Raw genomic sequence first — 72,089 nt, 5'->3', positions numbered from 1 at the left:
CAAGGTAACATGATAAAGAACAGGAACAGAGGGTATATAAAAAAGTAATAATCGAAGCATCAACTTCTATTGCTATATGACTTCTACTGAATTCATGGTGTGCTCTGCACGAGTTTCTGATGCATCTTCAAGTTCCTTTAGACATTTACACTATCTATTCTGAAACTAGTAGATTGGAAGCTCTGTAACCCTTCTGGTCAGTATTGCTTCCTTTGATTATTTTCCCACATAAATGTTCGTTGAATACAACGTAGCCGTACGATTTAGGGAACATCACTCCGATGTAGAATACCTGATTGATTTGATATGCATAAATTAGTAATTATGTCAAATTAGGGCCAGATTTTCAAACCCTAGATCCAGTTTATATGTGGTTATCTAGCAAAGCAAATTAGGTCTGTATATGTCTAAGCATCTAATTTGCAAGTGTAATCAAATATGTAAATATTCATGGCCTCAAATGCATTTCCTTTCTCATTCTGATGATATGTGGGAGACTGAATTCTTCCTCGGTGAAAATTTCACCCTTCATTTTGGTCATTTAAACACGTTTAGGGCAGTTGTATCACACTGCACCTTGATATTAACGTGTTGTATTTTAACGTTACCCAGCACTTCCAAATATGTGATCTCTGTTCAGTTCCCTGCAAATTCAACCATTGGGAATGATGTTTCTCATGGTAACTATCCATCACGGAGCACAGTTTCTAAACACGTTAGTACAGCTCAGCATGTTCCCCTCAGCCGGGGCCCAAAGTTGGAAAGCAAAGGAGTCTGGAAAGCACTGGAGCTGCCAGCTTTCCAGGCTGGAAAGCAAAGGAGTCTGCTGCAGTTGTCTGTGGCCCAAATCAGATGTGTGGGGCACAAGGTCAGCCAAGGGATGAGATGGGATGTTTTTGTGATAAAGACAATGAAACACCTCTCTGGAGAACCAGATCCTCTCATCACATTTGCCACATTCCTCCTTTTGCTGCGATTAGAGTCATTTAAAACAAATGTTTCAGATGTGTAGACAGGTCAATATTTCAAAGGGTAATTTGAACATAGGGAGTCTCTTCCAGCAGCCTCTATGGTCAATAGAGAAGGACAGACTCCCCCAGAGGTGATCTGAAATCTCAAGTTAGACACTGCTACGACCAGTGTTTCTCAGTGTGGAATGTGCAATGCTTAACACTTAATAAATTAAATTAATTTTTAATTCACATCTATCCTCAAACGCATGAGCACACAAACAACAGGAGGGGGCGTTCAGAGTTTGGCCCCAGTTTTATTAGCTGGAGGTGACAGCCTGTGTCAGTACTACATAACACGGATATTCCTGAAAAGATAATGGGGGGGCTGAAATTTTTTAAAAAAAGTGTGAAACATTATCTATAGGAGCTCATCCATTAAGATAAAATTAACTATTATGGCTCTTTGTAATGGTATAGTCTTTACCGATTGAGTGTCTGATTTAGGACTTCAGCATCTCATCTACAGAGTTTTAAAAATTCACAATTAAAATAAGGGGAGCAGCACTTCAAATGAAATCCAGAAATCATAAAAATAACTACAAATAGTATATATTACACATAGAAAACAATATTTGATGTCAAGAACTCCGAGAAAGTGTTTTTTTCAGATTGTGGCCTCCAAATTAGCAGACACTTAATTATCTCTTCACCATCTGCCCCCAGGTAATACTTATCTCTTAGGGTTTGTGACAGTGCAAATAAATTATTCCCTGTGGCTTCTCCAGCAACAAAGTGCAGCATACAACACTTGAATGTGACTTTTGCTGATTCCGTCTAGCAGAAGGACTGGGTGAAGCATCGTGTTCTCTGCTTATTTAGAGCTGCAGATCAGCCCATTAGAAATGGCACAGACCCAGTTAGAACTTAAAACAGTATTTCCAAAAAGAAATGCAAAGACAATTGGAATGAGAAGAAACAAACAAGAAGCAAGGTGGGAGCAGGAGCAAAGTCTTAATGAAGATGAACTTCAAGCCCAAGGGGATGAGGAGAGTCCCGCAGGCATCCACCTCCCCCAGCCCAGCCTCAACAGCAGGGAAAGAGGGGGCAAACAAAGGGTTAGCGTCCATATCCCCCTCTTGCTGAGCACAGGGGATACGCGCTGGTTACTGGCATCACCATGGGAATATCAGCTCCCACAGACGCACAGGGTGGTGTTGAGGAGCTTCTCCCTGCTCTGGAGCTGCCCGCAATCAGCATGGCACAAGGGGTGGTGCTCCCTGCCACAGCTCTCCTGGCCTCTGCGGCACCTGCACGGCCAAATGTGCAACAGCCTTTGCCTTTTCTGAGGCAGACAGGGTTGCATTTCTAGGTCTGAAAAACCACTGATGTGACAGGGCTCGCTATGAATCTCTATCAAAGGAACTGCCTTGTACAATAAATTGGGGTAGTTGGAAAAAATGGGCATGACTTAAACATTTCAGAGCTACACACGTATAAATAATATAAATATAATAATGGTAGTATAAACACGTTTAAATTTGGGCTATTCTTTGTTCCTGTATTCACAAGTTAATATCTTCTTATCATTCTTAGTAATATTTGCTGCCCACTTTGGAAAAAAAAAAGCTTTACTAACCTACCTTACCCATTTAGCTGTCATAGTCTTCTAGTTCCCTGTAATTGCAAATGTTCCTAGTCCTGAAATTGCTCCATCACTGCTTTTAATTTGGCCTTGTCTCTTGTTGTGTTCTGCTCAAATGACAGATGAATAATTGGTCTCAGTACCAAGCATGAAAAACAGAATCTTAGGGAAAGCAAATTAATGCATCCATCCACCACTGCAGATACAGTCCACTAATGAAATTATAGACTAGAAGCTCCCGTTATCGTAACTAACCTTAACCAGCGACATAGAGATTCATTAAAGAACAGGGCAGAAATTCAGATTTTTATTTAGCTGAGTCTGTAGCTTTGAACAAATTACTTCCAAAACTAATTCCTTTGACTGCAAAAGTGAAAGGTAACTTAAAAAGTATTCAGAAAACAATATATATTTTAATTGCCAAATTAGGAAGCTAATATTTAGTATTTTAAGCTTAGTGGGGCAGATATTGCTCTTATGGAGATCTATAAAACTATTAAATCAATTTGGTGAAGTTGAATCAGCTCAGAAACTAGAAGTTGCCATACAAGTTTAGATATTTTAAAACAAAACCAAAGTTTACAATACTAATGATAATATAATTTCTCAGCTACTTTAACGATGAGTATACTTTGCTTGGATGAAGACCATCTCTGTCACATGCACCTGACAGTACAACATGCAAAGGAAATGCTGACCTGACTGCGGGGTTCGCTTGCATTTAAGGGGGAAGCTGAGTAGGTCTCTTCTGTGGGTGACCATAAAGCACTCTGAAAAACTCAGGTTCCCTTCTTTTCTCCTTTTAAGTCCTCACAAGATAAACATAACTGTTTTAGGCAATAACACATGCCCTAGGTCCCAGTAGGTAAGTACCAGTTATGATGGGAATGGCTGTCGTGCCCCCAGAAAGGGAAGGATCAATTTAGGGGCATGGAAGGCCCCACAGTAGTGGTTCAGGCTCCAGTGGGTACAGAGAAGTCAAAAGCTTCTTGGAGGGAAAAGCAGGTATTTCTCAATCACTGGATCAAAAGCACTCTGGTGACTGTCACTGAAGCTAATTTCCCGTACTGCTTACAGTAATGTGGTTTTTAGTGGAACTTCAGATGTGAGTGCCAGCGCCTATCCATGTGAGAAGCAGACTTTTGAAAACACTGGTTGTAAATGATCTTGGTAAGATTTTAAAGCAAGTTTCACTGAATATATTGTCTAAAATCTTAACGGCCTGGCCCTGACTGATGCAATCGAAGAGAACAACCTTTGTCAGGTAAAATTAATGCTGTACAGGGCATCAACACAAGGTCCAGGGGTCAGAGCAAAACTTGGTGCCCGAGAAAGTGGTTAGTCGCCATGCAAGTCTGAGATGACGTCACATACACAAATGGACCAGGATCGTGGCTTTTTCGTGGCAATAGAGCAAGTTGGTGCGTTAGGTTACCATTCTCTGCAGACACCAACAACCATCCTGCCAGCCATACCTCAGCAACACAAGATATCAGGGTCCAGTTTCTTGAGAGCATGTTAGAAATCACGCTTTCTAAATTTGCTTTCTGTTTTTTTAAGTTTCTGGAGTAAACTCAGTTTTTATCATCAAAGAATTTAAGTTGAAAAAAGAAACAATTGGTTTAATGTGTTTGATTGTATAATTGAGACTATGGATAAAATGGGATCAAATCACCTAAACAAATGCACTTCTATGTTCAATAATATTTTCTAAGCATAAAGATGGCATCATCTTAGGAGCAATATTAGTTTTAGAGGTATGTATTTCATAAGGCTTGAAAGTTTGCATTCTGTTTATAATTGCATATTTCGGTATGGTAATCCTCTCTCTCAAAGTATGATTTTACACAGGTAAAGTAAACCAGGCACATCAAAAATCAGAATAGAGATAACATAGCATAGCTAAATCTGAAATTTGGCAACTCTTGTGAGTTCAAAGCTTGTTTTATTCTTTAGATCATTTAGTTTGTGGTCTGTTGATGTCATCAGTAGAGCATAGATCTTTACTATAGGTATAGCTGTTGCTTTAGCGTAGGAAATTGCCACACAGAGTTGGAAACATTGGTGTGTTTTAGTATTTTGTTGGTGATATGGTCAAAATGAAGAATTTTAGAAGAAAAACTTCCCAAGTTTTGGGAACTTAAAGTTTTGCCTGTGCTCTAGAGATAAGCAGTGTCATTTGCATCTTGGAAAGTAAAGCATATGCTAAGAATCAGGAAGGGCATTAAAGTGTGCCCATCAAGAAATCATATATTCCACTCTTTATTTCCATAAACAGCCTCCTTATTTGTATGAGCTGGCAGGAGGGGACTAATACACCAGCAAATGCTTCTGCATGTTTGTGTGGGTAAGCACTAGCATAGCTTTGATGGCCACAATGACCACTGCCCCTCAGTGTCACGGCTGGCAAAGGAAAGAGTGCACAGTCCTCTCTGCAGAAGGCTTGTGTCACTGTATGTGGGCTGGGGAGGGGGGTAGGAGGAGAAGTTTGCCCCAGGATGCAGAGATAGATGTGGGTAAACACTGAACAAATCCTGAGAACGAAAATTAACATCCCCAATTGCAGTTTCCTTGGCGCCGATGGTCTTCCAGCTGGAGCACAGCCTTTGCCAAGCTGCTGAGATAAGCACTTTGTCAGACTGCTCGTCTCAGTGCTTTGGAGCAATGCCTGACTGTGGCTGGTGATGGCAACCAGACGCCATCAGCCAAACCCAATTTCAGGCATTTTTATATCTAGTACATCAAACTGTTTGTCCTTGTTTCTCTCCTGGTGTATGGTTCATAGATCTGTCCTCCCAAGCTGCTTACCAGTCATTGAGTCTTTTTTCCCTGCCATTCCTCCAGATTTGTTTACTGGTCCAGGTTACCTATTGTGCTTCTGCTTTACCTTGTTGTTTCTCTTGACATAGACAAAATTGGCATAGTGAAGGTGTCTCATTTAGAGACTTCTGAAGGTCCTAAAGCATTGCAATAGGGTACAGAGACTTGCCTTGAGGACATTTGTCTGCTTGCAACACAGGCCAGAGCTTAACAAAGGACATCTTTTAGCTGTTTGGTAGCGTAAAAGTGCACAGTTGGTCTCCAACAAGGTCCTGACAGACATGGATCATCATTATCATTAAACCAATCACCACAACTGCAATTAATTTGGACCTCTGTAAGCAGACACATCAGGTTTGGTATGCGATACAATCTCTGAAAAAAAATAACAAAAATTTGTTTCAGTGCTCTGCATTGAAGATTAAGTTTTTAACAGAGCCAACAAAGGATGTAACAGCTCCCTTTCAATGGGAGTCCGCATTTTCATTTCCTACCTCAGATTTAGTGGTACTAAAGTGATTCTGCACCTTTGCATCAAGCAGATATAGGGGGAAAAAAATTGTTTTACAGAAGTATAGGCATGAAGAAGATGGGTTAGATGATACATTGAATCCAGCTATGTAATTACCTCTTTGCTGATGGCCTCAAAAAACCCTTCCCACAGGTAAGTCAAGTGATGACAAACATGATTTCTCAGGGACATAACACCTCCTTTCATTCCTTGTAAATCAGAGTGACAAGACAATTATACGGAATTCTCCATAGAGAAGAAGTTATGGTCTCAGCAGAGATCCATAGAAAGAGGCAAGCAACAAGACTAAGCAGTAAGGAAAATAACATGCACATAACCTTTACCTAGCATTGAAGTACCAGAAAACAAAACAATCTAATTGGGATTAGGACCCACTTTGCATATGACGCTCTATGCTGAATTTGTAATGAGAATGGGAGAAATCTTGCTAACACTTGGGCACCTTACTCTGCTACTGGTGATGATGATCCCAGTGTAGAACATCCTGAAAGAATGTGAATGTCTGTGTCAATGTTGTGCACAGAGTTATGTCTCATCAGCAAAAACAATTTGGTTGGAGGTGCTGAATGTCTTCAGATCCTGCCTTTTCTAACAAGACTCCTACATTTAGCCTGGAAGTTTCAGGGAGACATCCCATAATACGCCTTTCCATACTATATCCAGCTCTGCCAGATCAGCTGAACAAACAACCTTCAATGATGAGATTATTGATATAAAAATGCCATTAAAATTGCACTCACTAGTGTATGGAAACCTGGCAAGGCTTCATGCCTTATTAGATACAGACTATTTCAATATAAAATGTGACACAATATATCTTGTGTCTCTTTCTCACTTGCTACTGAGGTTTGTGGATACTGGTAAAATTTACCTTTCAGTTATGCTTGGGCTAGTAGACATTGTAATGAAAATATTTGACTTAAATTAGATGCAGAAGATAACCCAGCTGGTAACTTTCCATCTTGTCAGGAACATTAAGCCCGGTCCCTGAAATAAATTGCTTGTTCAGTTTCATATGTCTTCTGTGGCTGAATACCCTGCTACAGTAAGATGGAAAGAGACAGATTCGTCAGCAACCACAGAGACCAGGCCCAGAAATAATTCAGCAGAGATTAGGCCTTGAGTTGGCACAGTGCCTGGGAGTGAATTACATCCATGCCACAAGACTTAGTGGTCTTTCTTGTATATTACTATATATTCCTACAGTGACTTAGTATCTAGCTCCATTTATTTACTTTTTTCCTCAAATATCTTCAAAACATCAATACCATAACTATTAGAAGATTTCTAGTGATGACATGTTTGGCACCCAGAAGCCTCACCTCTCGAATTTATTTTGGCTTTTATACATCTCTTTGCTAGTCACTTTGGATTCATTTTGCTGTTCTTTGTCCTTCCCACTCCATTTCCTGGTACCAATTTCTATCGATGCAGTGTGAATGTGGCTGTTTGGCCAGCTCTCAGGCTTGAGAAGACTTCAGTAAAAGTACGGGAAAGGGAATTCTACTCAGAAAAGTACAAAGATTATGAGAAAAAACATTCAGAACTCTGACCTTCTGCCAAAAGATTGACTTTACGCTGGTTGGCAACGGAGCTCCACTATTTGATAGCAGCTGTCACTCCATGGAATATCCAAGGGATATTGGGACACTTCAACAGAGGAGCTATTGCATGGCATAGTGACACTGAACTCTGTAACCGAGTATTTGTTTGGAAAGCACTTACTAGTAATAGCCAGCACTAAACTAGGCTGTTTTCAGCACTGGTGAAGTATCTCACGTACCTTTTTTTTTATTTTCAGCTCGAGGGCTTTTATTCAGGATATGGCAAATGGGATCGTTGTGACCTCAGCTTAGCTCCATCTGCTGATAGAGACGTTATTTTTGGCTGTAATGTCACTATTGCTTTAAATTATTTAGACTGAAAACTTTCAGGATGAATTTCACAAAGAGATGCCTGCAATAGAAATCATAATGTTTCCTGTAGCATCCTGCTCTGGGACAATGTCTAGAAGGAAGATGAAAACCTGAGCTCAGCTCTCCCTCCCTCCTGCATGTAAGGAAAAGCTGTGCGCAGCTTTCTTAAGAAACTCGGCTCCTGTCTGCAATGCAGTACAGGTTTCTGACCGAACTTCAGATTAGCTGGCTAGGACCCCACTAGAAATCAAGCGTTGGTGCCTGGGTCTCAGGAGGTGGGTTTGTCCTGTCCCACTGGCCATTCTGCTGCTGTGATGTGAAGCACAAAGCGGCTTCAAGCTTCTGAGGGCATATGCTCAGGGGAGAGAAAAGCAGAGAAAGGAAGCAGGACAGCACAGAGACACAAAGTTTATGGGAACCAGACCAGGGATCTTTAAATTTGCTTCCTGCTTTAGTTAACTTGCAATTAACATTTTGCATCTGAAGAACAGATCTTACCATATACTTCTATTGGTTCAGTCCTCCGGCTGAAGTCAAGCAATCAAAAAAATCATGACAGGTTGAAAACAAATAAAAATCCCACAGATTGTGCCCTTTGGTTCTGAGCCAGTAAAGTGTACACTTGGCAGTCTTTCAAAGACTGAGGCACGCTTCTTAGCAAGAAAATCCCTGCAAGTGAAAATTCCCACATAACTGTCAGACTCCGAGAACCATGGGTTGGAGAAAAAAATACGGTGTTGCAAATCCTGCTGTGAACTGTTCATCCTGGATTGTTTTGCTTATTTATGTTACAGACAATGACCACTACAGCCAATGTCTAGCCCATCTCCATCCATTCAAAATACAACATGACTGCTGGTATTGGTCAGTAATGGTGGGTTTCTGTGTCAGTTTATAGCTAGGTCTCTTGAAAGACAGCTGGTTTTGGCTTTTGGGCAACACTCACTGAAAGCACTATAGAAAGAGTTTTGTAGAAATGTCTTAGGAGGTTGCCCATCCTGTTCTTGGTGCACACTGCCCTTATCGCCGAATGCATGACCACATTGGCAGCACAACTAAGTTTCAACAGAAGAAGACTGAAAGGCTATGGACACCAAATTCACATCCCACCCATGGAAATTATTTCCGCCTAGCAAAGCTGGAAATAAGAGTTGTGAAGTGCATTGGTGAAGAGGGCTGCACAGCTGCTACCCGTATTAAACATTTCAGTGGAGGAAACCTCACCCTATAAAAGTCAGTCATGCCCTAAGCAGCTTTTTCAATGAGGAACTCTCACCAAAATTGGTGGAGAGGAAAAAGGATAAGGCAAGGGATATACGTTTATCATAAGTAACCCACTGAAATTACTTGCAAATTTTCATAGATTTCAATAGAATGGGATCCACTTTCAATAGGATTTCATAGAATGGGATCCACTTTTGATGGAGAGCAGATGAACTCCATAGGATGGCAAATCCTTTAACTTTTCATATAGTTTAGTGCAGGAATTTGAAGAAGGGCATCCTTCCTGATGTGCACGTACTGACATGTAATCACTGTTGTACTATTCCCAGCCTCTTTATAACCTACAAATTAGGTAGAAATCTCATCTGCTATCTGATCTCACATGTTATCTTTGATGCCCATCTTTACATGACTGAAGAATTCAAACTCATTAACAACTATGAACGGATTAACACAGATACAATTCAAAATAAAACAATTGGGGTATACATCATTCTACAAACATCTTAATGTTCAGTTTAAAATATCCCAACTGACTGTCCAAAGTAACATGTCTGGAAAGCTCAGTTTTTGCTTTCACCAGTGACAGCTTACAGAGCTGAATCCCAATCCTGGACCTGGTCACCCTTCCGAAGCAGATTTCCTCACCTACCCCATGCCTTTCTGAAGTCAGCAGCCTCAGTATGTGTATCAGCAACTGTCATTTTAGCCCCAACTGCAAAACTGGGCCTAAAGAAAGAAAGAAGGAAAGCAAGAAGGAAAGAAAACACTTCATTTCTGATAAATCAAATAGTCTAATCAAATATAGTCAGGACAGGCCCTGCAGAAATGTATTTATAACACACAGGATGTTAAAACAAACAAGTCAGTGATAGAGGGAGAATGACTCGAGCAAGTTAAGTGTCCAAATAATGCATCAGGCTTTGAGTTGGCAAGAACGCTACAGAACCAGATGTAGGCTGTGAATCAGCAGCTCTGGAATGCCAGCACAGAAAGAATGGTAGTAATGATCCAAGGGGACACAGAGGCATGCAGAAACTCTTCCAAGACCATTTTAGAAAAGCACATGTTTCTAACATATATATATTCCTGCGATGGTAAAGTAATGTCTCAAACACTTATTAGCTTAGTTCATCAAAGCATTAATTGAGGTCAAAAAGAGTTCCTGAGGTCTTGAACAGATGAAATCTTCTGCTAACCAGACACTATGGCAAAATTTAAAATAAAAAAATAACATGCTCTAGAAAGACCTATTTGCTGGAGTGTGGAGGCAAAATACTGAATTACTGCTGCTTAGTTTCCAAAATACAAATTCCATAGGCTGACTTCTGCTCTGGCTGGCACTGCAATGGGCTGAGGAACAAGCAGAGGGGAGTGATCCTGTGCTCCCAGCAGTCTGGTGCCAAGCGCAGGATTCCTTTCAGCGGGTGGGGATAAGAGACATGCTGCGGGCAAGAGCAGCACTTGTCCCCAGCTAACTTTGGCTGTTTGCTAAATAGTCTTAGGATAGATGCAGGTCCAGCGGGAGGGCTTGGCATGTATCCGTATCCTCACCCTGCTGATTGCACTCTCTCCTTGGCAATGGGGGATGCAGGATTATTGCAGTACCCAGACTTCATTACTAAAGATCTTTTGTACTCTGTGAAGAGGTAGTTGTACAGGTCAGTGAGAGTCCTTATACCCTTCGCTTTTGGGCTGTGTCACTCATTTCTTCACTCCTATGAGAGACGAGGGATACCAAAACACCGTTTTGTCTCCTTGGTCCATTTGAATTCATATACCCTGTGCACTCCTAGAGAAAAAATAGATTGTGTTCACTAGAAAAAGCAAATGAAGTTTCTGTTTCTGGAAAGAGGAAAAGCACATGATACTGTTGGAAGAATTATATTTCTTTCCATGAGTTAAGCCATACTTCAGGAAATTTTGTGGGGGTTAGAATATAGCTACTTAACTTCAAATGTTACTTACCATTTTTATGATTAATTTTCCTTTTCTTTACTTTTTTATGTTGAACAGAAAAAAAATAATTTATAAAATTCTAACAATAACCTTTCCTCCAACTTTCAACCCAGAAAAAATCTTTAAAAGAATTTCTTTTGGTTCCCCTTATCAGCTGACTTAGTGGGAGTATACCCTGCTCTGCTCAGCATACAAAGAGACCATTGTCAGATTCAGAAAACACCTCAACACTTCATACAGAAATCACATGAAAGGACCTTCATGGTGACCAGATGGGTCGGTTGGCAAGAGAAGGACTGATAGCAATGGGAAGCTTACTCTGTGCGTGTGTGTTTATAATTACCACACAGGCTGCTCAGGATATTTTTACTTCTTTTTTCTTGTGGCTCTGCTGTCTGCAAACATCTTTATGGTTTCTATAATCTACCTGAAGATGCTTTTGCCTTGAAATCCATTTCAGCACTATAAGAAAGGAACAATCCTATCACCAAGGATGCAGTAATTGTTTTCTTCTTTCGAGTAAAAATTAGTTCTAGCTTTGACTAGTTCCCTACATTTCTTTGGCCAAGTTCAGCATAGCAATGCTGAGTTCTTTACAGAGAGCAGGACAGTAACTCTCTTGCTTATGCCTGTGGTAGTGAAATCCCTGGATGTAATTTGGATGAAAACAGGAAAGGGGGAAAAAAACCCCAAACAACAACAAAATATGATGATAATTTCTAGTGTTTCATTCTGCTTCTCAGTTGAAAAATCCAATCCATGGATTGTGGTCAGGAGAACATTGTTTTTAGAGGACAATTGGAAAAGCACCGCTCTTTAGACTGGTGCTGTACTGTGCTCTGAGGCACATAGTTAAATGACATTCTTTTCAGTCCCACTATGCCCAAACGAAGACTTACGGGTAATTTAATAATAGTCTGTGTGGGCCTTCTGCACTTGTTGCAATTATAGCCACAATTGTGTTACTGAAGGGAGCAGCAGCACAAGTTTTGTCCCATTCCTGAGGAATCTCAGTCCTAACTCGATGAGACCACTGGCAGGATGAGGGAGTTATGTCAGTCTGCTATTCATCCGTCACTCGCTGCTGCCCAGGTTGCTCACAGCTGTGACAAAAATGGTAGATTGGGTGCTGAGGACACCTCTGTGCTGGGGACCTGCCTATTGCTCCATCCAGAACACCAAGCAAATACCTGGCAATAATATGCTGCTGATGATGGGAGAGTTGACCCAAACTGTTTGTAAGAAGCATAAGGATATGCCTCACACTGCAAGGCCCCTGGGCATTTTGGAAATTCGGAAGGGGTTTTTTTGTACTGTTTGAGCATGAAAGGAAACTGCTCAAACCTTTGCCTATTTTTTGTTTTGATTACCGAACGAGGAGCTTAATCTGCCTTACAATGTAAAAACAAAAGCTGGTTCCTGTTCAACACCTCTCTTCTGATAAAAAACTTGAATGTAAATCAAAATAAATAGATCAGAATAAAGAACTGACGTGTATTTCACAGGCAGCTGACCTGCTGTGCCTTCTAAATACATACAGAGAGTGTGTGATCTTGCATCACTTCTTTAGGTGATACAGATATTTTGCTTTCCAAAGTAAAAGGCAGAAAAGACGAATGAAAACAAAATGTGAAAAACCCTCAACCAACTCTATGCTTAATGGCTTGTATTTGCAGATCAAATAAAGCAGAACTGTTTGTAACTGTTTCTGAAAAGCTTATGGGTTTTGATATTATCTCACTGAGCAGAAAATCAAGAAATGGAAAAATGAAGAAACACTTCATTTGTAAAAGTATGAGACATCAACAAATGGATTAAAATAAGATGATCTGTGTCTTGAACTAGAGATCAGGGATATGGCTCTGTGTTTGATTCTTTGCCAGTTGTACCCTTGGGACTTTGTCTTTGTGCTTGTAACCCAGGCAGAGAAATGGCATGCAAGGGAGAAAAGTGCTGGAAAGGCTCATTAATGCCTATGTAAATAGCAGTTCCTGCCTTCTATGGGCACTGGGAATGCTTTTTTCACAAAGATTCGGTGAATACCCAAGCAGCGTCAACACTGAAGGACCCTATATTGCTTTACAAACCTTACACAGACATACAAGGTAAGATTAAAATGCATCTACAAAATAGCTGACTGATCTGCAGCTAGAATTGCCCTATTAATTAACATTTTGATATTGAAAGGTTTCTTTACATGCGTCGCAATCTAACTGCTATCAAACACTTGGAATCTGTTGGTGCAAAATACAGTGGATGCAGAGCAAACAGAATGATTACGAGTTTGGCTGAGCCTACATATTCTTTCTGCAATTTTACCTGGTTACATTCCCGACTTGAATTGCAAGATCATAGATGACGATAATTTCACACTGAGCAGCAAAAATACATGCCCTAAGGAAGAAAAAAAAAAAAACCACAACAGTTCATACTTTCCAAATGAATTAAAAACTTTTCTCACAGTAGTTTATGCAGAATTGCTCATGGCAGATTGTCAGACAGCAGGCAATCATCATATTATGAAAACAATATAATACAGTCAGTTGTACAGACAATGTTTGTGATTTAAAATTATATAGCTTGCTAGTGGAAAAAATGTTTCAAGTTTTGTCAATGATACATTCGTTCCTCTGACAAAATAATTAAACATTCAGCTGAAAAGGATATTTCATTGCAGCAACCTCAGAAATATCAAAACATTTATGATAGACATCCATTGCCTTCATTTGCACAGTTGAAAGGTAAATCATCCGTCACCTGATTGATTATCTCTATGACAGCCACTGAAGCTCCATTAACAGTATTTCAAAATATAAGCAAGTGTAATGCAGTCAAAGAACTTGAATTTTGGCAGTGTGTCATCATATGCATGTAATATTAAGAGTTGATACTTATTCTTCAGTCATCAACTTGACTCATCTAAAAATATAGTATGGCAAAGCAGAAAAAAATCAAAAGGGAATTCATTCAACCAAAATAATTCTTTCATACTTTTATTTCAGCAAATAAAATTTCCATTGCCTTATTCATCACCTTTCTCTCATCCCCCCTGTTTCCCCTGCCCCCCCACCTCCACCCACCGCAGTTCTTTAGGAAATCATAAGCATTGCTGCAGGGTTAAAACTGGACAAAAAAAATCATAGAAATTTTTTGAATGAGGACTATTGCCTATAGATGAATCAGTCTGTGAGTACATGTTTCAGGAGTCTGGTATTAGGATACTAAAACATTTCCTATTCTTCAAATCTTACACCTTGAATTATGTGGAATTCATTATTTTCACTTCTAATTCAATCGCAACAGTGAAAACATTATCTTACATGGAAAAATGAACTTAAAAAGATTGCAGAAATTTGCAAAATATTGATACTGTTCTTCTATTTAAATTTAATTTTGACTACACAGGGTGCGACTTTTATGATTTGAGTCTCAATTATTGAAATACATTAAATAATAATAAGGACCATTTCATAATCTTTCATAAGCTGGAGTTTATGAAAATGAACTGTGCATTTGGAGACAAAAAGAAAATAGCAAAAATGCCTCCTAACCTAACGTATGGTAGCTTATTTTTCATGTGACTGACTTTGTTATCCCTTCCAAAAAAGATGATCGGTCTGATATCCACATAAAACAATATATAAATTAAAAGGAAAATTGTATGCTGTGCTCTGCCAGTGAAATGTCTGATTTCAGTTGTTGCAAAGTGTCAATTAAATACACAGTTATACACCGTAGACCAAATTTTTGAACCCTGTGTGGGTAGATAATTTCAATACACAATTCTGTGCCTAGGATTTGTTTTCATTCAACTAACTCTATTTATCATTCAATTTAACATGCATTCATTGATAATAACATCTGTGTTCCCACCTGGTGGGAAAAGCACATAACAGTCCATTATTGGCAGGCTGTTTAGTCAATCTGCAAAGGACTCCGTTCTGAAGCTGATTGTTCTTTACTTTTCTTTCAAATATACCATGGGCATTTGCCAAATTTGCCTCTTTGACACAGAAGTAAAATGTTTATTTAAAACATTTAAAAGGCCATAGAATCGTAGAGTTGGAAGGGACCTCTGGAGATCATCTAGTCCAACCCCCCTGCCAGAGCAGGGTCACCTAAAGCAGGTTGCACAGGAACGCGTCCAGGCAGGTTTTGAATGTCTCCAGAGACAGAGACTCCACCACCTCTCTGGGCAGCCTGTTCCAGTGCTCTGCCACCCTCAAAGTAAAGAAGTTCCTCCTCATGTTTAGGTGGAACTTCCTACGCTCAAGTTTGTGCCCATTACCTCTTGTCCTGTCCCCGGGCACCACTGAAAAGAGCCTGGCCCCATCCTCCTGACACCCACCCTTTAAGTATTTATAAGTGTTGATAAGGTCCGCCCTCAGCCGTCTTTTTTCCAGACTGAAGAGACCCAAGTCCCTCAGCCTTTCCTCATAAGAGAGGTGTTCCAGTCCCCTAATCATCTTTGTAGCCCTTTGCTGTACCCTCTCCAGCAGTTCCCTGTCCTTCTTGAACTGGGGAGCCCAGAACCGGACACACTACTCCAGGTGCAGCCTCACCAAGGTAGAGTAGAGGGGGAAGGATGACCTCCCTCGACCTGCTGGCCCCAGGATGCCATTGGCCTTCTTGGCCACGAGGGCACATTGCTGGCTCATGGTCATCCTGTTGTCCACCAGGACTCCCAGGTCTCTTTCAGCTGAGCTGCTCTCCAGCAGGTCAGCCCCCAACCTGTACTGGTGCATGGGGTTATTCCTCCCCAGATGCAGCACCCTACACTTGCCCTTGTTGAATTTCATAAGGTTCCTCTCTGCCCAAATCTCCAACCTGTCCAGGTCTCTCTGTATGGCGGCACAGCCTTCCGGTGTATCAGCCACTCCCCCCGCTTTGTGTCATCAGCAAACTTGCTGAGGGTGCACTCTATCCCCTCATCCAGGTCATTGATGAATATGTCGAACAGGACTGGACCCAGTACTGACCCCTGGGGAACACCACTCGTCACTGACCTCCAACTAGACTCTGTGCCCCTAATCACGACCCTCTGAGCTCTGTCTTTCAACCAGTTATCTAGCCACCTTACTGTCCATTTCAGTTTTATACAATAATAGGGCAGACAGAACAATTGAGAAGCCATGGCACAGTGGGAGGAGGGAGGGGATGTATGTACGTGCATGCCATAAGTGCAGTTATCACAGAATCACAGGATAGTTGAGGCTGGAAGCAAGCTCTGGAGATTATCTAGTCCTACCCCCCTGCTGATGTTCTACACCTTTCACTATGTACATAAATACCATTTGGTAGCTTCCATATGCTCATAAGTCATGTCAGAGTCCAATCAGCCCTTTCAGAGGGCTAATGACAGAGCTCTTATAGAGAGTACTTCAGCAGAAAGTTTGAATCAATAACATTTTAATGGATTCTATTTGATCTTTGCAAGATACAGACACAGAACGAATCTGATTCTATGTCATTTGAACACTTTCCTTCAAATGAGTGCCAAATACAGCCTCTGCTTTGGAAAAACTGTTCTAAAAAGTGTACTAATTATGTGCATCACATCTGAGACTATCACAGAATTAAAAAGGATGTTCTGAGACTGATGCATTACTGCTATAGGCAGCTTTCTGGAAATCTCCTTAAGGTGGATTCAAATTTACAGATGAGAGCTCTGTGAGTATATTTAAGCATCTGAATAAAATTCCTCTACTTAAGAGGCCAACTCAGTATTCATCCTACCTAAGCTTTAGACATCTAGGATTTGGGTGTCCAAAGCTAAGTTAGATTACTTGGGCTCTTTTAGAGTCAACAGAAGGTACATGGGCCTATCCAAAGGATGATTTATCTGGCCTATCTTACAACAACATAAATCACCTTCTGGGGTATTTAAATTTGTCCATAGACTATAAGAGGAGACTAGGAAACCCAGACTAGATGCTAGACTAGATTCTAGGTGCTTATGACAGGTTAGGTGAAATCTGGTCTAGGTTTTAACTGTTCTGGTTGTTTAGCACTCTCAGAAGCCTCCTGCCCCAGGCAAGGTCAAAAGAAGAATATAACACCTCTCTGCTTTCCCCAGTCAAAATGCTGAAGAGATTCTCTTGGACACCAACCAGACTACAGACCATGAATAATAAGGTTCCTCACACTATGGTATATAATGTTTCCTTAGACAATGTTTTACCTTGATATTTCTCAAAAAAGATGTATTAGCAGAACAACAGTGTTCCCAAGGATAAAAGACAACTACTTTCTTAGCTGGGCTGTTTTTCCTTTGTGGGAGCAAATAAGCTGGAGAAATTAATAATCAATTAACCAGTTGACAGCAACTTTGAAGTTTCGTTTAGATTATTTTGTTTATTTTAATGTTGAAACTTGAGAAGAGATCAAAGCCATAAACACAGGTAACCTCATGGGAAGCCTGTCTGAATCAAACCAAACCTTTGCCCCTTCTTCAGTGTTCTGAATATTCAGTATACTTGCTAGCAATGCAGTAAATTCTGTTGATCATCTATAGAAAGGAAAAAAATTCAGCTTATTACCTAACACATAATTACCATGGAATTAAAAATAAAAAACAAAGCAAAATTACTTTTGTCATTTGTGTGTGCAGAAAAAATCCTTACAGACAAAGAAATGGATTTGCTAGGTAAAAATGGTATTTTTTTTCTCTGAACAGAAATGTTAGTTAAAGTAAAAAACTTCTATGCATCAGAACACACTGGTATGATAACTTTGCTATATTTTCATTAATCCATATGAAATTTTCTGAATAGGTTTCCTCTAAAATCCTGTATATCTCATAAGGCCTTCAGCGATCTTAATGAAGATTTATACCACATTGGATTTTTTAGTTAATTCTAAAGTGATGCAATCAACATGCTAGTACTTACCATTTTTAAAGACCAAGTCCGGCTGTTGGAGCTGTGAAGTACAAGAAAGAAAGGGAATACCTGCCTCCCAGGGAAACAGCTGTGCCACTTCCCACATCTACATGCAAATAGGAGAAAGTAAAAATGTACTTCTTACTCAGAACAAAAAACAGCTCTTGTTACACATTCAACAACCTCAAAATGCTCAGTTGAGATTTCAACGTTATTTGTCCAAGAAAGAAGAGTCCTAAGCAGTTCAGAGTTACAAACGGCCAGCCTTCCAAGCTTACAAGCACTACTTCTCATTCTCTGGATTCAGATCTTAGCACAGTCTAGAATATAGGAACAGAGGACTGAAAAAGACCACTTAGGTCACTGAATTATGCCCCAGGCAATCCAAGAACCACTGCAACAGATATTTAGTGTTAAAGGAGCCATACAGCTACTCCATGAACAACCCCATACCTCAGAGTGCACACCCTTCCTGATTGCCTGTACACCTGAGACACCGAGAAAAAGAACAAAAGGTGTACCATAAGAAGAAAGCAGAAGTGATCATTTCCCAACATCCTTACAGTAGCAAGAATTGGAAGTAAATTGACCAAAAGATCCTAAGATGTTCCAAGACCTTCTAACAACACAAGCAATAGCAGCACATTCCGTCAAGCACTAAGCCCACCACCTCGACTCCCATAGCTAAGCAACAGAAGTCCTGTAACGGGAGGCTAAAACATTGCAAACACTCAGAATCTCCTCTCTAACATGCATTTGGTTACCAAGCCTACTAATAAATTGGATACAAAAGAACAGTTATATCAAGCTCTAATTCTAACTTCAGAGATATTCTTATCTTGTTTTGTGATCCCCATCCATCAACTTATCAACCTCCATCTCAAAACACTTTGAGTTTCTTATAACAATGTTCCATTGTTGCCTCTTTTCCCAGGGAAATCTGGCCGTGGGGAATACAACAGGAATCTAACACATTTTTTCTATTAAAACAACAAGAATTTGTGTGTTAACCCTTACGTTATTCTGTTAAATATTATACGTCTAAAATAGCAGCAACCAGTGCTGCTTCCTGTAGACCAGACTGCACCTTCCAGCAATGGAAGTAGGACTGCTGTATCTGTAATCAGTGTAATCTGTAATCCTTACACGGAAAGGACAGCTGCTCCAGATAGTCAATTCATGCATAAAAGACTGATACAATTACCCTTGCAAATCCTAGATTAAATGCAAAACATATATGCATAATTTTTTTTCAAAGCATATTAGGTCTGGTACTCACCTATGCCACTGAAACCATGAGATGCTGATAAAGTCAGAGAGGGAAGATTTCCAGAAATTGTGAAGAGATTAAAGCAGTGTTCTTTCTTCTCCCATTTTTAAATTAATTTGGGGAATTATATCTGCTCTGGATACTCAGTCATCAGTACTTAATTTTATTCACAGTGAGAAATATATATATGATTTGAATATCACACATAAAATACTGACAGAATATTTGCAAAATAAATAAACACAAACTATTTACTTCTGAATAATGACGAATGCACACAACAATAGAACTGGAAATTTTCTGCACTTAAATGACATCAGCATATTGTTAATGCTGTTGATGATCTCTCTGAAAACAGGAGGAATTAAACTATTGAAAATGGAAAACACCAATATTGCTGACTTGAAAGTAAAAAGGAAGATTATGTTGATAAGGCTTAGAATTAACAGGTAAACAAAGATGGAATTTTATAACAGAAACTCAGAAAGGTCTGTTCCAGGGAAAACACTTGAAAAAGGACCCTGATATCCTGATACAGATATTTGTTACAAGGCTGCTGCCTTTGACCAGCATTAAGAGCAATGTAAACTGAGCCTATAGTATACAAGGACTGTTGATGTCTCATACTGAAAGTTTTACATTAGCTCAATTAATTTCAAATACATCTTCACTTTAGAAAGTATTCTGAAGAACTTCAAAATCTCTCTATAAAAATATTTTACAAGTTATTCTGAAAGTATTTCACTGATTATGATGAGTGAAAATATTTCCCATCAAAGTTTCATTTCAGTTTTTTTCCGAACATTTTAAATTTGTCCATATCAAGACACTCCTCCATCCCTTCGGGACCTAATATCAACACAAGATATCAGTACCAGAAGGAAAAAACCATGATATTTCTTATGTAAATGAAATTCTTGCTGTAAGAATTTAATTTCTGAACAGGCTACAAAACCAGTGCTCATCTGTGCTACGCTGCACACTTTGAGTATGCACATATATATATATATATATACACACACATCTCTATATACACCTCAAATGTTCGAACAGTAGGTAACTCTAGTGATACCTCTAGTGATCTCAGTGTGACAGCATGAGGTCCGTGCAGACTAACTATCCTGCTAAGCCATGACCGGGTAGAGGTCCGGTGGATGGAGGAGCTAAAGGCCATACAAGGCTTCAGATCTACGGTGGCTTTAATAACCTTCTACAGGCTGATCTGCCAAGTTGCAACTGCCAATGAACCATGTGCTGCAGCTTCCTCCCTCTCAGCTCCCAACCTTCTTCCGCTATTCTAACCCTCACATACTCTTCAAGGGAAACCTTTAATCCCGCATCATTGAACCGTATTCAGAGGAATGGAGAGATCTATTGCCTTCGTGCTGCCTGTAAAATGCTCAGCCAGCGCAAAGGGCACATAGAAAATTCTAGCTTTGCTCATGTTGTGCTGTGTAAGTTCCAGCTACTGCAAGGGGCACTGTTTCCCATTTTAAAGAACAAAAACTTTATTGAAAACTTTATTATATTTCCTTCCCTTTTAGTTGGTGGCAAGTCTAATGCTTTTTGGGGATTCCAAAAATGGAGACTATAACAACTGAGGAATCCATTTCCTTATTTTTCCATCAAGTACAAGCCCTGTCTTTACAGCTGTAACCAAGGAAGGAAGTATTCTTTGCCAGGAATGATGATACTATTGTTTCTGAAAGAGGTGCATATGGACAAATCAGAATAAAAGTATTTAAGAGGTGTGGGAATCACAAAGGCAATTTCAGTTCCGCTATTCCATTTTTCCTCTTTATTTCTGGCAATGCTTTATTATGTTCTCCAAAAAATTAGGAAAACAACAAGGTGGTTGATGTCTAGTGATGAAGAAGAACTTAAAAGTACCATGGTCAAAAGGATTAACAGCTTTGAAGATGAATCCATGTCTTCTTAATATCAGAAATAAAAGGTTTTTCAGAAATTGTTCTCGCTGTTCTTTTTTCTTTGCCCATATTATTCACCATTTTGGTAGGCATCATGACGGAAGTGATTTTTCCAGATGATTTGGTAGCTGGAGTGATTGCCATTGTGGCAACTCTGGGAGAAAGAGAAAAACTGTACCCTATCATCACTACCAGAGAAAAGAGGACAGGAAAGCCATGAGCAGAGGCAAGGACAGATAAACAAACAGCAGCAAAGTCATAAAAATCATTGAATGCAAAAACAATGGTCTTTAATGCTGTGAAGGTACTTAGGGAAGATAATTAAATATCATTAAAGCAAGGGGTAAGAAATGTGATATTAGTAGCTATACTTTTTTAGAGCTGCTTGAAATGCCTGCTGGCCATTGGGAAAGCAACAAATACATCAGGGAAAACCAGTATGGGGCTGGATAGCCAGCATAGGGCTATACAAAAGCTGAAAACTGACCCCTACATGAATGAAATATGGGTGTGATGGAAGTTTACTTAGGATGACAAAAGCTCTTTAGATGTTACCAGAAAGTGATTAGTACCTGTCTTATCCCTTACCTGATTTTTTTTTCTTTACTCAGCCACTCCTTAGTGTGCTAAATCAGCACTTTAGCACCAAACCTTTTGAATAACCACCAAGACCTGCTGCCTTCCTACATAGTAACTCCGTGTCGTAAGATCTGGCAAATATCCAGATTAAAAAAAAAGACAGACTTTTACTAAACATCTTGAAAAGCTGATGAAACCTCTCTACTGTATCCTATGGACAGCATGGAGCTTCATGAAAATATGACCCTGAGAAGATGAAGAAAACAGTATGAATTGTGCTATGACAAATACATGTGCATGCATGCACGCGCACACACACACACACACCCCACTCCCGTCACTTATGGCAGCTCTCCAGCTAATGAAGACTCTTTAACTTCTCTGCATGCAAGGCACACATCCATTTATGGGAAGATTAGAAGTTAGGATGGTGAGTCTGCATGAGGTCAGCAGAAACTTAATATAAAAATTTGATTTTGAAGCACAGTTGTCCCACACTCTCACTCCCCATGAATGTTTTTTTTTTACCATTGCCAGAGAAATTTCTTCAGCATACAACTTGAAAAAGTGCTTTCAGCCTAGCAATTTCAAACTGGGCTCTGAAAGTCAGCTCTGTTCTGCATATCTCATGGGCCATCACCGACAATAAATGTCAGAATTGAAATAATTCTGTTGATAAAAGAACTAGAAAAAGGTTTGGATTCCTCTCCTCCAGCATTATTTCTGCAGAGCGTATAAAGTAGACAATAATAAAATATATTTTTGCCAATAGATTTCAGGCACCATTTTGAATATAAGCCTGTTTCAAATTTGCTGAGTAAAAAGCTGATTACAGTCATCTTTCTAAACAGAATGAAACTGTAAAAATAAATATGCATTCTATTGTCACTTTGTGTGTGTGTGCAGTGTTTTTTGATTCATGACCTAGACAAAAAGATCTAGCCAGGTATAATTTTTTGGAACAATATCAATGGGAGGCAAACCCCATACACCTTAAAGTGATTCTGTCTTTAGAAGCATGACAAGCTTGGACAGCTAGCCGCAAGAATAGATAAATAAGAGGAAAGGCAAGATGCTAGCTCTGTTCAACCAAGCTTTTTAGGTCCTTCCCTAAGAAATCAACTAGACTTTCCCAAATAGTAATATATTTTGAGATTTAGATTTTGAAGAAACATATGAAAAAATGGGGTTTGAACTGCTACATTTGGGGGGGGGGTTATTCCTTTGATACCTGTAAATTCAAATTCAGAAAAATACGTGAATTTAGGCTTTTTTTTTTTGCAAGTGCCTGATGAACTACTCTTAATCATAGTGGAGGCAAAAGTGTCAGAGAAGACACCATAAGCTCCATCAAAAGTTTCTTTGAATCACTGAACATAACACCTTGCTGAATCACCTGCACAATCTCAGGAAAGACAGAAGCTATCAAGAAAACCAGACCCAGGGATTTCTTCCTCCACGCTCAAGATGGAACTTTGTATACAATTTCTCATACCCTTATAGCCAGCTATATGAGACCACTGGAGACACTGGGATGTGCTTTAAAGTACACAACATATATGATGCTAATGTATTTTGACAGATAATACATATCATATAGATATATGATCATAATATACAGCTTGACATTTCCCTGTCATTCAACCTACTTTTGGTTCTCTCCTTTCTTTGAGTCTGGGGCCTGAAGGAAGAAAAATTAGCTATGACCTAACCTGGATTACATTAGAGTGGTGATTTTTGGCGCACAGAAACACTTAGATTAATAAAGCAAGGTGACCTATACAGCATATCAATGAGGAGCTGTGACTGACACTTTAAAGAATGCACAGTCTTTGGATCTACTGTTGATTGTAAAGTTCACAATGTAACTTGTGTCCCCTAAATTTTTTTGCCATTTACAAGAGAAGAAATAAGCATGGTTATATTTTCAAATGTAAATCTTTTGTCCACGCTTTTGCTGCTTCCAGGCAAAGGACACACTTTTTCAGAACAGCAATCCTTCAGTGGAGGAAAACAAAACTGAAACCAAATTGGCGGGGGTGGGGGGTGGGGGGGTGAGGTGGGGGGTGGGGGAGAAAGCAACTCTAAAAGGGGCCCAAATTAAAATGTGCATTCTGAATACACTGGTGTTACATAGTTAAGGCTGACTTCCATTTTGCACTTCGGGTAAGGATCTAGCCTTTGCTTCCTCTGAAATGCTAGTTTCACCACAAGCTAAGTATGTGGCAGAATGGTCATCTCAGTGGGAGTTCTTGTCATTTCTGGATGCAACATGAAATGCAAAATAGTGATGTTCATAGCCATGAGTGGACTGAAATCAGGCTGTTGTGAGACCTGTCAATACCATATCTGTACAGTTGGATCAGCCAAGAACAATTTTGTGTCCTTTTTAAACATTTGAATGCTAATTTTTGTAACGCTTGTCCAGTGCATAATTTCTTGTCTCTTAAAAAGCCTGGAAATTCCTCCATGTTACACCATACTGGCATCAATTTTGTTCTGCAGCACGTAAGCCAACTCTTTTCTGGAGTACCTCTGTTACCATGCAGACACTCCCATGACTGCACTTTAGGTCCATTGTCCCTGCCCCTTTCACTAACCAAGCAAATGGTAGCTATAGGGTGGTGTCCCTCTGCGCATGCACTGTCTGAGCTTCATCTGCTTTGTTGAAGGGTTCCACATCCATTTGCTGACAGTACAAAGTGAGGGATCTTAGATCCCATTCTTGGTGTTGAAGGTGCTCCAACAACAATCACAAACTTTTCTGCCTGGTTCATTTTGGTCCTCAAACTTGGCTCTTCTGCTTTACCTCTTCTATCCCAACTACTTTTCTTGATTCCTTCTGTGAATAAAGCCCCTCCCTTCTTGAATTCAAGAAAGTCATGCTCCTTGCCTTCAGCTCCAGCTCTCAGATCAAACAGATAGAATGCAAAAGGAAAGCCTGCTAAATCCCCGTTGCCGAGACATGAAGCAAGTTCATTTGTTCAGTGATTCATATATAGACATTAGTCACAGACAGTAGCTGTGATAGGATGGAGGTTTTACCTCTAGTAAAAGCTTCAGCAGGACCCTAAAGAATATGTTCATATGATTTTTTTTCCCAAGGTCAGTCTTGAGTAGTTCTAGATAATTAAAAGCAGAGCCCGGATACGGATTTCCCCGCCAAATTTTGATCCTTAGGTTCTCTAATATAACTCCCACATGAAATAGTTCTAAGAGTTTTCCTTTAGCAACAATGACAAACAATGCATGTCTAACCCCGCTCTTTGAAATAACTAAACCATTTGTGCCACAACTATAAAAAAAATTGCTCCAGGCAAGCACAGAGCAAGCTAAGATACAACCCAGTGGTGAGTTTAGTAAGGGTTGTAAACAATGAAAAGCAACTGAGAATAGGGGTTTATGATGGGATATTTCAGACAACAGATGCCAGGTCTTTTTAATGGTTAAAAATATAAACAAGGTCCAAAAGTGTGTTCCTTCTTCAAAGAGAATTCAGAGTCAATGCTTTAGGTAGTGAGCTGACAAAATGTTTGCATGAATTTGCACAAATTAGCTGAAATAAACATCTAAAAATGTGGTATTATTCCCAGAGCTTGCTTTTGCTTTTAATTAGTCTAAGTGTTGAAAAAACTAAATATCATCTTGGTGATTAGGGACAAAGTAGAGATTTTTCTGGGTTTTATGCATTTCCAGTTAAAAAGTAAAAATAAAACTGATTTTTAGAATTAGTCATATTTTTGTCGAGAAGAAGTTGATGTGTATCAGCAGATGCATCCTCAAAGTATGTTTCACCCTTCTAGTTCACATAAAAAAGTTCACATTGATTGGAACAGGAGATACATTCCACATCATATTGTTTGCTGGAGTGAAAAGAAGCTTTATAATTTCATAACTGAATGGGAGCTTCAAATAATCTAATTGGACTCCAATAGTATCTTAGGCCACTAAACTCCATCCAGCAACCTGTTAATCTCAATAATTTACTTAGTTATCGAGTTCCTCAAGCTGAGTTGACCAGTCACAGTCTGTTGGTAAAGAGCCTTTAAAATGTATTTGAATAAGCTACACGAACCATAAAATTTTGTTACTTTTAATTAAGCTTTTCCAGTGTCAGGTAATGATGCTAGGCTTCATAAATCATCTTAATAGCCTTTATTTAAAGAGAGTGTTACAAGCAACAAAGAATTTTGTTTGAGGTACACTGTATCTGGCAGATTAATCACTCTTTTGTCCTATAAATTGACTTGCAAATTCAGAATAAATTTGACCTGGAATTCACCTTAAATTCTCAGAAGTCATGTGCTATATTTTTCCAGCACATTGCAAATTAAAATGAGAAGAGCACTTGTGTTTGCATTAGGAACAGTGAATGTCAACAAGTACTGTCAACTGATGAATCTCAGAATTTATTTCTTTAAAGGGCAGGAGGAAGCAGCTTTAATTTGCTTCCCCACAAACACCTGGTTTAAAGATTTATTCAAATATGTAATTTTTTTTTAAGATGAAATCAAGAGCACTTTTACTCTGCTGGGACAATTTTGATGGTTAATTACATCATTATCCAGATATAGTTTCACTGTAAGGCTCAGGTTTGCCAATTCCCTTTGCTTAACATGCCTTTATTGCTGGGAAAGATTGGAAATCTAAAGGAGCTGTAAATCATAAAAGAATTCCTAGAGGTTTATTGCACAGATCATAAATGGGAAGAAACATGGTTAGTGAACTAACAGACACAAATTCGTTAGATAAATTACTTTTAATAAAACACATTGGTCTTTACTGACCATAATTGATGTATATGGTCATACTAGGCTTAAATACCAAACAGAAAGATTCACTGTTTATGACAACTGATAGATCATTTTTTCTCACTACAATAGATTTGTTTTAAACAGAGTCTTTTATCCTAAATGACAAAAAATGTATGCTACAGACATCATTACATAACAATACAGAAGACACTAAATGTATTTCCAACTGGCAAGGAAGGAGGATTTTGTGACTGTGACAACATGGGAAACTTACCAGGATGTTTGGTCTCTGCCCTGTTTTCAAGAAAGTGACACCACATCTTTAAACACAAGTCCTCAAGACTGCTGTTTTGACATATATTAGTGCCAATAGAGATAACATACTGCCCTCTTTGAGCACACTGCATTGTTGTGTCACACTTTAAGTAGGTCACGTGAAAGATGGTTGCTGAGTATTTGGAACAGCAGATCAGAGAAGAGAAACTTTATGACAGAATAAACGGATATGAGAGCGCATGTTCAGTTCAGCAGAGCTCATTTAGTAAGGGCTCCCACAGCCAGTATGAGGGATACCATCAGTCAGTTCTCCTATGAATTTGTACAGAACCAACAGCTTCAAAGTGGGTAGTGCCTTCTACATAGTTCACACATGCTGACACTTTTTGTTTCAACATAGTTAGAATAATTACCTATGCGTGTGCGTATGTTGTCTTTGTGGAGTGTCTGCTGGTTGAAACTTTGAAAAGGTGAGCAAGTTTCTTGAGAATCATGTCATTATGAGGTTTCTTTCTCTACTGAGATGTTCTTACATTGGGTACTATATATCAGCAAGTGTAGTTAATGACAGAATCACAGCATCATAGAATAGTTTGGGTTGGAAGGGATCTTTAAAGGTCATCTAGTCCAACGCCTGTGCAATGAGCAGGGACAATGATACATCCCCTTTGCTTATAATTAGTAAGAACTAGAAGTTTCTTAAAAAGATTGGGGGAAAGGGTGTCTCAGCAGCTGAAACATACACCTCCGGGAGTAATAATCATGAAGTTAATTTTGCAGCTAGCACTTATTTTTCCTCATGTATGAAAGCAAATTAATTGAAAAAGTAGTAAATAATTTACACACCTTTCATGAAAGTAATAACCTCCTATCATAGGAAATCTGTGAGGATCCAAACCCAGCAGCTGTATAAGAACACTCCTAGCCGTGAGCATGTGAATAATCACAGAAACAGTTGAGTTAGATGCATTAATATATCTTGCTCACTGCAATACAAATAAATAATTTCTAAAGTAGCAATCAACAAAAATTGGCTTTCTGACACTTAGAGGCTAATAAGAACTATGTTTAAAACATTTTACTGAAAACACAGACAAACAGAACTGGAGACAGATGTCTCTATATATCATATGCTACATGTTGTGGAGCAGCACTGCACCCTCTAAAGACTGATTATATGCCTTGGCTTTACCAGACAACTATTTCCACATGTACTGATAGGTGGGGAGGTATAATTGTTGCTGCCCTGGATAAGACAGCACAGTCCTGAAGAATTTTTAACCACAGCAGAAAAATAAACTTGTTACAACATGAACTCAATTTAGAAGACTTGGCTTACCTCATAAGATAAACTAGGCACAAAAATATTTTTTGTATTACTGTGTGAAAAGAAGCTGTAGATGAAACTAGATTATTAGGTAATTCTTCTGTCATGTGGAGTAGTTTTGAAGCTGTGTTGACCTTGCACACCTATCCAAAGTGAAAACACACCATTGAAATCCCTAAACTGAGAAGGGTCTTGAAAACAGAGGATGCCCAATTAAAATTCTCAATTTTTTCCCCTTTTTTAATGAAAAAGAAAGTACTTTAAGGGAAGGACATTACTATTCTGAATCATTGCGGCATACTAAACTTTACTGATTTAAGAGAAAGGCTCCCTTTTTTTTTTTTCTTTTATTAACTTCAAGTATACTTGAAAATTTTCCAGTACAAATCATGATTTCTGTCAGGAAGCAGATGTAACTTAGCCAAGCAGCGAGTTTGTACTTTGTCCCAGTTTGAAAGTTCATACCTGGATGTAAGAGGTACAGTTGTAAACTTGTGAGACTCTTGAGAATCTCTGATCAGAAGGGCATAGCCGACACTTTTTACCTGGATACAATCCCTAAGTTTTGATTGACCAGAATTAGAGCTCCCTGTAAAAAAAAATAAATAAAACTTGCAATAAATTAGGCTTAAAAAAAATACTGTGTAGACTCTTTTTTAAAATTGGTGCGAGAAGGTGATGAGAGACTCTGTCATGGGAGGTGCCCCAAAAGTTGTGTGCTCTTCGGATCCCCACTTGCCCACAGAACACTGCCTGCTTCCCAGCTCGAGACACATGCAGGCACCAAGGTCACTTCAGAAAATACTAACAGCTCCCTGACATCTGCGAACACCTCATGGAAGTGGGTTTTTTTCCTTTTTTACCTCTCCGAGCAAGGAAAAAAAACCCAAAACACATAAAGAAATATCGGAGGTTTCTACCTCAACCGTCTGCTTTAAGACTTCACGTCACACTCGGTCTCTCAGTTTTCAGCACACTCGCAGAGCTCAGCTCTAAGCGGAACTGCCCCGCCCGGGCGTGCAACTGGTGAGAGGACCGTGTCGCGACCCGCCTCACCGCCACGAGAGCCGGCGTCCGCCCGGCACCGGCCGTTAGCCAGCCTCAGGGCTGTGAGGGAGGGAGGTGTGACGGGGAGCGGCCCGGCTGCCGCTGCCGCTGCCGCCCCCGCCCCGTCAGGCAAGGTCTCGTCCCTCCTCGCAGCACCGTGGCCGGGCTTAACCCCAGCCCTGTGGCCGCAAACCGTGAGGAGGGGGAGCGGGATGATGGTGGGGTCAACGCGGGGGAACGGGCGGCCATGGTACCTCCTTCCCGCCCTCCCCTGAGGGGGAACCCCACCCCCTGGGCAGCCCCGCCCCCTCGGCCGCGCGGCGATCGCGCGGGCGCCGCGCCCGCGAGCGGCAACTCTGCCTCCGCCCCAGCAACGCCTGGCGCCTGCGCAGCAAGTCCCCGCCAGGGGGCGGGGCTGGGCGCTGCGGAGGGTGACGTCACCCCCGGTGCCCCACCTCCGCCCGGCGAGGGAGGGCTGGGGCTCGCCGGCTGCAGGCGCCGCCATGGCTGCCATATTGGGGGGGAAGTGAGAGCGGGAGGCGGTGGCGGCGGCCAGGAAGGAGCCCTTCCCTTTTCCCTTCTGCTCGGGCGGGCGCAGGCTTCCCGGCAACGGCGGCTTTGCGAGACCCTCCCGGAGCGGGTCGGCGTAGACGCAAGCAGCGGGTGGCGGTGGAGCTGAGCGCCCCGGAGGCGGCGTTGGCCTAAGATGGCGGACCCGGCGGAGTGTAACATCAAAGTGATGTGTCGCTTCAGGCCCCTCAATGAGTCCGAAGTGACCCGCGGCGACAAGTACATCGCTAAGTTTCAGGGCGAGGACACCGTAGTCATCGCGGTGAGGGGCCGCCCCGGAGGGGAAAGGCGGGGGCAGCACTGGGGCGGGGGGGGGGGAGAGGGGGGATGTCAGGGGTCGGGGACCGCGGGGATGGGCGCGGTGTGAGGCGAGAGGGCAGGGCTGAGGCGAGAGGGGACGCCTCGGGAAGGGGGGTGGCCTTTGAAGGGGGGAAGAAGGGGAGGAGGGCAGGCAGAGCTCGTCTGGATGTGTGCACGGTCGGGCAAAGAGCAGGGAGCCAGTGGGGGCAGAGGTCCCCGAGCGGTGGGCGTAGGGCTGTGGGGACAGGCCGGTGGTAGCGGGTCGGGAAACCTTTGACGAAGGCTCTAGCGAAAGGCTGGGGACTTGAGGCGTGGGGTGAGGTCTCGCTGCTGAGCCCCGGGCACGGTGTGTCCGCGGAAAAGGCGTGGATTGCCGGGGGGGGACAGCGGGCGAGTCCCGGTGTGTTCCCCGGCCAGCCTGTCCCCGGCTTTGGCGTCCGCGATGAGTCTGACCGCTAAAGACGTGCTCAAAATGCATGCACCGGAGCTACCATCGAAGTAGTTGCCTAAAGAGAGTTTTTTGAGGGGAAAAAAAAACAACCGCAGAACAACAGTGCAGGCTCCAGTTCATTGGTGCTTGTCATCTGTGAATCAGTCTTCGTCTGATAACTTTTTTTTTTTTAATCAGAATAAACAGACCATTTGGCTTATTACATGTTTGTAAATCTATTTTAACTGAAGTCACCTTGCAAAGTATGCGACCAGTTGTAAAACAGCCTGAACGTTACAAGGAAAAAGTTAATCCTTTCCTCTTTGTTCAATGTGTCATGTTTAGCTACAAAGTGGAACTGGAATATAAAACTAAAGTACAGTAGTTTATTGCCTGGTTTGGTTGGTATTGTACAAACACAGTTTATTCCCAATGTTTGTTTTATACTTGCTAATGTTTAATTTGTGTTTTCATATAAATAGTTTTCTCTCTAGAGACAGTACTGGTTCTGCATTGCTGAAAGTAACTTAGATGTCAGTTGTTATCTGTATTCAAATTTTGGGTTTTATGCTCTGTTTCTTGAGGCTACCGATAATAGCTTTTTCGCACGGTATCTGAAGTTGAAGGAGGCGATTTAATAAAATACTTCTTTTAGTATGATTTACTAAATACTAGTGCTCTAGTCTGTTAATATTCAACTGAATTTGTCAAGAAAATTTGGAATTTCATGAGTCTGGAGCTACAAGAATGATGGCATGCTTGTGAAGTGAGGTAATTTGGGCTTATTTCGGCTGGCAGTTTAGTATCTTGGAGTACATCTCTTCCTGGGGTTGTACAGGTAAACTCCTCAGAGTGAGGAACTGAGCCTGGAAAATTTAACTAGAACAAATGATCTCACTTCCATCAGTGAATATCCATTCATTGTGACACTACCTATTCTGTTTGAAATCCACGATTAAGTTTAGAATCCTTGATGTTTTCCAACTTCTTAAAAATAAATTTTCCACTTATTTTTTCAGTAGCTCTAGTCTAAAGAGAACAGAAAACTTACATTCTTTAAATACTTCTAAAGTGTGCTTTAAAAATATCTGCAATGTAAATTGGGCTGAAGTGGTGCTATATCTGAGTAGAACAGTCTGATGGCATGCTTCTGAGGGATCATGTGGGACTTTGTGCTCGGGGTTAATATTTAGTGTTACAACTGTGCTTCGGTGTTTTCTGCACTGGTAAAAATGACCATAAAAAATCCTTTGGGGGTCCTAGGGCCAGGACTTATTGTGTCTGACTTTGGGGGAAAAACGCCCCCCAAAATTAAGAGATTGGGTAGCAGTAACAGTATTTGACTTCTGTTTCACAAAATTTTAATAAAGGATTGATATTTTGTGACTTTTTTTTTATAATGGTGGATATATGACAATATCAACGTTCTCGAAGTTACGACTTGGTTCTCTAAAACTGTTGAGACAATGACTTTAACTTGTAATTTTTTTTTTTTTTTAACAAGCTGACTGAGGTTTTACAAAGTTATGAACCTGCCAACCTGGCTGTAGCCAGCCACTTCTTGTGTGTGTTGTGGAATTGCCCAAAGGAGGATGGTAACAGAAACAGTCCCTCTCATGAAACAGTTTCTAAAAGATCCTCAATAAGCTGTATGTTTGGTTACTTCAGCTGTTTGATTTCTGTCTTTATTGCTACATGTCACATTGGCTGCCTATTGAACAATAATAGAACCACTTTTTTTTTTTTTCATAGCCGCTTTCCTCGGCTACCTGAAGGACTTGCACCTTCTGTGTGCACCTGGTTCTGTGCTGAAACAGTGAAGGCTTCTTTAATAATACTTGGGAGTTGCCTGTAATGGTAGATAGGAGGTGAAATCTAGGAGATGGTGGAAGCAGAGCTTATACCAGGCTTGACTCCTCTGTGGAGGAGGGTGGGGAGGGAAATCGGTGACTATAACCAAACCCTCCTGCTTCCTTGACTCCCCTGTCATCTCTGAGCTATCTATCCTCCTCCCTTCTCTTCCTGGCTCCTGTGTAATTACTGGCATGGTTGTCTTTCTGGACAAGTGAGTTGTTTTGATTTAGATAAAGTACTTGTTTTAATTGTAGCTAGTGTGTAACAGCAATTTGAGGGGACATATGGTGTTGGTCTGTTTTAAAGAACAGACTTTGAAGAAGTATTGTCCTTCCACAGGTTGAAACCTTTTTAACAGTAAAGAGCTTTTAAATTATTAATTTAAGGGGGCTTCTTACCATTTTAATATTTTCTTAATTTTTTTTTTATACTGGCTCTTCCTGTTAAGTAAATATAAGGGTTTTGTTAAAACAAATAATAGGGCAGCTTGTTATGAGTATATGGCTTTTATGTTAAATACCATAAATGTGCCTATATACAAAAATTGATAGCAATTTGCTCATGGATTTCAGGAATTTGAGTAAGATGAAACAAGGAGGAAATGCAAGCCTATAATATATATGATTATGTACTTTATTTTTTCAAATGTAAAACTGTTTGCAACTGGGTAGCTTTATAGTTCTGCTGAACGTATCTATACTTCTTTTTAAAAAAACATTTCTGTACCTGGTCTTTCTCATTTTACAATGGTGCAAAAGATAAGACAGATTACGGAATACGGTGACAATTGAGGATTTCGGGATGAAGCCTAAGCTGAAAACAGTACTGTCAAATAACTGAAGTGGTGAGGTGCTATGAGCATTCACAGAAATGGCCAGTGTCTGTCTGTTGTCCAAATGTTTCTAGTAATGATCGTAGTATATTCCTTATTCCTATGGCCTTTAAGAAGGAATCATGGCTGCCTGCCTGTATCTTCATATTTGTTTAGAGTACTGTGGTTTTTTTTTGTATGTAAGATGTAACCCCTGTGATCCTGGGAAGACATTGAGACATTTAGCTTTTTTTTTCATTACTTTTTAAACTAGCATTGGATAGTAAATGAGAGCCAAGCTAGGTTTAAGTTACATTAGAATAAGATTAATGAAGATCACTTGCTATTACTGCAGCTTTTGGCAGCAGATTATTCAAAAGGAAAATGTAATTCATATGCATTGCTGAAAGAAAGGCTGTGCTGGACTGTATAAATGCAAGAAACAAGGTACATTCTCAAAACAACTTTTTTATTATTTTGCTAGCGTGAAGGTAATCACTGTTTAATTAGACACACATGAATAAAAATGCTTAATGTCTACAGTGCAACTTAAATATAAATCGGAAATTGCATTCTGTAGCCGAAACAATAATATTCTTTCAGTGTTGCTCTGTTTTGTTTTTGTTTTTTTTTCATTCTGTGAAGTGGTGGATAATAGAGACCTTTTTCAGATGACACTGTATGATGATTTAACAGAAAACAAATATTCTAGCTTACAGTAATGTCTAAAGGGAGAGCCATGCTCCCTGGCTGCTGTACCACTTGCTTAGAAACACCTCACTCATCTCATACTTGTTGGCCATTCTGAAATTCTATGACCGTTTTTATGCCAGCAGTGCTTACTTCTCTTCAGAACAAACTCTTTACTAAAGCAAAGCTTGGCTAAACCTCTTGTTCCAAATTTTCTCTCTGTTTCTATGCTGGAAATTGGGTTTCCAGTCACATTTTTTCAAAAATAAAATGACGTGGTTTAGTCCTTCCGTAACAACAATAAATAACTGCTGTAGGTGTTGGTACTTGAGTTGCATTATTTGCACAGAAATACAAAAAATAGGGCAGAAAGAGCTGAGAACCAATAACTGTTCTGTGTTGGCTGCAGTTTTGTTTCCATAGAGCTAGGACAAGAAGAAAATGCTTTTTCCTTATCCTAAAAATAAAATACTGATTTGGAACGGTGCCTTTTCACTCATTCATGATGTTGGACTCCATTAGGTGTGTCAAAGCAGCAATACCTTAGCTTAGTAATAGGAAGAACTGAGTCAGTTATTTGACATGGTGCTTTCCAGAAATTGTTCGGTGTGGGATTTTTCTTTTTCCATATTTTGTGCTGATGGGAAGAATGTTCTTTATTAAAGATGTGAAACTTAAAGGAGAGGTAAACCCATTACTTGAACCTCTTACCAAGAATAAGCCAACCATTGGTGGGTATAATATTGCTCTATCAGTCCGTTCTAGCAAAAAACAGTAAAGGTCATCTGGATATGTTGTGGCAGAAAAATACTCTACTGATTTTCAAGTAAATTTTCACTACTGACTTTGCTTCAGATACTAATTCACAGAAAATAAGGTAAACTAAAGTATTGTTATGAGTAACCAATTCTGTAGTTTACAGAAAGTTACAATGGGAAAACGAAAGATATTTTAAATTATTTTTATGGGAGATAACATTAAGTATTTCTAGGACTTTTAGGGTTTCAGCCTACTTGTGGTCAGGCTGATCACAATGAGGACTACACTGAAGGTACTGAGAAAAACTAACTTTTCTGAGGAACGGACTCATGTATGCTCCAAATCTTGTATAATTTTGATAGGCTGAGCATCCTTTTGTGTAAGGATAACTGATAACTAGCTTTAATTGTGGAACTGTGTACTTAAACATAGGCACTTTATTAAGATTCAGCTTAACTGCCGCTAAATCATGTTGGCAGATGTACTTTTTTGAGGGCTGTGAAAGCGCTTGCAAAGTTTTTGCTGTTGGACCACATCCCCTCAGTACAAGCAATTATGGGAGCTGAAGCTGTCCTGTAGTTGATTACTGACAGAACAAATGCTAGGCAAGGAGCGAATGTAAATGTTGAGTTCTCTCTATTTGGAGAGAAAAAGTTAGAAGCTCTGCTCGTTTGCTTGATATTTCGTGTTGCTTAGAGGTTTTATGTTCTAAACTTTTTTAATAGGATTTGAGAAATATTTCCTGAAAATTTCTAGAGTATGTCAAAGCAGCATCGTATAGTGGTAGTGATGCTGCGACTACCACTGTTATCGACACTATGTGGTAATGTTGCTTGGAACCTTTGTGTTTTCAGTTCCATCATAATATCTGATTGTTTACTAGTTGAGGAAGAATAGGCATCTGGTATAGAAAAAATATCTGACACTTTAATCTTTCTTGATTAATCTCTTAAAGGTAATGAGGAGGCTTTCTAGGGCAGGGTAATCTGTGTAATACTGTTTTAGCTTTGTTTACAGCAGAAAGTAGACTGTAAAGAGAAGTGGTAAGTCATAGTATTGCAGATGTCAAAGATGTGAAACCATATGAGTGGGAGTAACTTGTATTCTTAAAACATAATTATCCTGGAACCTGCTTGGCTAAACCTACTTGGTTAGATATTGATTCAGTAATGATGGAGCAGGGGCATGCCTCTAGTGTGGGTTTTCACAGGTGTGATAATTGTACTGTGACCTGGGAGGGGAGGGAAATATGTAATTGGATTTTTGAGTGCTTTGAAGTTGTATTGTGGCTTCATCTAAGAACTATAATACTGAGGGCATGTAAACAAATATTCCACTTTCCACATGCAAGGGATGGGGAAGTGACAAGTGGTATAAACAGGACCCCTTGTGAGGATTATTTTGGGGGCCAGAATTCCTAAATTTTGTGGGTATGTTGGTAGCAGTTGTTAAGTTGAGGGAAATTTGGAATTTGTCATGTGCCTAGCAGCTTTCACTGTGTAAATAAAGAAGATCAACTAAAGGCAATACTGTCCAAGTGAGTCCTTGCAGCCTGGTTTTCTGTTCTTACTAGTCCGTGGTATTCATCATACATGCTATCTGTTATATTAACATTTTGTAAAACAAAAGAGACTGTAATTATATGAGATACTGTAATTGGCTCTGTTCTCTTACGAAGGCATTTGAATGGCAATTGGAGAGTAGATAGTCTAAAAGTATCCTGTCTATGGATTACTCTCAAATTATTCAGGATAATTTTCGTTAATGTAGATAAAGAAGAATAGTTCAATTCAGTCAGCCTTTGCTTGGCAGAAGAATTAAAAAAAAAAAAAAAACAAACACAAAAACAAAAAACCCAAAACAAACAAACAACCCCCCCAAAAAACAACAACAACAAAAAAACCCAACCCCCCCCCCCCCCCCCCCCCAAAAAAAAACCAAAACAAACAGGAACAAACCAAATTCCTCTAAATGCTGTTTAAAAATTTAGAGGAAAAAAAGCTTTTTCAGAACCTGGTGCAAATACCTGTAGATTGCAGGGTAGTTGCAAACTCGTGGAGGTTGTGCCTACAGTCCTTTCTAAACAAGGTATCTTCCTGTACCAGAAACTAGGCTCTATATTTATTTTTTTTTATCTTTGTTTTTTGAGTTGGATTTCTTTGAAGTAAATAAAAAAAACTCTGCTTTTTGGCATCAGAAGTATTCTGTAGTAAGATATAAATACACGATAATGTATGTGTATACATTCAGACACATATACTATGCAAATAATATTTGCATTCTAATATACTTTTCTGTCCTCATAGTTGTGATGCTGTATTTGGAACAGCAAAGATCAGATATGTTGGGATCTGTAAGAAATAGTGAGTATTGTTAACACTTGCTGCATAGACTGTCAGAAGATTGTATCCAGGAACTTTCTCTAATTCTTCCGAAATCAATGTAATTGGAATAATTGTCATCTATGTATTTTCTGGAGCAGTATCTGTAGAAGAGTCTAACTCTTACAAGTACAAACACACAAATTACTAATGCTTCACAGATTGTTTGCAGTGATGTTGGATGCTATTACTCTTCTCACTATAGTTTTCCAGTGTGTAATGGTAAATACAATCCTCCAAAATGGTGTTATTTCAGTGCATACAGATATGCAGAAGTTGAGCATGAAACAGATCTGATTAATGTTTTGTGATGTAGATGACTTGCAGTGCGTAGTGTAGCTGATTGATATTTGTGGAGTTGGAGGCTTTTTGAAACTACAGCTGCTAGTGAGAAAGAAGATGTATAGCTAGTCTTATTTTTTCTACAGTGACTTAAATTTTTAGGTAATGTGTTCTCAGTCTTCATTTTCTTACCTCAGGGTTATTTGAACTTGTTTGTCTTCTGGTGTATAATGGACTTAATTCTACTGTACAACACATGAATTTGAGGTGCATTTGAAGCTAAAATGAGTAATTGAGAAGGCTTGTGATTTCCCTGCTGTGAAACAAGTGTTCTGACAAACTTCAGCACCTTAGGGATAGTTTCTGCCTACTGAGTGTTGTGGTTTCTTGAGCATATTTACACAGTGAGTGCTGTAATTATTTTTTTCCAAGATGGAGCTCATCCACCTGACTTCAAGCCCTCTCAGCAGATAAATATGTGTTGAATCTAAAAATCTTTGTTTGGTGTTATGCTAGATGTTATTAAAAGGGAGGTCAGACTGTGGAAGGGAATGTGGTGGGTGGGTGAAGGATGGAAGCTATTATTGTTTCATTGATGGGGAAGCAGTTCCAGAATATCCTTGCGGGAGGATGATAATGAATTAAATTTAGGCAAAATGGAGCACTTAGGAGTTGCAGTGAGTTTAGCAATGGTAACTGAACTAGCTCCTTTGTAAACCTTGCCTATCTGCTTGGCTACCTACTAAATCAAGCTCTGAAAACGCTACAAAAAAATTTGACCTCTCTAAGATGAGCATAATAGTCCATATCCTAATGGATTGTCAGTTGCTTAGAACTGCATTATGAACATCTCTTCTTTAAAACAAAGCAAAGTCCAACATTTGTTTCAAAAAGCTATGTCAGAGCTTCCTCTTCCAGAGTCTTCCAAAATGAGTCTTCTGTGGAAGGTTTCCTTTCTCCAAAGTGGCCTTTTGCTTCTGCTTATGGAACTTTTTTAACAATATGGAACTATTTTAACAATATCATATATGGGGAAATAATTCTTGTGCTGACTGTAGGTGACCCGAATGTTTCTTTTTGGTTTGAGGTTTTTAACAAATATTACCAAGACAGATATTCTACATGATGTGGTATAAGCTATTTTTAATAATTTAGGTTTACCAGAGTAAACCTGCTACCAAAGTAGAAGAGAATAAAGGGTTCCCAGATGTACAGACTGGGCATTTGTTTACATTGTAAATCAAGTAAATTGAGGTCATGTGGCAGAGTAGTTTTGGAGAACTGTTTAGATTGCATTTTGAAACCAAATATATTTCATTCAAGGCCTTACTTGTAGGCAAATGTGAAGATTTGGGCAACACTGTATAAGCTGATTTCCTTGCTACAGTCTTGAAGTTCTTAAAATAAAATAAAAAGTTGGGCTGAGACAGCATAGGCTACTTCTAAACTATATGAACATGCACCTTCTAGTTCTTCTTACAGTATCTGTTTTTTTTAATAGCTCTTCTATGTCTATTTTTTTTCCCTCCAGTCCAAGCCATATATATTTGACCGTGTATTCCAGTCAAACACATCACAGGAACAAGTATACAATGATTGTGCTAAAAAGATTGTCAAAGGTAAGGTGGAACAGCAACTTTAACCATAATGCTAAGTCTCATATTTGTGTGGATTGCAATGTTGAAAACTGATACTTCTATTGTTCCCGTTTACTTTCTGAATGTTTAATAAAAGCCAACATGGATCATAGCAGTACAAAATCAGCCTGTAGTTGAGCTCATAAATTATGTCAGTGCTTAACCTGTTTTTTCAGTCTATTGCAATGTTTGATAACAGTTACCTGTCATGTTTTGGGTTTTTTGCAGTTGTCTGCAAAAGATTGTTAAAAACAATTTGTCAGAAATTAATCAAAATTAACTCTTATGAATAGGTTTGATTTTTCCGCCCCAAATTTATTGGTGAAAACATCCTACAATTGCCTTAGTTTGTTTGGAGGAATATAAGAGGAAAGGAAATTTGTGAAATCATGTGTATGCTATAGATACTTTCTTAGTTTGTTTATTTAATACACAGTTTAAGGGGGATTTTTTTGAATGTGATTTTTACCCTCACAATTAAAAGTTTAAATGTGAATTAGTGCTGTGCATGTCAGGTTGTACAATTTCTCCAAACCTGAATTGTCAGAATTGGTCTAGTAACTTCAGAAAATCAAGTCTTCGAACAAAGAAGGTTATACCACAGTAAGTTGTTGTAGTAAGCAATTAGCTAGCTTCCTGAAAATAAAATCGATTAATTTGTTGAGATCAGTAATAAATTCTAATTGACACAACTTTCAAAACAATTTTTACAAAGCCTTCCCCTGAAATATTAACTATTAGAGACAAGAGAGGACTGGCTAAATATAGGGGGGTTTTGATGACTAGAAAAGTGAATTGCTGTGAAAAATCCTTGCTGCTGTGACTATTTAACTCTTTAATGAGTTAAATAGTAATTAGGATTAGATCAGAAGCTTGCTCCTTAAAAACTGGAGTTAACTAAGAATTGTAATGCTGCCCCTTTCTTCCATCTAAAAATCTGATCTCTGTTTCTCTGTGCAGCATTTCTAATCTGTGCTGCATCATGTGGGAAATGAGCTGTAGTGGTGGTACAAATGGATTACGGGTATGATGGGGTGGCAAAACATCTCCACTTGAAGTATCTCATGCTTGGTTTTGGAAAACAAAAGTTTGCATGCAGGATGTGATTCTACAGTAACCGACTTGTAAACAAACCAACCTGCCTGTCTCTCACCCTTCAATCTAAAACTTTGTGGTGGTTCACTCATAATTTAAACTATAAGCTTAATGGCCAAAGACTAAGATGCTTGAAACTTATGGCATAGTCCATTCTCTTCACAATTGGACAGTTAAACTTTCCTGAAGGCAGAAAATATTATAGTGTTCTCATGCACAGTGGTTTCTTCTGAGTTATCAAAGACTATCTGCTCAGCCTGGCAGTTGTATTGATTTCCTTTTTGTACCTGACTCTGAAATCCTGATTTTTCTGGTTGAAGGAACAGATGCTTCTAAGACAGTAAACTTCTAAAACACAGTCAATGATGAATGACTCAATGCATTAAAAGGGGTAGGGAGGAACACCCTCTAGCACAGAGTTCCCCAACATTGAATGATTTAACTTGCTGAACACTTTAGGGACTGCCTGCTTGCATTCTATTTCATTTGACTTTCCTTTAGAAGAAGGAAATGAACCCTAATGAAAATGCTCTTTCCCTTTAGATGTACTTGAGGGATACAATGGTACAATATTTGCTTATGGGCAAACATCATCTGGAAAGACACACACTATGGAAGTAAGAAATCTTAAAATAATTTTCCTCTTAATGTCACTGTCATCTCTTTTCATCACAATAGTCTTTATCTTTCTAGTAATAAGATGTCTGCTTGTTTTCATTTTGTAATTTTAATTTTCTTTTCCTTACAATGTTTTGATACCCAAAATGTTTTTTTAGGACTGAGAACAGCAATTATTGTATTTTTTCAGCCCTTAGTAGCAGGATGAGAAACACAAGAATAATGTTACTTGTACGTTTTCACTTTTCGTAGTTTGGGAGATTTCTGAGATCGTTCTTTTCACTCCTGGCAAATGCTGGGCCTAAATGGATGGTCAAGGTGTTCCTTTATAGGTAAAATAAGTGCATCATACCTGTCAGCATTTTAAAACTAATTTGTCTGTTAACTGTTTGGCCTTTGGATACTGTTTTGTAACGTTGCATTCAGTATGAAAGTTTCATTTTATTATATCTTTTTCTAATAAGGGGAAGCTTCACGACCCAGATGGAATGGGTATTATTCCAAGAATTGTGCAAGATATTTTTAATTATATTTACTCTATGGATGAGAATCTTGAGTTTCATATTAAGGTAAACTCTTCTTCATTGTTAGTTATTTAATCTATATTACAACTGGAAGTAGCCTATTGTTAAATGGACGTTCTATATCTGTTTCAAATGCCTGTAACTTGGAAAATTTAAATGTGAGTTATTTCTGAAGTAACTGACTCTTCTTAAAGAAGAATTACGTTAACACTTTAATCTTGTTTCCATTAAACATTGATGGTAGCTATCCTGATAACCTGTGGCAGTGCTGTTTGGTGCTTGAAGCTTTTGATCAAAATAATTTCTTCTTAGAGGTGTATTTTAGTTCAGCCTTAAGGACTTGAGCTAAATGTGATATTATGTGGGACATTCTAATAATCATGTTGGATCCTTCTGATCAAAAAGCAAAGCATTTTTGCTTTCTGATGCTTTATTCCCTTTCCCACTTCTAGGTGTCATATTTTGAAATATACTTGGATAAAATAAGGGACCTTTTGGATGGTAAGCCTTTTATTTATATTGAACATAGAAAATATATTGTTCTGGAGAGAGTTTTTAAAAAAAAAAAAAAAAACAAAACAAAAAAACAACAAACAAACCAACCAAACCCCTTTTCATGATAGTAAGATAGGTATGCAGTATGATAATAACCTATAAAAGATAAGGGTACATCAGAATAAGAAAGCGTGGAGCTAATCTATAGAATAATACTAAAGCTGCAGTAGTGGTTGTTTCATGTATATTAAGTTTTTTCTAAAGTATTGTTGAGAAATAACATCTATGACTTGGACAATGACAAGGATGTTGTACACAGCTCATTCATTTTGCAAAGAAATCATATATACCTCAGCTTTAGAACTCTTTCTTTTCCAGTTTCAAAGACCAATCTTTCTGTTCATGAGGACAAGAATAGAGTTCCCTATGTAAAGGTGAGCATCGTTCAGATATGTTTTCATCTTTCACTCCTCTAGTGTACGTCATTTACCTCTGGCTTGTTGGTGTGATGGTTTTTTTGCCTTTTTTTCTTTTTTTAAAAGGGTTGCACAGAACGTTTTGTATGTAGTCCAGAAGAAGTTATGGATACTATAGATGAAGGAAAGTCAAACCGACACGTAGCAGTTACAAGTAAGTATTATCTTTTATTGTCTTATACTGTTTTATCGATTTGCTTCTCATATGCCTTAGAAAGTAAGGAAGACAAAAATAATGAGCTAAATAATTCAGGTTTTTGAAAGGGTCTAGCATATGCAGTTTCATCATGTCTTTCAGAAACAAGTATTTCAATTTCTTGTTAGATGTTGTTACTTAGACTTGTATTGAAAGGAGAGAGTAAGTGATCAGTGAGGAACTGTGAATCACTGGAGAAAAGATGTCATTCTGCGTTTGGAATTGTGCAGAATCCCAGTTTGTGGCATTTGTTTCAATTCACCTATGAATCTATAAGAAAGGCACTGTGGCTCATCTACGCTTTGGCCATTCTGTCACATGTTCTAAGAAAAGGTGGTCAGAATATATATTCAGACATGCTGCAGATTTAAGCAGCATCGTAGTGTCCTATGGTTTTTGGCCTGTGGCATGTAGCAGAGTTGCAAGGAGCCATGTCATAGGTCTCCGATGTCCCACAAGAAGCAGGATTAGGAAGTGACAAAGTGTTTAAAAAGAAAAAAACCACCCAACCAACAAGGAAAGATGAGGTGCGTTCAAAATAATACTGCAGTTCTTAGCAACTGAAGTGACTGTCAGAAATCTTTGAGAGCCAGTTTGAGGGTGAATGTCATAATCTTCCTGTGTCCAGTTCTTTATTCAGGAAAAGAAAGAATATACGGTCATTAAGAAAACAAAGTTTTTTCTTCTTGTTTCTTTGGAAAGGATCGAAAATAAAAATATGATGTTCCTTTTAAGGAGTGACTCAGTCCTGCGCTTCTACTTCATTGCTCTTGGGTAGTAAGATTCTGGAGTAGGGACCAGATTAAGTAATGGAGAAATAGCAGAAATTTGGATAGAAGGATATTATTCTATGTTGAGCTGCTTCTCTGGTAAGCTGATCCTTTAGGCCTCTGAGGGATTTATGGTTAGAAGGAAGAAGTAGTAGGCAGACTTTCTCATTCAGATTGCGGTCGGCTTAAATTTTGTCAAGGAATTAAAATAATTCTTTGAATTCAATAAGTCTTGTTTACTTTGTATGTTTTACAGCAGAGGGAGCAGTAGGTATTTAAACCAGAAAGGGGTGAAAGGTTACAGCCACCTAGTTGAAATTTGAAAAGGGTAAAGTGGGATACTTCGTAAAGCTACAAAAAAAAACCCAACCAAACTATGTTCTGTATCAGAATGTAAGTGTGCTTTCCATTCTAATAAAGTAAATTAAATGTGTGAAATCCATAGTTGACAGGCTAGCAGATCTTATCTGTGAGCTTATGTGGTATTAATAGAAGCTCAAGGGAGACTGGATCTTTGTTACTCAATTAGACAATACTATTGGTTTTGCTGCCTCCAGTTTTATTGTCATTCAGAGATTGCTCTATATGCTTTTATGAGCTTTAGATCTGTCACTTCACTCTTTGAAGATACTGTTTTGTTATGTTAGTTTGGTTGTACAAATATTTTTGACAATTTATATATTTTGGATTATAGATATGAATGAACACAGCTCCAGAAGTCATAGTATTTTTCTTATTAATGTAAAACAAGAGAATACTCAAACAGAACAGAAACTAAGTGGAAAACTTTACCTTGTGGACTTGGCAGGTAGTGAAAAGGTAATTCTAAATTTCTTTTTCTGCTTTGGAAACTTCTGGTTGTTCTTTACAGTCAAATATTTTACGTTAATGCAACACGGATTGTTCGGTTGTCATCTCTGAAGCATTTTAATTTTGACTTTGAAATGTGGCTTCTGAATCCTAGTCTGGGTTGGCTATTAGATACTACCTCTTTAAGCTGATCTGCATTTCTTCAGTAAGGGTTTGTAAATATGGAATAGCATGGGGAAATAGGCTAGATTTCAGTCTCAGTATCTGTGAGAGCAAAAAATTGTACAGGTCTGTTGGGTAGCCTGGTACTGGAATAAAAAGAGTTTTATGGATGTGAAATATTTGAATTTTCTTATTTAGTGTTACTAAGTTTCTTAATTTGAAATTCTGATTAACATTGTTTAAAATGACAGCTTTCTTTCCTGTGTTGGTGGCTTAAAGCAAGGAAGGAACTACGTATTGTTTTGGCTATTCTGTATCACTTATAGACTGTAATTTAGCTTTTTAAGTGCTGGATTTATGTTCTTTTCTTATGTTCATCTTTGCTTCTGGGGTAATACCCATCTTTTTCAGTCCTTTCTGCTTGCTGTTGTCATTCTTCGTGTCATTGTTCTGTGGCTTTATTATTGTCTCTGATCCTGTGTTTATTCTGAAATGTGTTTCGTAGTAGTGGTCTCTCTCTCTTTTTTTTTTTAATGAGAAGGAAATGAAGCATTAAAGTGAGAACAGGGTTAAAGAAAAAGGCTGGTTTGCAGGTCTCCTTTCTCTGTACCTTTTTTCCTATCACTGTTTATTTCAAACTTTGCTTTTGCACTTGTCCCAGTCTTTTTGAAGTCCATGAGGTTTTTTGATGCCTTTTCTTCGGTTGCTTTAGACATCAGCAAAGAGAATTGCTTAGCTGTAGTCATGATCACTGCTTGGTGAGAAGAACAGAAAAGGGAGGGTTATTGAACTGTAAGTCAAATTCCGCCCTTGTGGCAGAAGAGCTAAGGTAAATCAAATGGTGTCAGGGTAGATTTTTTTTCACCCTTCTGCTGATAAGTTCCTACAGCATTCCTCTACGCCAGATTCAGCCTCTAAAATCTGTTCTCGCAAATTCTTGCTAATATAGACTCTGCTGTATTTTCTGGGAGGGGGTTGGTGGGGGGAGAGTGGTAGTGTGTGGTTTGTTTGGTTTTTGATTGTTGTTTTGTTGTTGTTGTGGGGTTTTCTTTGTTTCTTGGGGTATTTTTTGTTGTTTGTTTTTTATTGGGGTTTTTTTTGTGTTTTGTTTTAAGGATGACCTCTGGACAAACTATATAGAGCTTCTTACTAAAACAAAGTTCTAACTCTTGGTTGCTTTGATATTGTAAATTACTTATAACACTTATTTCCTTTTACTCTAAGGATTTCAGACTTTGTCAAACTTCAGAAAACTTTTGAAGTTGTTTATTTCATAGAAATTTTTAACTGTGTATTTGTCTTCTATGAAACGGCATACTTTGCAGGGAAAATATTCACTTCAGTTTAAAAAAATCAGATATATCTTTAAACACTGAGTTTTGAATGAAAAATTGATGGTGAATCAGAGACAGAGTCTGAGGAGGAGTTTGCTTACCTGTAATCCAACTTGCTTATGAGTGCCTCATAAAGTCAGGGAGACTGACTTAAAAGCGGGAAAATTACTCAAGTTTTATATTAAATGTGGAACGTGTTTTTTGAAGATGCATTTAGTAATTTACTGAAATATTGTATAGGTTAGTAAAACTGGAGCAGAAGGTGCTGTGCTGGATGAGGCTAAGAACATCAACAAGTCTTTGTCTGCTCTTGGAAACGTCATCTCAGCTTTGGCTGAAAGCAGTGTAAGTGTTCTCTTCTGTATTTTTATACTTCAAGGTTAAAGGATTGCATCTCTGAATACGATATTATGCAGAAATTCTTTACTGATCTCAGTGGTATATGTGGAATCTTTTAAACTAAAGGGTTCTCAAGCATTGGAACAGGTTGCCCAGGGAAATGGTGGAATCGCCATCCCTGGAGGTATTTAAAAGACCTGTAGGCGTGGTGCTTAGCAACATGGTTTAGTGGTGGTTTTGTCAGTGTTAGGTGGTTGGACTTGATGATTTGAAAGGTCCCTTCCAACCTAGACAATTCTATGATTCTGAGCGCATCAATGCATTGCGGTTGGCCGTTATTCTTACACTGTATTGACACACATTTAATGTTGAGGGACCTAAGCATCATACTGACGCTTTTCTTGTACTCTAGAAGTTAGCAAACACAGAAGTACGATTTTATGTCATCCCATGCATGTTTAGTCTTATGTTTTGTGAATTAAAGTAGAATTTAATGTCTTTGGAAGTTATACCTAGCAAAAGCATAGCTCTTGTTTCACATTAAATAATATGCTGAAAAACTGTGACTGATTCATTTAACCATTTTCTTCCTAGACTTATGTTCCATATCGTGATAGCAAAATGACCAGAATCCTTCAAGATTCACTAGGGGGTAATTGCAGAACCACTATTGTTATTTGCTGTTCTCCATCTTCATACAATGAGTCTGAAACTAAATCTACTCTTCTGTTTGGCCAAAGGTGAGTAAATGACTTTTTTCTTTTTTTTTTTTTTTGTTTTCTTTAAGCGGAAGGAGGGAGGAATGAATTTTACCCTATTAAGTTGAATCCTTTATGTGCTGGAAGAGCCTGTCCTCTGCCAACCTTTCTTTGACAGCGTGCTGAATTACATCTTTTGTTCTGTTCACTGTATCTAGCATTCCAGTAACATTTGAGCTAATATTTCTAAATTCCTGTGTCATTTGTAATTGAATTTATAAGTACCCATTTAAAATTTAGTATTTTGTTAGGTATCTCTTCTTTGCCACTCTGTTATTAGTGCTTCATTTTAATACTCCAATTCCTGACCTCTAGATTTAATCACTTTATTTACTGGAGCACATTACTACAAAAGCTGTCAGCATTTCATTTAGTTCATCTGGTTTTCTGTTAGCTTACCTCTTCCACTTTAATTCAACAAGACAGTTTTCTACTCTTTTTTTCTAAGATTTTTGTTATGGAAAGTAGTCTAAATGACTTCACATATTCTGCCAAGGTTTTAAGAAGTTCTGTAGTTAGTGGGTGTGGGGTAATGACTGCATTCTGCAACAGTGGAATTTTTTGGTCTCTTTTCAGAATCTAGGAGGTCCTGTCCTTTTCTATTAGTACTCCTTGAATGAGCTATTGGGAGGTGTCTTCCAGCTGTAGCTCTAGTTTCACTGCCTCATGTTCTTGACTTCATCAGAAGTTAATAGATTACACTTCTTTATCAGCTACCATAATTAGTCTGGTATATTAATTCAGGCTTCTAGAGGTGTTAAATTTATGCCGAAACCTGCAGCTGTAGTAACTGAAGGCTAGATAAGTATCATATAACTTAGTAGGAAGTCATTTGGCTTTTAGTAGTAATCAATCCCAATAAGACTTTGCAGAAAGATGCTTACAGGAGTCATATTATGGGGGGGAAAAGTTTGTAACTACCATTAAACTTTTTTCCTGTTTTCATCTTTGGGGGCAGGGCTGAGGGGACGGTATTTAGTAGTAGGAGACTATACAAAAGAATTGCTGAGGTAAGTGAGGTGTGGCACTAAAGTAAAAACTACACATTAACTTCATGAGGATATATTATTAGTGCCTGTAGTTTCATCTCCAAAGTTAATGTGTTCAGATGAGACTTGCCTGACTGAACGTAGACAATCAATCTGAACTTTATAGCTTGTACACCATTTTGGGTAATGGAGATCCAACAGCTGGATTTTTAGGTTGAAGTGGGCTGTTTCTTAAATAAGCTTGATGGTTTACACCCTCAAAGTTGTTATGCTCTCTGTTGGAGAAATATTTGCTAGGTGTGATGAATGCTACTCTTTGTTCAAAGCTGTGCACTGTCCTGACTGGAATTCTTTCAGGTGAAAGTATGCAGCTGGATTTTTCAGCCTTCCCAAAGTTTATTTTATTGCTCTGTCCATTAATAGTTGTATCAATCTAATTGAAATAATAGTAAGTTGGTAGGGAGTAGAAATAAGCTTTTAGAAGAGGTGGGAATTGTTTACGCTTTTACTGTGATACTTAGAAATTTTATTTAAAAGCCTTTAATTCTTTTCTTTAAAAAATAAAATTCAGAGTTTTTTGCTGTTTCTATGTAGAGCAAAGACCATTAAGAACACAGTCTGTGTCAATGTGGAGCTCACTGCAGAACAATGGAAGAAAAAGTATGAGAAGGAAAAAGAGAAAAACAAGACTCTCCGTAACACCATACAGTGGCTAGAAAACGAGCTCAACAGATGGCGCAATGGTGAGAAGCAATTATATTCTTATTTTGCAAACTTCAGGGAAGATGATAGAGGCTGACTTAGTAATTAGGATACCAAAAATAACTGAGAGCACTATGCAAGACAGTAGTAGGAATATTAAAGCAAGGATAATAAGCTGACATAGAACTTAATATTTTTCACTATATTGCAACTGGAACAGCTTCTAATAATCACATAATGGCAAAAATGTCTGGAAGTATGTTGATATTAGGTTCTTCAATGCTTAGTTTACTACAGAAGAAGAGTGACATACACTATAAAAAATTTTATTTTGGGGGAGAAAAAATTATATTAATTGTAAATGCAGAAACTGAGTAAAATTTCCTCTGGTTTGGTTCTCTAATTCAAATCAATATCACAAGATCTTATCTTTGTTTAAAACTTAAACATATTAATAGGCAAAAACCCCACCCCGTCTTTTCTTTCTGAATAATTGACTTATCTATTGAAATGTCTGGCAAAATGCAAGTTAAATACGAAGCCTTAAATTCAGGAATGGAGGAACACAGGTCATACTTGCAGATGTATTCTGGAGTTTGGCAGCTACAGAAAACGATTTTGCAATCCTGTAAACAACTGCCCCACAGCCTGATGTAAATCTGAGAAAAACGGGCTCACTTAAGTAAGTTTAGTGAGATGTGGTATTTTTTTTATTTTTGAATCTTTTATAGAGACGGTATGAGGCCACACCTGAAATGTTAAGTATAGTTCTTCCAGAATATTGACACGAGGTACTGGAGTGTTGGAAAGAGCCCATACCATTCAAGGACTGCATAACATGTTTTGTAATAAGGTGCTAAGGAATTTAGTTTCGTTTACCAGAGAAGTGCCTTGATTAGTGTGTGTGGTATTCTTTCTATGCAAAGTTAGTAAAGTGTTCTTATCAGAAGAGGTTTAATGAATAAAAAAGGATAAAAGTGTAACTGAACAAATATTTTAAATTAGAAGCAAAGCAATTTAAAGTAAATATGGCTACCCAGCAAAACAGACTGCCAAGGGAAAAGAAAGGATTTTCTGTCTTCAGGGCAAGTTAGGTGCCTTTCTGGAAGATAGTTTGATGTGAGATGTGGAGCTCATAGAGTAACTGGGTGAAATACAGTGTTCTGTGGTAAGCAGGAAATAGTTTGGATGATCTAGTGATTGATGGGTTTTTTACCAGTTAATCGTGTGAACTTGATGGCTTACTAACTGTGGCGCAGTACTGTTAGTAGGGAGCGTGTAATACTGCTCAAGGCTAAGTTTGTGGAAAATACTTCATGTCTGACTCTACTAAAACCAAGTATATTCTTTTCTTCAAGGGGAGACTGTACCAGTTGATGAACAGTTTGACAAGGAGAAGGCCAACTTAGAAGCTTTTGCAGTGGACAAGGATATTACTGTTATTAATGATAAACCAGCTACCACAATTGGAGTAACTGGCAATTTCACTGATGCTGAGAGAAGAAAATGTGAGGAAGAAATTGCCAAACTGTACAAACAACTGGATGACAAGGTATGCTATTCTTATTTAATGTAAGACCTCTTGGAAATATATCTTGAGCTATATAATATAATATTTAATTTGCCAATCTTCATTTGTCAGTACAGCTTGCTTAAATATTTGCTGGAAGCGCTTACTCTAACTGCGAAGCTCTGATTAAGAGAAATCAAAATTGTATTATTTTAGTCCTAAGTGAGCATCCTTTCTTAGTTACTCTCCCTCCTTTAATGAGACTAATAAAAAATGTCCTGAAAACTAAAGTATCAGTACATAGAAAACATGATAAAAATGAAAGTTAGGAAGGAAACATTAATGAGAATCTTCAACCGTATTTCAGCTTTCTGGGTGTAGAACATTCCTAGCTGATTGTTTGTAATAATACTGAACCAGAAGAAGGGAAATAATGAGAAAGCAGGAAAATGAGTAATTTGAAGACAGCAGTTTTTACCTCCCAAGTTATGTGTATTTTATTTGAACATAATTTTAAATTTAAGCAGTAGTACTACATTTGGAGAGGAAAAAATCTTTTAATTAAATCCTAATTGTTTCTTGGAAGTTAGAACAACTTGGAGAAGACTTGCAAAAGCCCAGGAGTTTTGTCTTTGAAGCATGGTGTTTTACACATACATGCCAAGTTAAGAGCCTAATGGATCAGGCGGTGAAATCAAAAGTATTATTTTTTTTTTACTTTTATTGCTTTCAGTTGTATAATTGTCTCAGAATATTGAAAAGTTAGATGCCTAACATCTGCTGTCTCTTAGATTATTTTTCCTGAGTGGTATTTGCCAGTTTATTGAACACAGACTTACTTCAACTGCAGGATGAAGAAATTAATCAGCAGAGCCAACTAGTAGAAAAACTGAAAACACAAATGTTGGATCAGGAAGAGGTGAGTTTCAGTCTTGCATCTTTATTCTGTTTTTGTTTCTTTCCTTTAAAGAAATTGGAGATGTTCTGAATAGGTCACAGTTTATGACTAGGGAGTAGAATGGTGGCTTACTACTGTACAATAGTTCTCTTTTATTCCTTATCTAAATGCTCTGCCTATTCATTCTCCTCCCACTTAGACTGAGCTAATTGCTAAACTTAAACCAGTTTACCTGAACTTTAAGTATCCATGAAGATTGAAGGAATTGAAACAGTTTTATGCAAAGACATCGACGGTTTTCCCCGTGCAAAGTTAGCAGTTTGTCAAAACCGAAGATACCTTGATTTACTGTAAGAAATTTGTTTTAAGGTTTACTTTTGATCAGTTGCTGTACAGAGAGAGGAGGAGGAGGAGCGAAATGTAATGGCCCATAATGAAAAAGGAAGTATCTATGGGTTACTTCAAACCATATTCGCTAGAATATTCAAACAATTTGTTTGCACGTGTTGCAAGTTATGTAACTTAATTAAATTGGTGAAATACCTATTAATAATGAAATGGCTAATTTCATTTAGCCAAGATATTAGACAAAATAATTCTATATAGCACAAAGATTTAAAAAATAGTAATCTTTGTGTACATGGCAAGAAGGAACTGGGTTGAGGACTCGGGAAGTTGGAGCTACTGTTTGATCTTACTTCAATAAATAAATCTGCCTCTTTAGCAACTGTTCACTTTGTCTAGTTATTCTTCAGCAGCTAATAGTGTGAAAATGCCGGAAGCGTAGTGCCCAGCCTGGTGACAATTTCAGACTCATGAGTAGTGTTCAGCGGCCTTTTTGAGAACTTGCAGTATTCTGTGTATGTTTCCAGTTGCTGTCCAGTTGCACTTGATCTGTAATCGCTTCCATTTTAAAAATACTTTAAAAGCTAAAGAACTGTGGATACAGATGATAAATGTAATTATTCATTATACTTTCACTGTACCTGTCCTCGACATCCTTATTGCATGATGTTAGACACTAAAAATGTAGATATAAGCGATTGTAGTAGCTAAAAGGTTGAAGATTCAACTTACACATGGAACTTTCGTGATGATTATTTGTTGTAATTTTCATTAAATCTCTATCAATGTTGCAGCTTCTAGCATCAACCAGACGGGACCAAGACAACCTGCAAGCAGAGTTGAATCGCCTTCAGGCTGAAAACGATGCCTCTAAAGAGGAAGTGAAAGAGGTGCTACAAGCCCTTGAAGAATTAGCTGTCAATTATGATCAGAAGTCTCAGGAAGTAGAAGATAAGGCAAAGGAATACGAACTGCTTAGTGATGAACTCAATCAAAAATCGGTACGGAATTGGGATAAGAAATTACTGACAGTCTTCGACGTAACTTTTCTTGCCTTACCTGTATTTCTTGCTTGAAGTCATTTAAAGATATTTCCCAAGGGAAAATGGGAGCTTAAGTCTAAAACTTTTCTAGTTTTAGCAAAGGATGATTTTCTAAAACCAGTAAGCATCAGGAAAATGCACAGGGTATATTGATCTTGATAGCGCTCATCTTTTTAGTACCTATGGGATTTTACTACCTGAAGAGTATTCAGAGAAATCCTAGATATCAGAAGCTAACAATTTCATTACGTGCTGGTGACCTGACTCAATTTTGTTTGTCTTTCTGGTGCAGTTGGGGTAATCTTCCCTTAAGAATTGCTCCTTCCAATCTTGAAATTAGAGTGAGTTTTTCTTGAAAGGAATGTGTATTTATAGCGTGTAAAATATAACTTATCTTGATGCCTTCAAAAACAGGCAGTTGATTTTACTTTCTGAAGGGAGTAGTCCTGAATACTGAGGACATATTCCAAAAGATAGCCCTGGTTAAAATACAGATGCAGCATCAGTCCTGCAGGATGAATACCATACACCTCCTCAGATGCCTGCATATTTTCTGAATTGACTGACAGTTTTGGTAGCCGATAATTTGGCAGACTTCAATCGATTTTAAACAGTTAATACTCTACCCACTATCCTAAAATTGTAAGTACTGGAAAGGACCAGCTTGTTTGCTGGCATTGCAGCAGAATATGTGATGGTGGAAGTCTCATTCTTCTCTGTTCTTGAAGATGAAAACTGAGTGGGTCTGGGTCTTCTAGTCAATGTGGCTTTCAATTTTTACTTAGTAAGATTTGACTAGATACAACACTGGCATTAAAATTGTCATTCACAAGATCATGAAACCTATCTTTAAACTTACACATATTCTGAGCTGAGTAATCTTTATTAGTTACTTAGATCTTCTTAAGGTTGGCTGAAAGTCAGATGGTCTTTGGTCCTCCTATTATGAGCAGCACTTAAAACTTGGTGGAATAGGGTAGCTGTATCTGTGTATGATTCTGAAGTGCGTGGTTTGGCTTTTTTGTTTTCTTTTTGTTTTGTTTATACATAGTTCCTTTTAGATAATCAAGTGATTCTAGATATTATAACTTTTAATGTCCATTAAGTGTCATGAATAACTCAATCCACGAGAAAGCAACAACTGTTCTGAGATGTAGTAAAATAAAGACATTTCAGTGTTCTCAGTCTGTCACAGCTAACCCATGCAGTAACCATCCTTTGGCATCACTGGCTGAAACTTCCCTACTGTAAAACTTCAGGCATTTTTTTTAAAACTGGAGAAGAGAGAGCAGACAACTTCTGAGTATGCAGGCTGCTGAGCTGCAGCCGTTACAACCACAGCAGCTCAAGCTAGCTGAAAAACTGCTGTAGAGTAAGTGTAGTGCTTATGAACTCCCCAAACTGGGTGCCATTTTTTGATATGCAAGTAGGAAAGAGTTAAAAGCTGTGCAGGTAAAGATGAAATTATTTTCCTTTACCAAAATATGGTGAAGAATGTTCGACTTCTTGTCCATTACCTTTATCTCATAAATGCAATCTTCTGCAATATTTAACTATATATAATTCTGAATGCTGTTTAGCAACGTTGATGTGAATTTTATTGTGGAGTTGTACGATTATCTTTCATGAGCTGAAGGCCTCTCTCCCCAGTACTTCACATTTTGTTTTCAGAAGAAACACCATCACTCTAGGCCTTCTAAATTTTTGCTATACGGTGTATTCACATAGATTGATACCAATCTGGTATTAGGCATAAAACCGGGACACTTTAGTAGGCAACTACATGTTGCTGTATTTAAATAAATAATAGGAAAGTAGCTCTAAAATCAAGAGCGTGTTTTGTTTATTGAAGTATAACTTCTTTTACTGTAGGTCACCCTAGCCAGTATAGATGCTGAGCTTCAGAAACTTAAAGAAATGACCAACCATCAGAAGAAACGAGCGACGGAGATGATGGCCTCTTTACTAAAAGATCTTGCAGAGATAGGAATTGCTGTAGGAAATAATGATGTCAAGGTAAGAATTAGTGCAGTTTTTAATGCCATGTGTTATGCACATACATTGTGGATAGGTGGGGTCAGTTTTCTTAGTACGGTAAAAATAACCACCATAAAAAGCCTCATGTATATCAATAACTTGGGAATAAGCTTATCCCTTGCTTATGCTGTGAATTATCAATTCCCAAACAGAATTTGAAGAGCAGGTATGATTTTTTTTCTGTCTTCATTCATAATGTTAAACTACCATATGAAATGTTCATAATCAACAGCAGCATCTTGGAAATCTAATGCTGACCTATGGTGGCAATCAAGATGTTATTTATTAAAAATGGAATGAGGAACTGAAATAAAAGATAAATCTAGAAGATCACTGTAGGACAAGAATGTAAGCAGTGTTATAAATCTATAGTGAAATGTATTTCCCTCTTCAAGTGATTCATTGCCTTTGTGCAAACTTCTAAATAATCAATCAGAAAACTTAAAAGTTATGTTTTGGTGTGTAAATGCACTCATTATCAGTTGAGGCAGGGGATGTGTGCTGGGCACTTCAGTTCGCTCCAGCTCATCTTTAATTCTGTTTTGTTATCTGAGTGTTCTAAATGTGTCACTCTGCACTTCTCAGCAGCCTGAGGGAACTGGCATGATAGATGAAGAATTCACAGTTGCGAGACTGTACATTAGTAAAATGAAATCTGAAGTAAAAACAATGGTGAAACGATGCAAACAGTTAGAAGGCACACAAGCAGAAAGCAATAAGAAAATGGAAGAAAACGAAAAGGAGTTGGCTGCCTGCCAGCTACGTATCTCACAGGTAAATGTTTCTTTATGCTGTACTTCTTAAATGTTCTTTTGAATTCATTAACCTGCTGGGGGGGGGAGTTGCAATTTCTTCTTGGCACCTAACAAAGTACATTGTAATGGAACAGCCACAAGACTCGGATGTATCCTCAATACTCTTTTCAATTTGGATGCTTTTGAGTAATTGTGTGACGGGATGTCAGGATTTCTGCAATATGTCTGTAGCCTGATCCTGCTTTTGTAGCATTTGTATTAAATACTAGGGTCCATATGTTCTCCATCACAGGATCCTTTACAAATACAAGTCTTACAGAAGCAGTGGGTAGTGAGCACTCTGCCTAGTAATGCAGCAAGTTGGAAGTGGGAGAGGTAGCACTGGCACGGTAAGATTATAGTAGGCTGCAGAGCAGGTTGAATTTACTTCTAGTGTGAGAAAGGCCATTTTTAATGCAATTACTGATCTTTTCTAACAATGTGACTTCTAAAACTCCACAAATTGCAAACTATATATGCACTTCAGTTTTTCTCTATTTTGTTTTACATACAGATGGTCACTTTTTTTTTAAACCAGGAGATGCATATTTCAGTGCAGTCTTCTAAATACAGTGGGACTCTCATGCCTCTGATTAGTATTTAACATTCAAAACATCTCTTCTCCCAGCCAAAAATGTATTTCATTCCAATCCAGAATAAAGACATTGTCTTACAGGCTGCATTACACATCTACTTGAGTAGTCATATTCTTCTTAAGTTGAGTTGGCACCACTTTTGTTTTGAGATCAGGTTACTTGTTTAAAAATAAGTATAAACTGTTTATGCAGATATAATTCTGTGATACCTAGTTCCAAAGTAAATGAATCTTTCCATTCTACAAGCATGAAGCCAAGATCAAGTCATTGACTGAGTATCTTCAGAATGTGGAACAGAAGAAAAGGCAACTGGAAGAGTCTGTAGATTCCCTTAATGAAGAATTAGTTCAACTCCGAGCACAGGGTAGGAATTGCCTCCCTACACCCCACCCTCCACCACCACCATTTTAAGTATATAGTGATAAATAAGAAATTGTTCTGTTCTATTTAGATTGAAGAGCAGAGCTATAGAATGGCTTTTTGCTACTGAACATGTAGAATTACTCAATGGGAAAGCACATATGCTGTTTGAAAGAACTGCTATGGATAGGATTAAATTAAGGATGTTACTGACTTCATTGATCTTTGGAGAGGAAACTTTCCCAAATTTTAAGGTGTTGGGAAGGGAAGGGGGAATTAACACCATCTTCCCTGTGGTTGCCTAGTTACCTGGCTGAAGCTTACTTTCTTTTCTCTCCTCTATCCCTACTAGAAAAAGTCCATGAGATGGAGAAAGAGCACCTAAATAAGGTTCAAACTGCAAATGAAGTCAAGGTAAGTTAATTTCATTGTGGGTTTGTTTTTTTTAAACCAAAGTGAAGTATGGCGACTTCCTAAATCATATAATACATACTGTTTTTTCTAATAGCAAGCTGTGGAACAGCAAATTCAGAGTCATCGTGAGACACATCAGAAACAAATCAGTAGCCTAAGAGACGAAGTTGATGCAAAGGAGAAACTTATCACTGAACTTCAAGAGTAAGCAATTGTCATTGTTTTGTTAGTGCCAAATATCTGTGGACTGTGTGAGTACAGAAGCACAGTTTGGGGGGAAGGAAGTGGCAAGGGTTTCCTCAAGCAGTGTCTTTCTAACTTGTGCTGCTTTACCGAATATAATGTCTGACAGGTTCAGTTGATGTAATATTTATTTTCTGTGTTCAGCCAAAACCAGAAGATGATGCTTGAACAGGAGCGTCTTAGAGTGGAGCATGAGAAGTTGAAAGCAACTGATCAGGAAAAAAGTAGAAAACTGCATGAACTTACGTAAGTGATAATCATGCATAAAACAAATCCATGTGGGAACACTTACAGTTAAAAAACTAGTAACCTAATATGAAGAAGTGGCTCTTACTGTATGATGTGCTTGTTAAAGTGAGGGTGTTCAGAGCCTTCTTGAACTTAGCTTTTCTGAAACCTTTGCACTGCCTTAATATTTAAAGTTGGAAGTAAAATATTGAAAGATACGAAGGCCAGAAGTTTTTCTTTGTTAATATGCTATAGGTTGGAGTAATTAACTCTTCAATTGCATGCTCTGAGACTGGAAGAGGCTTGTAATAGTTCCCTTACTCTTTTTTGGTTCTTGTGTGATTTAACTAGTTAGGTGGTTCTAACTGGCTTATTCTTGAGATGAAACAGCTGCATACTTCATTGAGTAACTAAAAACAGTGTATTAGTGAATTAGAGACTGAAAAGTTAATGCAGTAATTGGAATTGAATTCTGCTTGCAGGTAAGTATCCAAGGGGCAAGCTGAAAAACAGTTCTTGACATCTAGAAATCTGACCATAATAACCTGAAAATGTTTCTAGAGTATGAGTAGCAACCCCTTTCTGGCATATGTGAATTTCTTTACAGAAGTTAAAATACATTATACTTTAAACTTTTTCAAAAGTGCATGCTTTTTGGCCGTGTTTAAAAACACACAGTGGCTTTCAGGTTTTTGTTGTAGAATTTGAAATAATCAGAGGGACCTGATTGGTTTGTACTGGTAACCAATAAGCAACACTTCTATCTCTTTTTTTTTTTTTCTTTTAGCCTTACTGTGAAATACGATGTTGGTTTAACTGACTAAAATTTTAACAGTACTCTGGTCTTGTGAATCCATCTTATTCTGATTTATTTATGTGCCACAACGATTACGAACACTATGTTAGTTACAGTAGGTTTTCTTGTCTTGTAACACTTGATATATGTAGCATGCTATTGCTTCTTATTTCAGTTTGCAGGCTAAACTGTGAATAGCATATATCCCTTAAAGGCACTTGCTATGTTAGAAACTTTCCTTTTCAAAAGACTTGCAGGAAAAGATTATAAACTAGTTTGGTGTTCTGTGTCTTCCCCCAGCCTTTTTGAATCCAGTTATTTCCATTGTATGTCTTATGACGTGTGGATGGCAAATGACAGGACAGAAACAGTGTGGATTATTCACGCTTTATTCTTTTCGTTTGGTTGGTTTTTTATGTAGAGTTGTCTAAGATGCCTGGAACTACTTTTCCAGTGAGGAAAATGGAGAGGATGCTGAGATATTCTTTAGAATATTTTATTACCTCAAATGCTTAATTATTTAGCAAGTCCAAATTCCTTTCCTGTATCCTGTCATTTTAGTAACTGCACTGCCTTATAATTCTGAGAGATAACATTAGCAGTGCAGTAAATGCTTTCATGTTAAACAATAGGAAAGCAGAAGCTCTGTAAACTGATAATCATTAAGTTATATTCCTGTAAACTGAGATTGCCAAAGCTAGCATAGTCAACAACAAATGTGTTGGGGGTGAGGTGGGGGAACAAAACAAAGAAAAAAAAAAATCCTTAATGTGTCACATGGTACTTGTCATCTTAGCTAAGAGATGGTCAGAGCTAAGAACATTTGTAGGAGATCATCTCTCTAAATATTCATAATGAGCCTGTCTCCGAGAGCCTTTCTTTAGGGACATGGTTTAATGGTGGACTTGGCAGTGCTAGATTAATGGTTGGACTTGATGATCTTAAAGGTCTTTTCCAACCTAAACGATTCTATTCTAGAAACTTATTTATGCATCTGAATGTATTTGTTTGTATTGCTTCAATATTAAAAGTACTTCCCTCTTTTCCACCTGCAACTTCCCCACTGCCGTCCTACTCCATGTGGATTTCTGAGTGTTGTTTCATCTGTTGGTTACATTCTTAATTGAGGGCTTCAACTGAAAAACGTTTTTCATTTGTACTATATAGTGTTTATCACTCTAGTCTCCTAAAACATTAACATTTCCAATCTTGCTCTGATGCTTCAGCATGATTTTATTCTCTTTTAGGGTTATGCAGGACAGACGGGAACAAGCGAGGCAAGATTTAAAGGGTTTAGAAGAGACTGTGGTAAGATAGTCAGAACATGTTCCAAAGGAAATGTCAGTACTTGCTTGCTTTCCCCCATGCCCTTCAGAGTTCTGTTTTAAATTTTTTTTCTTCACTTTTTATTCCTTGTCCTTAACTGTAGGCAAAAGAACTTCAGACTCTTCACAATCTTCGGAAGCTGTTTGTTCAAGATCTGGCTACTAGAGTGAAAAAGGTAATGTGGTGCTGTAGTGAAAATGGGGGTTTCTGAGAATGCTACATAAATTTCAGTTTAAAACTAAATTAGGAATTGATCTTTATGCGGTGTGATTTTTTTCTGGCTTGATCTTAATGTGCAAATTCAGATGTGTACTCAGCCTCCTCTCTCCCTCCGCATGCCTTTGTTACTGCAGAGTGCTGAGATTGACTCGGATGATACAGGAGGCAGCGCTGCACAAAAACAGAAGATCTCCTTTCTTGAGAATAATCTTGAACAGCTTACAAAGGTTCACAAGCAGGTACAATGAGGCTTAATTTCAAGTTTTAATTGAAAACAAACTACTTAAAGTGCATTATTATAGAAGTGACTGAATGCATATTGGTCATCAAGTAACTGTTCTATAATTTAATACTTCTATGTCTTGACTGTGTCTCTTGATATAAAACAGTAGACTAAAGTTTTCCTATAAAGTAAATTAATAGCTTTATGTGCATGTGGGAATGTAACCAAATAGCTGCATTTAAACTGAAGAACATCCAAGTTAGTGTTTCGAGTTAGTATATCAGTCTGGGGGATGCTTGCCTGTCTGTCTCTGACTGAAAAAGAATGTAGACTTTAAGTGCCTATGTTGGGTGGCACGTTCTTCCACAGTAACTGATTTTCAAATGACAATCTTACAGATGAACTATTAGATTTACTAAAAGCTTAAGCAAAGATAATATAATAGCCCTACTGCTTTGCCTGTTGAGGGGCAGGAGGGTGTTTGGCTCTTCCCACGAAGGAGAGATACCAAGAAAATAATCGATTCCGTTTTTATAGCTGGTACGTGATAATGCAGATCTTCGCTGTGAACTTCCTAAACTGGAGAAGCGACTTAGAGCTACAGCTGAAAGAGTTAAAGCTTTGGAGTCTGCACTGAAGGAAGCCAAAGAGAATGCTTCTCGTGATCGCAAACGGTATCAGCAAGAAGTAGATCGTATAAAGGAAGCTGTGAGATCCAAGAATATGGCCAGAAGAGGACATTCTGCGCAAATTGGTTAGTAAAGAATCTCTTGCCCTGTAAAGCTTCATCTGTCTCCTGATTTCTTTGATCTTTGTGCATGTATGGATCTTTCAACCCTCGTTAGAACTGCATGTGTGAACATAGTGTATTTTCTACCATGAGTTATATTTTGGTTAATACTGCAAGGGTGGGTGGGTGGTGGTGCATGGTTGGTTGGGGTTTTTATTTATTTAAGTGGGTCTCTTCCTGCTAGTTGGATTTTTGTACATGCTGAAAAAGGCATACTAGCCTGAATGTGTGTTCCGTTTCCTAGAACAAAACAAAACACTGAATGCGAGTCTTAGGTCTTTACCATGATTCCGTAAGAATTTCAAAGGCTAAGTAGGTATTCCAAAGTAAGGAGAGAGATTAAGCCATCACCTTAAAGAACAACAACAAAATCATCTTGCTGTCTCTTGATCTTGTGGCAGACAGAAACCCTCAACTAACCTTTTAATATCCCAAATTGCCTTTTTGGTTCTTTGTTCCAAAACAGATAGTACTTGATAGCCCTCCCTAGGGGAAAAACATGGGAAAAACAGAAGTCTGTAGTAGCTAATAGCATTTCTTACTGTGTGGTGGGAAGACAGTCATACTCCCTTGGTCCTCCACCTGCCATTATGCTGTAAAGTGCTGAGGACCAAGAGGGTGTGACCTGTGGAGGACTGAACTGTGCCTATTACATTGTTGTTGTAGAACTACGTGTTCCAGCCTTTTTGTTGTCCTGTGTCAGGACTTCAGTAATCAATACGCTTCTGTTAATTGTGAATGCAACTGAAATGAGCATTGCAGTTAAACTTCGCTCATATTCCGTAAGCGTGCAAAGAGCTATTGCAGAGTAAAGTCATAGTTTTTTTTTTTTCTTGGTTGCTTCAAGTGGTGGCCTGAAGACGGGTGCTTTCCTGTCTTATTTTTCTATCAAGTGGTCTCCAAGAAGACAAACGGAATTCTCTAGTGAGCTCACCATAAGTACACAGACTCTTGTACTTAAATGTCTAGTTGAACTACAGACATGTCTTACTGGAGATCAGCTTCCTATAAGGCAGAACTTGAGAAGCATTTCTCTGGTGCGTTTGCTCCCCGTAGGTACTCTATATCCACTCTTACCTGATGAAACTTTAAATGCTTCTGTTTAACATTACAGAACTTTGTAAAGTCATACTGTTGTGCATCTCCTGTTAAGAGCTAGTGCAAAACTCATTGAAAATACACTTTGTTTATCAAAGTGTATGCAGCTTGTGAAATACCTGTCAAAACTACTGGTTTTGAATTCAGTAATAGAGCAAGGTTTTATTTTTATATGGTGGTAAGAAGTTGATGAAGCAATGTTACCTGTGGGGTAATCAGTACGCAGAACCACTTGCAGAGTAGCTTATCAATCAAATAGATGTGGGAAATACAGCAAGGTATATAATGATTCCTTACAGGAACGTAACTCTCATGAAACTTCATCTAGCGATGTGTTTTATTTGAGTTCTTATTGCCAAGAAATAGGACTCTTACAGGGAAATTTAGTGTGCAGATAATAACATGTGAAGATAATCATTATCAAAAGCTTTGCTAGCTTTAATTCTACCAGGGACTATAAAAGCAAAACCTTGTCTATTTTTCAGGGCATGTTATAGTTGATACTAATCTGTTAGGTTCTCAGAATACCGTCTCCTAAACTTGTTTCTTATTCAAAGTGCATTCAGTTTTGGTTATTACACTTGGGATACTGTAAAATAAAGCATTAGTAAACTGGAATAATCAAAGGTAAAATTGTGATGTATATATTTGTAAGTCATGTTTCTTTCCATGCAGCTAAGCCTATCCGTCCTGGCCAGCATCCAGCAGCTTCTCCAACTCATCCAAGTGCAATTCGTGGTGGAGGTGCATTCACTCAGAACAGCCAGCCAGTTGCACTGCGTGGAGGTGGAGGACGGCAAGACAAAGTGTAAGTTTGTTTTGTAGGATTTTTAAATGTATGATTAAACCACTTTGTATTAGTTCTGTTACGGTTCATTCTGTGGCATAAAACTACTCGAATAATCAGATTAACTTACTTTTTTACAAAATTTTATAGTTGGAGGAATAGTATACATGTACATCTGACTAATGCTGCTGCTGTTTTTGTTACAAAACTGGTGTTTGTTGTAAAATGATAGTCTGGAGTTGTTCTGATGGAGTAGAACGAAATGTGAAAACAGTCAGTTGGAGGTAATATCTAATAAGATAATAGATAACAGCCAACAGCTACTGTTTGGGAAAGGAGTGGGCAGAAGAATTTAAAAATACGGTTTTCCTTATAAAACATTCAGTGATGAAATAAAAAATTACCTTATTCTTATATGTTGTCTATTTGCTGTTCTTACTACAATTGCACACTCCTTCACGTGTAAGTAATTTGGAGGTATTTAACAGAAAAATTAATGTCTTCAGCCAGTAAATTTAAAATGCTAGCCTAGTTAAAATACAGTTACAGTAATTGAAATTAGTGTATACACTTATTTGAAAATGTCTTTAATCTCCTAAGTAATTATATGTAGTCTAGTACTTAATATGCTTAAGTTGCTCACAGAATCATGTCTGGTTTTTAATTAACATCTGCATTATAGTTGGTCTGTTGGTCACCTAACAGTAATGCCTTGCTGCAGTCTCTGTCATCTTCACTTTCGAGCATTCATATAAATGTCTTTTAGACATTCCTTTAGTTAAGGTATCTTAGTTAAGGTTCAGTTCGAAAATACTCCTAAAATGATGGTGTGATGCTTGATTCCTGGGTGCTTCTCTTTTTAAGGGCTCCAGAGCAGCTTACGTTAACCTTGTTTCCATTTGTTTCTTTTTATTAGCTGACTTTTCGAAGCTTTCTCTCCAATTTAGAGAAAAATCAGACTGTAGTACTAGTTAGAGTACCTGGTAATGTTTGGTAAATAAGAGGTTGAAGTGATATGTACTTTAACTTTGAATAACATTTACCTTGAATGAGCAAGGACCTGGCAATGCATGGATTCTTGATTATGTTGCTGTGGTGGAATTATTCTTCAGATAGATTGCCTTTGTAGTCCAAGTAGCTATCTCAGCTGTCGATGTAGAGACATTTCAAGTATGATTGACCCAATTTATTTTAGATGCCTACTTTAGCATGTGCTCTGGTGTTGCCTGGATTTCTAACTGAAGAGAGCCTATTTAGTCTGATACTTCTTTAAGAGTACTTATAATAGTTGATATAATTGGCAATAAGTAACTAAATTTTGAGCTTGCGTTTCACTTTGGAAAAGAGCTTTCACTGTTGATCCTGGGGAATTTAAATGGGAGACTTAGCACTTTGACTTTTTTTTTTGATTATTTGTAGATAAATCATGAAGGAGTGGAAAATTGCTACGTATTAGCTAGAACACCTTTTTAACAAACACACCAAAAAACTCCCATGTAATATGCTTACAGAATCCCTTAAGCAGTTGTAAAGCTTTCATAGAATTCTTCTAATGTCACCATGTTACGTATTGCCGTAGAACCAAGCAGAGTTTAGCTCTTAAAGGCAGGAGAACGGTCGCAATTTATTCCAACTTTCCTATCTTGTTTTTGGAAGAACCTATCCCTTATGGAAGTAAAGGAACAAAACTTTCTTGACTTTATTTTACTGTTAACTATGAATTTGTTCTGAGCTTGGGAATACTCAGGTAGCCAGGATCATTTTTCTCTGTAGTAATGTCTGTTATACTTTTTTTGAGGATTAATACAGATACTAAGCATCTGAACTTCTGGTTAGAGAAGAACTTTTTGGTACAGTAGGAACATGATGTGCTGTTTTACATTTGGAGACCACCATTTGAAAAATTATTCTGGAAAAATTAAGGAAATACAGAGATGGTAAATTGCTATTTCCCTATGCAAATCAAACTCTTAGGATGATTAATGTCAAATGATGTCTTCATTCCCACTTCATCTTCCCAAACTAGCAAAGTCAAAACTTTGCAGGAGCTGGTAGGTGGTATCCTAACAGTTCTCACTGGCCTGGAAAAGTACCAACAGTCATGGGAAATGGAGCTGGGTTATAATTGATTTGTGTTTGTAATGTTTGCTCCGTTAAGGAAATCAAGATTGGATACCTGGTCATTTTACCATTCTGTAAATTTTTTTGTAACAGGCAGCATTCCTTAAATGCTTTGCATTGAGTAATTTCTTATTCTAAAGCAAATGTTTTATTAGCACTTATCTGAGTGGTCTAAGAATTGGGCTCTTAAAGGCTATGTAAATAGTGAATATGGTCTACTATAAATGTAAATAACTTGGCTTTTTTGGCTTATGAAGTACGAGCACTTAACTCTGTTATTTTTCTCATTTACAGTTGCTGAAAAGTAAATGCAGCATGAGGATTGGATATCATGTAGAGGGAGTCATTCCATGACAATAATCTCTCCCTTTGGGGACTGTAGGATTATTTTTTGAAAATGTATAAATTATACCTGGCCTGTACAGCTCTTCCCCCTTCTACAAATTCTGCTAACTGATTCCCAAAAAAACCCAACTAGAGTGCAATTTTGGCGTCTTGAAAAATGACATGTTACTTAAAGTGTAGCTCTGCTCATTACACAGTTTGTCTTTCATGTCTTAAATTTAGTCTGCACTGTGCCAAGCTGAATGTACATTGAGAAAATCTTAGTTCAAACTTTCTAGCTTAATTTGGGTACATCTTATTGTCCTAGGGAATGTGCAACAGTGTTTAAGTATACTTTCATTTTTATCACTTCACATAACACTACGTGTCCCACTGAATTAGAACGGCACTCTACATTACAGTTTTCTTTTGGAATGCTACATAGAGCATTGGAACTAAATTTATTTGTACAGTGTAAGAATACTGAAGTGTGCTTATGACAACTGCCATGAGGCACTGCGATCGCTACACCACAGAACTAAAAAGTTCAATATGAACAAGGCTGTTTAACTGTTATCTGATTAAATGCCCGTTTATCGGGTAATTTAGGATAAATATTGTACAGTAATAAGAGTAAACCTAAGTTTACAAAAGACTTTGTCAATGGATTATCCCGTCTGTCCTGTTCTTGATTCTACACACAGTACAGTCTGGTGGAGTGAAAACATTCTGCTTCGTTTTGATGAGCCTGTCTATCCATTTGTCTGTATCTGTGATGGTTCACTTTTGCTATTTTATAATAGTGAAATGAACACAATCTAAAGTTTAACTTGATATTCCACTATGTACACAGTACTGGAATTTTTGGCTAAAATTTTAACTTTCAATTAAATTTTTTTCAGCAGCTGGCCAATGAATTCAGATACACTCTTAAAGGATATAACTTTTAAAAAGTGATGTGTCTGGAAATCCCAGAGACATGTGTTTAAAAAAAGAAAAAAAATAAAAATAAAGTGCTACCCTGAATTGTATTTGTAATCTGTTTGTAAGTAGGTATATGAAATGTCCAAAGTAGTAGTTGTTGAATATTTTTCTTCTCTTTGCAATAAAGTCCTGTAAAGTGGCTAACAAAATGAAACTGTTTTTTTGTTGTTGTTGTTTTTGAGCTCCAGTACTCCCACAGAGCTGAATCTGGGTTTTAAAATTTTGTAGTATAATTTGCCTAACTTATTCATAGGGTTTAGCCACTATAATTTTTAGAACAGCTGCCTTCTGGATAGAAATTAGTTACCAGGTCTTTGAGAAAGAAGGAACTTGAATATTCCTGAAAAAATTCAGTTAGCTTTCCAGACCCGGTTGGTACCACTTTGTGTGCTGGCTTGGATTTTTTGCTGGGTATTCATCAGTTCTTGTGGAAACAGCAGAGACTCTGTGACTGTTCAGACAGCAAATCACTTTCAACTTTTATATTATAAATAGACAAAATATTTGTATTAGGGTGGAGTGTAGTAAGATTTTAGACCTTGAACCACTTTTTTCTATATCTACAGTAGTCTGAATTTTTAATAGTTTGATTTTTTTGAAAGGTTGAGTGTATCAGTCAGAAATCTCACTATTTTGGAGTTTTCAGCGTTTAAGACTGTTTTGTTCATTAAGGCTGCCAAACACTCCAAACCTCCAGTTGTTTTAGAGCACGATTAAAGACAGCACACTGAGGAAAGCAAAGGAACAGCAAACTACTTTGAATGCAGTTTCTCCTAATGGAAACAGCACTGTCCATTATCTTTCTCAATGTTAACTACAGGTTTTCAGACCTTCATTTGTTAATCTGCAATCATAAAAACAAGAAACCACACTTTTCTTTAAAGTACATTCAAATGAAGCAGGATTTTTTTCTCATGCCTGTGAATGAGGGTTTCATTCCTGTAGGTAATTATCATGGGTTTTGGTGCTGAAAATTGCTGCGTTTAAAAAAAAAAAAAAAAAAAAAAAAATTAAGTGATAACTAGCCTGTAGCTCAGTGTACATCACCTTTTTATATTTAAACTTTTTTTTTATTTTGAACCTTTTATGAAGTTTACCAAGAACTGCCTCTTAATGTAAAAAGAAAAAAAAAAAAACAAAACAAAAACAACCAACAACCTTCTTGTTTTCTGGTCTGGCTGTCATAGGTCAGCCAGACAGGACAATTCCTGTTTTTTGTAAATTAAAGTATTCAGTCTATATGGGGAATGTTCACACTGCTGTTTCAACTTGCAGTCTTTGAATGGTTCTTATTTTTATGTTCCTCTAGATCATATTTTTTAAAAGATGGTTTAGGATAGGAACTTGGTGAAATAATATTTATTTCTGGTGAACAACTAAATTATTTACATAACTTAAATGCTGACTCACTACTGTGTGTAATTCTAAATTTGACATGAGAGGACAAGTCTACCTGTGGAATATGATTTAACTTCAGTACACTTAAGATGCATTAAAACAATTGGTTTGGGGAAGACGCCATATAGTTTTAACGTACCTGCATGCTGTAAATGTATTTGTGTTTAAATAAAGAGAAGAAAAATCTTTGAACTCCGTGCACTTATTCAGTCTCTACACTTTCTTGTCTAATTGTCTCCATATAATGTTTTTCACTTGATAGGTTTCATGACCAGTTATCTCTGTGTAAGTTATGATCATGTGATGTCTCTAACCTCTTATTCCAGTGTTTCTTAATACAAGTAAGCTTTCCCACATACAAATATGAATATTTAAGTATTTGTCTTCAAAAGATTGTTCATGATAGGAAAAAAACCACACAAACAAAAAAATGCCCAACAGTTGATGCCTGTGGAAATGTTCAGAAATTGATTACAGGCACAGTATATCAGAATTTGAACCCTTTCAATCTGGGATTACTTTGACCTCTCCCAAAGGCATACACTCTATGTAGTTCATAAATACACCAGCTTAATAGCCATTTTTAATGGCTTCTCTTGGTTGTGTATGTTTTGTTTTGGTTTTTTTTAAGCATCAACTTCCGCCATATCTATCCTGGATATGGTAGGTGACACACTTGAAAGAATTCTCCCTTGGCATAGGACGTAGCTGTGGACATCCTTTCTCTCAAAGGAGATATTTCCTCTTTAGCTCAAAGCAGCTGTTTTGTTTCCAGTGTACTAATGTCTGTTTTAGTATTCAGCTGCTTTTCAAAAACAGACTGAAAAACAACCCCCAGACCCTCACTAACAAACCCAACCCTCTTCTCCCTGAGGTATATCTACAGGTAGTTATGTCTTAGTTGTATTTGGGAGTTGGATATGGAAGACTATTGCTAAATCCTATTCATTGAGGGATTTTTTTATTTATTTTTATTTTTTTTCTTAAATGGTTGCATTCTAGAGTAAGTTGAAAGCTGGTTAGAGACAACTCTACTTTCTTCCTTCCAGAAGCAGAAGAAAGTGCAAGAACTAGAGGAGGTTGCCTTAATTCAGGCCTACGGGCAATCAAGGAACCATAGATGCACTTTACATTCCATACTTACTCTTTAAAATGAAACTGAAATGAAACAATGTAGAAGCTGATCAAGGGTTTGGGCAGGTATGTGCGTTTGATACAGTTTCTGAGCAACTTAAAGACTTTTTAAGATGACAATGCATTGTATCTGCTTTGGGATGCACAAAGAATGGGTGCCTGCTTGCTGCGGTTCAGCCTGTGGATTACAAATTCTGAAAACTGCCAATTCATCTGTAGCACCTGATGCCTACTGTATTTACAGTTTGAGCTGTCGCTGCTTGTGCTTTATGTACTCCTCGTTAGCCAGTGAAGGAGGGAAGTGAAATGGACATCTGACCAAGAGCTCATCTAGCTAAATCTGTCTCCAGAGGTGCCAGATCTATGGGTTGCCTAGAAGATCAGTCAAATGCGATGATTCCTCTCAATAGTCTTCTCTAGATGAATTACCTCAGAGGCTTTAGTGAGGGTGGTGTGAGTTGTCTCTATGGTGATGCTCAAAGTACTTTTATCCACATCCTTGGACAGTCATCTTTGGAATCCACGTAAACTTATCTTGGTTTCAGTTGGAAGGGAATTCCCATGAGTTACAACTTGCTTCAAGTTTTTTGAACTTGGTTTCTGCTGATTTGGTGACTCCTTGTTCTTTTTTCAGAGAGATTAATCCCTTTCCAACATTTCTGTGCCACCTGGACTTTTGTAGACCTCTCTCTGAAGGCTTATTTTCCTTTCCCAGTAATCTGTAACAGTTGATTCTGCTTTTTTTCTGAGTACTATTGAACTGATGCTTTTTACGGAGCAATCTAGTTATGTGAGGCTGCAATCACTTTCTGGATAATTTTCTCAGGAAAAGATTTAGCTAACTTACAGAGTTTTGAGATATATATATGTATATATATAAAAGCACAAAGGATGCCAAGATTTAAGTCTGCCAGTACAGTTATGTAAAAGAAAAGATCTTGGGAGGAAGGAATTGCATCTGTAAAACTGCTCAATGATGAGCTAATCCGATACTATAAAATATTTCATAGTGCGTCCTATTAACGGAAGATGGCTCAGTCACACTGGTGAAGTGCTCACATTCGAATAGATCTTTGTCTTTGCCAGGGGACGACCAATTCAAACAAGGACTAAGGGATGCTCAAAAAGGAAAATCTTTCACTCTGAAGTTTCTTAGAAGGAATGACATGACCTGAAATTACTTCTGAAAATAGCAAAAAAAAATTATTACATCTGTGACAAAAAAAACCCCAACCCTGCAGTTACCGGCACTGATAACCCACAAACTGCTAAGGAATTCATTGACAGAACAAATTTGTTCTGTTGATTGGCTTGGGGTGGCTTCCCCCTTGAACGTACCAAGAGGTTGTGACACCAATTTAGGAAGTGTCAAAATGCATCACTATATTTAACATGTGCTACATGCAAACTGTCTCAAGTAACTTAAGTACATAACATAACCTCGCTAAATGACACAGAAAACGCATCTGGAAGATGATTACTGAAGACTGATGGTATGTCTGAATTTTTGCCTATGGAGTTTTCAGCTGATGAATGTTTCTGAACTCCCTACAGGACTGTTCATTTTATCTTTAACCAGCGTGTGCTGGGGGGAATGACAAGCGAAGTGGGACTGGGTAGGGAGGGTAATTTAAGCTGCTAACTCCTTTTTGTGTTTTGTTGTGAAAGCTGAAGGTGCGGAGGGTGTCAGCTAGGCTACCCAGCATAATGGGGAGTGGAAGAGTTACCTGAAGAAGAAAAATATAATGCAAAAGAAAAGAAGAAGAAAAGATACATGCAAATGAGACTACTGTAATAGAGCATATTTGGCCTATTTACCTTTGAAAAGGAAAATACGAGGTTAATGATTATAAAGGGGAAAGAAAGGGGTGTTGCATAGCATGGTGTAGCGTATCAGCATCCTGGATACCTTGCAGGTGTATGTTTCAGCAGAATGCTTCTCTAGGGTCTGTTGTGTTCTATGCAGTGTAGGCATACCAGTATTGCTGATGGATTTGTCAACTGTCTTCTCCACCTACGGTACCAAGGGAAGTGTTGATATGTACCTCCAGCAAGTAAGGAAAGCAGCATAATCCACATTCTTCACATTCCTAAACCCACAAAACTGGGTGTGGAAATGACTCAGAGGTGCCCCCAGGTGTGTATTTCAGAGAGATACTTTGACTGCTGTGAGTAATGAGTGCCTGTGAGCCCCTGCCCTCTTCTGAAAGTCAGCTCAAACTGTCTGCTGCAACCACAGACAAATACACTCCACCGCTGACACCACCATATAGGAGATACCTGTGAAGCCACTTGCTGTCCAGTGGATGCTTGGTTTGGCTTTTGTCAGCATCAGCATTAAAAGGTGTGTTAAAAAGTAAATTAGCTCAGCAAAGTGTCAATGCCAGTGTTACCCTGTCTGCTTATCGTCTCCATCAACAGGTCCAGTTCTGATCAGCCCAGGGATGTTTCGCTGCTGTGATCAGTGTTTTACATCATCATTTAGCATCCCATTAACGAGCAGGCATCTGCAGATTATTTCGTGCAGGTCTTTTCCCGAGAGGGTGTAAATGATTCTTTAAATGCTTTCACTGGAAGAAACACCCTTCAGCAGAAACCATGACAGATCTTAGCCTGCTGCCCGGGAACACTGGTTCCAACCACAGCTTAGCATGAGGCCTTTCTGTTGTGGCGTCAGCCATGTGCAGCTGCCTGGTGACCACCGGTGGTCTTGAGGGCCCGGCGTCAGCAGGGGCTGCAGCGGGGTGACCCCCTCCACAGCCGATGGAAGAGGGAAGCTCCTTTGGGAGAGGGTTTGAGGGTTTCCTCTCCTGTACGTTCTCGGAGCTGTGCCTTGCCGGGTTTCCACCTCCGGGTGGGTTATTTGTCGAGCATCCACACAGGAGACCTGCTCCTGCCGCCGCCCGCCTCGCCCCTCTCCCTTTGAGGCTGGGGGTTCCCCCGCCCGCCCTGGGACCCAGACTGTCCCTGTGGTGGGGGAAGGGAGGACCTGCCAGCTTCTCCTGGAGGAAGACTGTGTTCCTGCGCCTACAAATCTCCGTTTCCTTCTCTGCGAGGCCACGGCCTCTCCCCGGCCCGGGCCTGTCCCCAGCGAACCGGCCGGGCGCGGGCGGGCGCCGCCAGGGGGCGCCGGGGGCCGGCGGCGGCGCTGAGGGGAACCCGCCGCGCGGGGGCGTTGCGTGCCTCGATGGCTGCAAATGGCCGCGCAGGTGGTGTGCGTTCGGCAGCCCGGGGCTCCCGGGCCTCGCCGCCTGCGTGCCTGTGTCCCTCTCACCCCCACGAAGCCGCCTCGTCTCACATGGACTGGCCGGCAGCCAGGCAGCAGCCGGGCCGCAGTGCGGTTCTCTTGTCAGAGGGTTGACGCTTTACTACCTTCCTCCAAGTTGCTGGGTGTTTTTCTTCCTTTAAATGTGTTTGTGCTTTGTACGCGTCCTTCTCATCCCAGTAACCTCCTCTCCATCTCTGATTTCAGAGGGGAAGCTTCACCAGGTAACAGAAAAACTGCCTTCAGCCTCCTCAGCGCTGAGCACACCTGAATGGTGGCTCCCCAGACCTGGCCGCGGCTCTCCTGCTGTCGCTCAGCAGGCAGGTTGCCTTTTCCGAGCCTTGTTGGCCCATACAGAACTCAGAACCCCGATGTCCCTTGCTGCAGGGCTGCCCCTCAGCCACTTGGTTCCCAGCCCGTCCTGACGCATCCACCTACCTGTGAGGAGAAACCCTGCGGACTTCCTTCAGGCCTCCCCTGATGTGTGGCCTTTATAAAGTCACTTAAACAAAACCTGCAGAATTCATACTTGTGCTAAAAACCCAACTAGCTTTACTGCTATCATGCAGAACAAGGGCCATTTGTCACAAAGAATCCCGTGTGTGTCTTTCTGTATCATGATATATAGAGCAGTGACTGTAAAACTCTTCTATCCTACAGATAGAGCTGCATATAATTGAATCTTGACATTAAAATATTGCATATTGTGTTTCTGAATAAGTACCAGAATATTCTCCTAGGCATTTTCCACTTTTTATTTAAACAATTTTTTTGCAGGAAGATACTTGGAAATGTCACAAAATGTATTTGAACTGCAAGATAGCAATGTAAGATGCAGAAAGTCAGACCTGTGTGGTGGGTGAATCATTATCAAATCCACTCATAGGTGAAGCTTCGAGACATTTTTGTAATTTTCTCTCACTTCCAGCTGACTTGTCTCCATTGATCCACAGACACATGAGCAGCACGAGAGAGGCGGGAAGAGTCATTCCTGATGAGAAATGGATTTTTTCCCCCCATGCTCATTATTGTAGAGGACTGTCAGTTTCCCTTGGCAGCCCATACA

At 38.6% G+C, this 72,089-nt stretch overlaps 1 protein-coding gene across 3 annotated transcripts; it reads left to right on the top strand.

Annotated features, from left to right (window-relative positions):
• Positions 1 to 29,557: 29,557 nt before the first annotated feature.
• Positions 29,558 to 66,373, top strand: KIF5B (kinesin family member 5B). 3 transcript variants are annotated; one of them, XM_054190934.1, is made up of 26 exons: positions 29,558 to 29,940; positions 38,717 to 38,804; positions 40,461 to 40,534; positions 41,000 to 41,104; positions 41,512 to 41,560; positions 41,933 to 41,988; positions 42,097 to 42,184; positions 43,691 to 43,815; positions 45,543 to 45,647; positions 46,236 to 46,381; positions 47,983 to 48,131; positions 49,449 to 49,642; positions 50,451 to 50,519; positions 51,638 to 51,844; positions 53,759 to 53,902; positions 54,512 to 54,697; positions 55,560 to 55,677; positions 56,026 to 56,087; positions 56,182 to 56,291; positions 56,475 to 56,576; positions 58,602 to 58,662; positions 58,784 to 58,855; positions 59,034 to 59,138; positions 59,660 to 59,876; positions 61,686 to 61,818; positions 64,213 to 66,373. In XM_054190934.1, exons 1-26 carry the CDS (start codon positions 29,815 to 29,817, stop codon positions 64,217 to 64,219), a joined length of 2,898 nt encoding a protein of 965 aa, XP_054046909.1. In that variant the 5' UTR covers positions 29,558 to 29,814; the 3' UTR covers positions 64,220 to 66,373. The 3 variants fall into 3 exon arrangements, 2 of the variants coding, with proteins under 2 accessions (XP_054046909.1, XP_054046908.1); XM_054190933.1 differs by having other exon boundaries at positions 29,559 to 29,940; positions 54,509 to 54,697; XR_008464772.1 differs by lacking the exons at positions 58,602 to 58,662; positions 61,686 to 61,818; positions 64,213 to 66,373 and having other exon boundaries at positions 54,509 to 54,697; positions 59,660 to 59,690.
• The last annotated feature ends 5,716 nt before the right edge of the window (positions 66,374 to 72,089 follow it).

The sequence above is a fragment of the Rissa tridactyla genome, chromosome 2 (genome assembly GCF_028500815.1).
Source record: "Rissa tridactyla isolate bRisTri1 chromosome 2, bRisTri1.patW.cur.20221130, whole genome shotgun sequence".
NCBI lineage: Eukaryota > Metazoa > Chordata > Aves > Charadriiformes > Laridae > Rissa > Rissa tridactyla.
Note: the sequence above shows the minus strand (reverse complement) of the source record. Positions and strands in the feature narration are given on the sequence as shown.

Coding starts and splice junctions, on each gene's coding strand:
- KIF5B (XM_054190933.1), top strand. CDS start 29,815: ATGGCGGACCCGGCGGAGTGTAACATCAAAGTGATGTGTCGCTTCAGG. Junction 54,698..55,559: donor GCCAGCTACGTATCTCACAG/GTAAATGTTTCT, acceptor CCATTCTACAAG/CATGAAGCCAAGATCAAGTC. Junction 56,292..56,474: donor CTTATCACTGAACTTCAAGA/GTAAGCAATTGT, acceptor TTCTGTGTTCAG/CCAAAACCAGAAGATGATGC.